This window comes from Panicum hallii, chromosome 4 (genome assembly GCF_002211085.1).
Source record: "Panicum hallii strain FIL2 chromosome 4, PHallii_v3.1, whole genome shotgun sequence".
NCBI classification, from domain to species: domain Eukaryota; kingdom Viridiplantae; phylum Streptophyta; class Magnoliopsida; order Poales; family Poaceae; genus Panicum; species Panicum hallii.
Genome location: NC_038045.1, coordinates 7694051 through 7765532, shown reverse-complemented (window position 1 = coordinate 7765532; position 71482 = coordinate 7694051). Strand labels below are relative to the sequence as shown.

The 71482-nt window shown below is 45.0% G+C and overlaps 4 protein-coding genes and 1 pseudogene across 4 annotated transcripts; all 5 read right to left on the bottom strand.

Moving 5' to 3' along the window:
- Positions 1-14458: 14458 nt before the first annotated feature.
- Positions 14459-16335, bottom strand: LOC112890773 (annotated as a pseudogene).
- A 10644-nt stretch (positions 16336-26979) lies between these two features.
- Positions 26980-28791, bottom strand: LOC112889966 (tyrosine N-monooxygenase-like). Its single transcript, XM_025956776.1, has one exon. The coding sequence runs from the start codon at positions 28703-28705 to the stop codon at positions 27074-27076; it is 1632 nt and encodes a 543-aa protein (XP_025812561.1). The 5' UTR covers positions 28706-28791; the 3' UTR covers positions 26980-27073.
- Positions 28792-34846: 6055 nt separating this feature from the next.
- LOC112889534 (transmembrane 9 superfamily member 7-like) lies at positions 34847-39267 on the bottom strand. Its single transcript, XM_025956228.1, has 7 exons — positions 39040-39267; positions 37541-37705; positions 37299-37408; positions 36941-37034; positions 36735-36847; positions 36414-36561; positions 34847-36333 (listed from the first exon to the last, which is right to left on the bottom strand). Exons 1-7 carry the CDS (start codon positions 39169-39171, stop codon positions 35176-35178), a joined length of 1920 nt encoding a protein of 639 aa, XP_025812013.1. The 5' UTR covers positions 39172-39267; the 3' UTR covers positions 34847-35175.
- Positions 39268-40299: 1032 nt separating this feature from the next.
- LOC112889239 (V-type proton ATPase subunit B 1) lies at positions 40300-46273 on the bottom strand. Its single transcript, XM_025955762.1, has 15 exons — positions 46117-46273; positions 45651-45718; positions 44802-44857; positions 44597-44695; positions 44413-44472; positions 43985-44096; positions 43618-43823; positions 43137-43265; positions 42811-42948; positions 42114-42264; positions 41451-41533; positions 41202-41249; positions 41064-41117; positions 40898-40981; positions 40300-40814 (listed from the first exon to the last, which is right to left on the bottom strand). Exons 2-15 carry the CDS (start codon positions 45706-45708, stop codon positions 40629-40631), a joined length of 1464 nt encoding a protein of 487 aa, XP_025811547.1. The 5' UTR covers positions 45709-45718; positions 46117-46273; the 3' UTR covers positions 40300-40628.
- Positions 46274-64900: 18627 nt separating this feature from the next.
- Positions 64901-68107, bottom strand: LOC112889821 (ent-kaurene oxidase-like 3). The gene is made up of 8 exons (XM_025956594.1): positions 67976-68107; positions 67461-67621; positions 66752-66913; positions 66480-66620; positions 66132-66386; positions 65839-66000; positions 65501-65695; positions 64901-65401 (listed from the first exon to the last, which is right to left on the bottom strand). The coding sequence occupies exons 1-8, from the start codon at positions 68067-68069 to the stop codon at positions 65081-65083; spliced, it is 1491 nt and encodes a 496-aa protein (XP_025812379.1). The 5' UTR covers positions 68070-68107; the 3' UTR covers positions 64901-65080.
- Between the last annotated feature and the right edge of the window lie 3375 nt (positions 68108-71482).

The window sequence follows — 71482 nt, the reverse complement described above, 5'->3', positions numbered from 1 at the left end:
ATTCTTTAGAAATCACAAACAGGTCCCCCTGACATCCCCTGCTTCGTCTTCCTCTGGCACGCCGCTTCCCCCTCTGCTTCACCTCTGTCTCCGCCGCTCACCGCCGGCGCCGCGCCCTAGGCTCCACCTCCAGCCTCTGCAAGTATCCACGCATCGCCCTCTACCTCTCCCACCTCGGCTCCTCTCTCCCCCTGGCCTCTCCTGCGCTCGCCACGCGCACGCCGTCGCCGCTCGGCCGCCACCGAGCCGCCGCCGTGGCAAGCCCCCTGTCGAGCGCCCAGCCCTGTGTTAGCGCGCGCTTGAGCCCTACAACAACCCCACCGAGCTGTTGGTCGCATTCTTTTTCTCCTCTTCCACTCCCACGTCTCAGAATGCTGTCGCCCGTGCCGCCCGAACGCCGGCGAGCTTGAGCTTATCGTCGACCCACCTCTCCACCGCTGCTCCGCCTACGCTGACCCAATCCTCAGCTCCACCTCATCTTCGCGCAGCTTCCCGGCCAGTTCCCTTCTCCACTCGAACACCGGAGCTTCATTCCCGACGGCCACCATCCGCCGCCGCCTCCTGCCCACCGTGGGCAGCTTGCTCCGAGCACCCCCGCGCCACCCCTAGCCGGCACCACGTCATCCCTGTGAAGCTCCACGAACCATCAAGTTGAATCCTAAGGCTGTGCATCGTCCTCCCGACGATCGCCGGTATTGGACCTCGCCGCCACCGCCACTGTCTTCGTCGATTGCTTCTCCTCCGACACGAATTCTTCCAATTAGTTGCACCTACACGTTCCCCATGACGTGCTGGTTCTTGTGCGCAGGTTCCTTGCCCACGTTGATCACCGGAACCTCGTCGTCGCCGTCGACCTCTCCGCCGCCGCCTCGGGTCCTCGTCGGGATTCCACTTTCCGGCCACCCTAGCCCTCGACAAGTGGAGCAACGGGATCACCGTAAGCTCCTAAGCCTGTCCCTGCCCTTGAACCTCGCCGCCGGTGACCGCCGTCGCCGGAACACGGCCGCCCCTGTCTTGTTCTGTTCGGGTTCACGGCCAAGGACTTTGGTTTAGAAGAATTGAAACTTCAGGGGGTTTTATGCATAGCTTTAGACTCAAGAAGGAGGTTATTCTGAAGACTCCGGGAATCTCGTTGCGGATTTCTCTGAAGCCCCGAACCAAGGTTCGGAAGATATAAAATTGACTAACCCCAACCCTACCAGCGAAGGCAAGCCCCGGACATAACCCCTACTTTATAGGTGCTTACCTAGAATGGTTAATCAACTAGAATCTGAAAGTTAAAAGTTGAAATTAAGGATCTACTCTTTGTTGCTTTTCAGCTGAAAATCTTACCCAAAGCTAAAAGCCATCATGAGTCTAGTTATGGGCTAAGGTATACCCAATTCTGGGTAAGTCTTGCTGAGTATTAGTATACTCAGCCTTGCTTTCGTTGATTTACTTCAGGTAATCCTCCTGATGAGCCAGCGTTCATTACACCGTGGCCCTACTCCTTGCCTGATGGTTGGTCCGTGGAGTGGGATCCGTCCCTGGCCAACACCGATTCCGCCGAGTGATATCTTGCCAGGGCTAGCATGATGTCTGTAATAACGACGTGTACAATGTCTACGTTTTCCAAATTTCTGCTGCTTTGACTAGAAACTTAAACTTGTTTTGTAATAATCTCTCCTCAGTGGGAGCTAATGATACTTTATGTATTGTTATAATATAACTGCCTGTGGTGTAAATTATTTTGGTATTATATCTCTGGACTCACCTTCATGTGAGGTACCTTGTTGGATCCTGCGTTTGGTGGTTTATCGGGACATTACCCGACAGACCAATAGTTTTATACCGTTTGAAGTACGAGGTAGCCCTTCGGTGAGGACTCGCGTACTTGAGCCGGTATAATTCAGGTTGGTTCTGCCACATTAGGTATACAATATTTGTGTATGCGTATACATAACACCAGATGAGATATGCAAAATAGTAACGACCCCACGTACCGGAAAGTCCGTTCTAACAGTCAATTCATCCTTCCATTCAACTTGGCCTTAGTACTTTTTTCACAAATTTTCTCCACACCCTGCGTAAAAATATGTTCGATGTTTAATTGATCTAAAAATAAAAAGGATTTTATTGTGCACATTAAACTTACCAATTGAATAGGTCCATGATGTGTTGGATGTCCATCTATGGTCTCCTCTTCGAGTCGAACACTATAAGTTTGCTACTCTCCGCAGAAATTACGAGCAAAATCCTATGCAAGCTGCACATATAGATATATAGGTGTAACGCTCGCATTTTAATCTTATTTAAATTGCATTACCAATCACTCGATTAAAAATCTTTTAAACCTTTTCCGCCGCTCGAGCTCCCGAAGCCCACCTCCCAATTTTCCGCCGTCGTGACATCGCGCAGTCTCTTCCTCTTTTTCCGCGGAGCCGCCCGTCACTTTTCCTTTTCCACCGGCCCCGCCGTCCCGTTGCATCCCCATCGTGTCACGGTCGGCCGCGTGTGCCTACCCGGCCATGATCGTCGGTGCCGCGCGCGTGTCCCCTCTGTTCTTTTCTCATATTTTGTTCAAATCCATTTTACTTCTCTCTTCTAATTCTCCCGCTTGCTTATTTAAATTGTTGAGTAACGCAACAATTTAAATTTTATATCTTTGCTTTTTAAATTGTTGAGCTACTGAGTGAAAAATTTAAAATAAATAAACAAAAAATAATTTTTTATTTATTTAAATAAGCCCCCGTTGCTGGCTGTGCACACGCGCTCGCATCGCGCCGCCCGCGTCATGCCACGGCTGCCGCGGCCGCTGCTGCTCACTGTGCCACTGTGTGCTTGTTGCCCGTGCACGCCAAGCTGGCGTGCGACCCGCTGCTACGCCAGTCCGTCTCCGTCCCGTCCCCTCGCCCTCGCAGCTTGCGCCTTGTCCCCGAGCATCCCGGCCGCCATTAATGGCGAGGTTCCTGTGCTGCCCGTGACCCTCCCATACCGGCCATCTCCCCTCTCCCTCTCGGCCTATAAATCGGCCTCCGAGCCGCCCCTTACTCCGCCCACGCCGCCCCAACACCTCCCCTCCTCTACCTCGCGCTGCAGCTCGCCGCCGCCGCTCACCATTGCCGGCCACCACCTATCTCCGTGGACAGCCCACCGTAGGCCGTCTCCGCACGAGGTGAGGGCCGGAATCGGAACCCCTCGGCCTCCTCTCCGTTTTCCCCTCCTCCCCGAGTGTCACCATGCACCAAGGGGCCGGCGCCCATGGCCTGGCCACCCCCCCTATCCTACCGTTTCCCTCCCCCTCCTGTTCTGTCTCGAGGAAGAAGAAAGGCAGAGTTGTGCATGACCTCCTCCACTTTTCCTTCTTATGCAGTCCGTAGCCCTCCACCTCCCTCTCTCAAATATTTAATCAGAGCCCCTTCTATCTCTTTGTTTCATTACAAATAGGTCCTCATCCTTTTAAACTACTCCCTAAATGACTTTTAACTCATCAGTTCATGCGATATTTTATTCCGAATCGATTCCAAACTCTACCACGCATCATGTCCAAATATTTTCTCCAAGTCTCAGGATCCACATCTAACAAATATAATAGTCTTCTCTATTTTTTTAATCGAAACTCTTATTTCCCTCTTTTTTTAAGCTCATCGGCGAACTTTATTTTTATTGTGTGATTGTTTGTGTGTCGTAGCCGACGGTGTGACCGAGGAGGAGCAGTACCGCGAGCCGGAGCCCGAAGACCCATACCTCGAGGAGGAGCTTCCGGAAAGCTTTGAGGATGGCAAGTCCAATCCCATCCTTTGATGCATATTTATCCCAGTTTTATAAACACAACCTATTGGTTTGTTTTATAAAATGTATTATTTTATTGCAACACATGGTTGGATAGCCACCCCTTAATTGCTATGACTATTCCATGATGACCTAGGTTAATGTCTATATAGGATTTGCTCTATTGGACGTTAACTACTGCTAGAGATGCTTAGGACCTTTTATTCTCTTTATTATATTTTAACCATGACCACAACGCGCTTTATCGAAAATAAAGATGTGAGTGTTTTAAACGATAAAATATAATTTTGGGAAAATAAAAGAAAGATATAACCTGACGAGATGGATGGTGTTTCTTGTGTGAAATGCTACTGGTGAGCTTGTACCTTTGTGGTTGAGCATGGTTGGGAGATGTCCGTCTTGTCAATGTAAGGATGAACTGAGGTGTCATCTTACCTAACCCACTTATCGAACAACCACTCGACCGTTGTGTGGGCAACGGCTTAGTATAAACCCCACTAGTTGTTCTGCTAGCCAAAAAGAGAGCTGGTGAGCAACGGGAGATCATGGAGAAGGAATACGATCTGTGTGAGTTATGTCCCGGTTATGACTTTGTTGATAGATCATTAACCCCATGGTTGCTTCTGTATTGGCTAGTTAGATTCAGCTAAGGTGGGTAATGGCTTTGTTAGAATCTGTAGCGACACTAAGGTGTTTGTAGTATGGTACCCTACTTGTGGGTAAAGTGTATAACCTCTGCAGAGTTTAAAATCTATTCGAATAGTCGTGTCCACAGTATTGGACGAGTTACGGCTTGGTCACTTCAATAGACATTTTGGGATGTTGGTCTTGTGGCGTGAGTCATTTTGAAAGTGTCCGGCAGTTATGCCGTGAGCTACTGTGGATGTGGAGTTCGGTAGCATTAAAACTTGGATCCTTTGTGTAGGATCAACCCCACTTATTATTCGATTACTACAGAAATATTTTGAGAAAACTCTTTTATTAAATGAGCCTTTGCATGTGTAAAATCTTGCTTTATCGCAAACCAATCCTAGCCTTATCCTTGATATATCCTGTGCATGATCTTTATTATCCCCCTCCGTGGGTGTGGTTGGACTTGTTGAGTATGTATGTACTCACTCTTGCTTAGTTTTTACAGAGGAGGATCCGAACTTTGTTCCTGAAGACGTCGAGTAGGTCGCCGTTCTGCACCCAACCTTGCCTGTGGTTCAGGGTCTCCACAGGAAGCTTACCATGGCGCAAGACTCTGATGTTATCTTAAATTTCGTTGGCACCTTAGTTTGGCTTTTAGTCCTTATATTGTCCCTCATGATAGTGGTGCTTCAGTGCCCGCTACCTCGACGATTTGTACGGTAATGAACCATCTGATGTAATAAATGTGTTATCAGCCTCCTGGGATTGATATTGGTTTCACATTTAGTCACCTCTGATGAGGGGATGCTTCAATAGGCATATATACATGTATTAGACTTAACAAGTATTTAGGAAAAGAAAAGAGTTACGAGTCGATCAAGACTTACTCGAAGTTGTAGGATAGGAGTATATAGGGTTTGTAATGTTGCTTATCTAGGGCATTGAACATGTTAATACATGTTGCCTAATATCTCGACCGTACATTGTCCTCGTTGATAACCATAGGATTCATAAGCCCACCCGATGTTGCCATCCTTCAGTTCGGCATCTTTGAAGCTTCATACTACACGGTATAATATAAATTAGATAGTACACAAAGAATATTGCGCTGGTTCATAAATTGTATTAATCTGGAGATTAGTCAATACTTACAGGATCCAGATGGTGATGAGAGATATGTCGAGGATATCTCGACGGTATATTGCATGCACATCTTCGAAGTTCACCCATAAGTCATCCTCCCCAGTGAAGAAATCATGATCACGATACTTAACTCGAAACATCTACTTCGGGTCATTTTCCTTCGACATTCGCAGGTACCATCTATGGAATCTGTGCATCTGTGTCCCTAGATTGATCTCCTCATCTTCAGTGACAAAAGGTTTTCCATACTCGTATGGAAGACCTACAACTTGAGCTACAGGGATATCTTCTTGCCCGGCTGCCTGCGCATAGGTAAATCCCGTTTCTTGCATAAATTTCACCGTGTGTTTCTCTTTATCCGTCTACACCCGGAGGGGCTTAAGGATTTTCTATTGTGTGCCAAGCTGAGGAACGGTCTTCCCATATTTTGTAACTCCCCAGTTCCAAATATAGCTCAGTTCTACTCGCACGTTGAGTAAAACACGCACTCGCATCAACCCCGGTTATGCTTTAGTCCTCGCTTCGCGTAAAAGGGTTAATCCAGGGGTTGAAATACACTTAGCACTTGGGTTTATATGTTGGTGAGGCTCACCCTCAACTAACAAGGTGGGAAACTCCCTACACATGCCATGCCACTCACACTTGGGCCACTAGTGGGCTCAAATTCATCCTTGTTGGGTCGGGATGTCACATACACCCCCCTAAAGGACCCGACATCCTCGTTGGCAACATACCCGCACACACTGGGGAATCGACCAGGAACTTCCCCTCTTAGCACACGTCGTCCATGCGTCTAGTACCGGCACACATGCCATGCCGTGTGACCACACACGGGTCCACACACGCCATGCGCCATATTTTCTCGTCCCTAGCACGCATACGCCCGTGTAACCGTGAGGGTCGGTTCTGATACCAATTGTAACTCCCCAGTTTTAAATATGGCTCAGTTCTACTCGCACGTTGAGTAAAACACGCACTCGCACCAATCCTGCTTACGTTTTCATCCTCGCTTCGCACTTGGGTTTATATGTTGGTGAGGCTCACCCTCAACTAGCAAGGTGGGACAACTCCCTACACATGCCATGCCACTCACACTTGGGCCACTAGTGGGCTCAAATTCATCCTTGTTGGGCCGGGATGTCACATATTTCCTCATTTTCTGATGGGCCTTTATCAGCGTGCGATCGAAGTTCGAGGGTAGTATTACCTGTCTCTTGGCAGCGGCGCTCAAGCTGTCGTAGAAATTTGCTGCCAGCATTGCATCTATGGCACCCTCTTCTCTGGTACTTTAGGTACGAAATGATCTATCACCTCTTGGTGCCTATGCTCCGCCAATTCTTCATTGGTCATCTTGTATGCTAATTTCTTCTTAGGGCCTATTTTCTTCACGACAACCTTCCACTTCTTGGAGGGTTCCAGCCGGTGCGAAGGATGAGGTATGTTTTTTTCCTTTGGCCGGTGCTGGAGGTGTCGGTGTGCTCCTGGCCCTCGGCAGAGATGATGGTGAGGGAGCCCATGGTGGCGAAGACAAGGGACCACCAAAGTCTCCGTCATCATCATTATCCAGGCCTGGCAATGAAGGAGGATCCACAGGAGCCATTGTATTCCAAATAAGTTTGATTTGGGTCTTGCGCCATAGAATGCAACCGTGGAGTGCCTATCCCAACATCTGTTCTCCGTCCCCCCCTACAAAATCGAGCTTGAGCTTTTCATTTTCTCCACCGACTTCAACGATCTGCTCCACGGTGAGTAGCCAGGTGGTACCTGCATACCATGAATCATACCACCAGGAATCACCGGTAAGGCCGATCCCTAGGCTACCAGAGCGGTGATATTTTTTGTTTTCACATGTAGCTCACATGGTGTCTGCATGCTGATATCATCCACATGGTGACACGTTCTCTTGGGGCTCATCCCTAGGGGCCGCCGTGGATGCGCAGCTGCTACGTCGTTGAGAGGCCAGGCTAATCACAACATTCAGCTGCGTTCCAGTGCCCTGCTGCTGACTTAGAGCAACCACCACTACATGTTGGACCCTTGCGTCCATCTCACTTTCTAGCAGTTGCACTTTTATGGTCATGTCATCTTTTAAGGCACGAAGTTTGTCCTCCTATTCTGCCTTACTTTTGCGATGAGTCTTGTACATGCTATCTCTGGCCCAAGCAACTTTCCATGGGACCATGCCGATGCCGCGGGCTCGTCCAGAGTATTCTGGGTTCTGTAAGGCCCTGGTTGGATGGAAATTTCTTTACCTATTTCTCTGGGCAATCTCTTATTAACTCATCGTTCTCTCTATGAGGCTGGAATGTTCCTTCTTTGGCCTCTTCTATTGCTACGACTGAATTCCGGGCCACTTCTTCCATTATCGGGGGCACCACCAAACTACCATCCTCTTGGTTAAGTGTGACGCCATTAGAAAACAACCACTGCTTTGATCTTTCCGGCCAGTCCCTAATTACCGGCTGGATAACTCTATCCATGAGGTCCTGCTCCATCTTCTGCCATTTCTGAATCGCCTTCTTATATCCACCCGGCCCAAGGCGGTGGTTGTATTTCTTGGCAGCCGCATTGACCTTGTTCTTTTCAGATAACTCGTGAGCTTCCTTGGACAACTTGTATTCCTTCAACTCCTCCTAGTAAGGTTTGACCTGGGGGAAACTGTCCCAGTCCGGTTCCTTGTCCTTCTTGATGTAGTTTCCAAATAATTTCTTCTTAAATGTTGAAAATGCAAGGGCCATCTTTTTCAGGGCACATTTCTTCATAAGTTCTTCATCTAATCCTTTAGGAAGAGTGAACATATCCTTGAGTTCTCTCCATAACATCTCCTTTTGGTTTGGAGGCACGGCGTAGCGTTCTTCGTCTGGATTCTTCATTTTCCAGAGTCTTGTGGTGATCGGCACACATGCCCGAACAACAACCCTACACTAGGTTGTAAACCTTTTACCAGCCTCCTCAGGAGCACATGGGCAGCCCTCTGCGTCCACTTGTGTGACGACCTGTCTTCTCTCCATCTTCTTGGTCTATCGTCGTTTACCTTTGACTTTCTATTCTTCGATCCAGAGGAGGAATGAAAAAAGATATATTAATAACAACTAATATTAATACAAAATGTAAATCATGTTTCTGTAAGCATATATATATATATATAAGATACGTACTCCAATAGGAATCTCTCTAGGAACGGGTTGCTCATGCCTCGGCGCAAAGTCATCATCATCTTCTTCTATGCCATCTCCGGACATATTTAGGAAAGAATCGGTAGCTCGGGCCTCTTCTTCACCATAGTGCTCATAGACGGCCGTACTATCATAGTTGATTTGATCTAAAAGAAACCGCTCGGCTTCTGGACTGTCACCATCACCGTCCATCTTAACTGAAATCCTAAGAACTAAAAGATAAACAAATTAGAAAGTGTGTGTGAGTATGTGAGTGTATGTGCGTGTGTTTATGTGTGTGTGTGTATTTGTATGTGTGTGTACGAGTGTATGTGTGTGTGAGTGTATGTGAACTAAATAAACTAAGTTCCAAAACTAAATTCAAACTAAACTTAAATTAACTAAAATAACATTTCATGGAACACTTTAGCAAGAAAAATATTGTATATATCAATCATTGAAAATTACATCATCAGAATAATACATGCACATGAAATTCACTATCTAAATTAACTAAAAAACTAAGTAATTAAACTAACTAACTAAATTCCAAAAATAAATTCAAACTAAACTCAAAATAACTAAAATAACTAAGTAATTGAATTACTAAACTAAACTCATTTAAATAAAAAATTAAACTAAAAAAATAAAAATAAAAAAGAAGACGGCCAGCCGACGATCTCAACCCCCGGCCGACGCCGCGTGCTAATCTACTTTTGATCTCGCACGACGCGCCGGTTGGGGGCGGGGGGGGGTGTGTGGGGGCGAGGATGCAGCGGGCGCGGCGAGGATGCGGCCGGAGAGGGGCAGCGTGCGGTGAGCGAGGAGGCACGCGCCGGTGTTGCGCGCATCGATGAGGTGGCCAGCAGCAGCCAAGGAGGCCAGCTCGCGGCGAGGAGCTCGGCGGAGGAGGCGCGCGGCGAAGAGGCTGACGAGAGGGGAATGAATTCCCCCCTCTTTAGGCACCGGATCAATATGACCACCCTGTACCTAAGGGGTACAGGGAATTCGTTTCCGTTGTTTCATTTTCTTTCTTTTTTGGTTTTATTTAGTTTTTGCTTTTCTGCAGAAAATCTTTTAATTCCCTAAAAAATCATATATGGGCGCAAAAGTTCACTAAAAAGTTTTTAAATATTGTATTTTTTATATATAATTACATAAAATTCACCCTAAAAGGAGAGAGTGTGTGTTGGTGAGTGAGTGTGTGAGTGTGTGTGTGTGTGTGAGAGAGAGAGTGAGTGTGTATGTGTTGTGTGTGTGTGTGAGAGAGAGAGTATGTATATATGTTTGTGAGTGTGTGTTAGTTAAAATATTACATGATGACTAAAAATTATTCAAGAGACTAAAAATATTACATGATCGCTACAAATTATTCAAGAGACAATTAATCATCTAATGGAATATTAATGATATTTTCTTTACAATCATCCCTTCATTATGATCATGGTGTACATAGGGAGTATCCTCCTAGGCTAAAAGGATATTTGTGTCAACATCCACTACGAACGGAGTCATATCCTCAGCCTTATTGTATTCTTCTTCATCTGTGACATCGTAAACTTCCACAATTTTTCTTTTGCCTGCCAAAACTATATGGCGCTTTGGCAACGAAATAGAGGAATCTTCAAAGGCCCATAGTTGAGTTCCCAGATCTCCTTAATGTAACCAAAATATGAATTGCTTTGGCCATTAGTATCTATGGCTTCTATACGGACACCACTATTTTGATTGGTGCTCTTTTTATCCTGTGATCTTGGTAAAATATGTATCCATTAATTTTATATCCTTGGTACGTCAAGATTGTATTAGATGGACCCCTGGCCAACCAGGTAAGTTGTTCATGAATGTCTTCGTCAACCATAAGTTCCATGCGCAATCAGGTGAGAAAAGTTTCAATGTGATTCTTTATAATCCAGGTTTCAAACTTCCAAGGGTACTTGCTTCGTATGATCTGCTTGTGCTCCTCGATGTACGGAGCCACCAAGGCTGACTGTTGCAGAACCGTGAAATGTGCTTTGCTCAACGAAGCATGATCATTGGCATTTATTGATTTCTTTCCTAGTGTGCCCTTTACATGTGCAAATTGCGTCATTAGCACGTGACAGTCATGGGACTTTATGTGTGCAAATTTCTTCTCTTTCATATTTAGTAGCCTCTTTACATTCGAAGAGTAGCCTGACGGGATCTTAATACTGTTCAAACATTTAAACATACTTTCCTTCTCTTGCTTGCTTGGAGTGTAGCAGGCAGGACCTAAGTAATGGCATCCTTTATCCCTCTTCTCTGGATGCAGGGTGGCTCTTTGTTTCATACGTTGCATGTTTTCACGCGCTTCCAGTGTATCTTTCGGCTTACCATACACACCAAGGAAGCCTAGCAGGTTCACACAAAAGATTCTTGGTGAGGTGCATCACGTGAATTGCGTTCTGAACCTCTAAGACTTCCCAATAAAGTAAATCCCAAAAAATACTCTTTTTCTTCCACATAGCTGCACGTCCTTCAACCCTGGGCACTGATCTGCTACCAGATCCCTTTTTGAAGACTACTTTTTATATCTTTGACCATTTCAAATACCATTTTCCCACAAATGTTCCTAGGCTTTGTATGATGATCTACCTTTCCACCATAATGAGCATGCTTCTTTCTTAATGGATGCTTGACAGGAAGAAATCGACGATGGCCCATGTATACAATCTTCCTACGGTGCTTCAGATACATGTTGTCGGTTTCATCTAAATAATGGGTGCATGCCTTATAACCCTTATTGGAGTGACCAGACAGGTTGCTAAGTGCAGGCCAATCATTGACGGTTACGAAAAGCAATGCATGCAGGTCAAAATGTTCCTCTGCGTGCACATTCCACACACGAACCCCCTTCTCTTTCCACAACAAAAGAAGATCGTCAACCAGTGGTTTCAGGTACACATCAACATCGTTACCAGATTGTTTCGGGCTAGGGATAAGCACCAACATCATAATGAACTTATGATTCATACAAAGCCAAGGAGGAAGATTGTATATACATAGTATCACAGGCTAAGTACTATGGCCACTGCTCTGCTCACCGGAAGGATTCCTGCCATCCATACTTAATCCAAACCTTATATTCCTTGCATCATCTGCAAAATTTGGAAATTTTCTATCCATCTTTCTCCATTGGGATCCATCAGCGGGGTATCTCAACATATTATCTTGCTTCCTCATTTCTATGTGCCATCGCATCAACTTTGCATTAGTTTTGTTCATGAACAGACGTTTCAAATGTAGTATTATAGAAAAATACCACATCACCTTGGCAGGAACTTTCTTCTTGGTATGCACCCCCTCAACGTCTCTTGGATCTTCTTGAGGGATCTTATACCGACATGCTTTGCATACCGCACACGCATCCAAATTTTCATATTCCTCACCCGATAGAGAATGCAGTCATTAGGACATGCATGTATCTTTTATGCTTCCCATCCTAGAGGACAAACAGCACGTCTTGCCTCGTATGTTGTTTTGGGCAATATGTTACCCTTAGGGAGTAGGTTTTTTATAAGTTTCAGCAACTCCTCAAATCCCTTGTCAGAGAAACTGTTTGATGCCTTCCATTGCAACAATTCCAATGTGGTACCTAACTTTTTATGCCCTTGTTTGCAATCTGGATATAACAATATTCTGTAGTCCTCCAATATACACTTAAAATCCTTGGATTCCTTTACAGTTTTACATACTTTCTCTGCTTCGCGTAGCATCTGATCAAGATCATCTTTTGCAACCTGTACTTTAGCATCGATTAGGCTCACCCATTGTAGTATCTTCAAAGAAGGCACCATAGTAATCGTCCACAAAGTGTGGAACAAAATCATCTTCTTCTTAATCATTCTGCAGCATAATCCCTCTTTCTTCATGCTCAGTCCAAATATTGTAGTTGGGCATAAAACCATTTTCGAACAAGTGTCTGTGAATGATTATTGTTGATGAGTAATCCTTCTCGTTCTTACAGATTCGGCATGAACAACGAAAGAAACTTTCATACTTGTATTTTTTGGCCACATCGATGAATTCGTGCACGCTATTAATAAACTTCTTTGAACGCCGGTCGGCGTTGTACATCTGTTGCCGACTCACCTGGAAAAATAAAGAGTAAATCTATAAATTACTTATGTTCGTATGTACGCCATTTCAGTACAATGATCAAATAAATGAACAAAAATGAATAAATTTGAATAATTCAAATAACATGAATAATTAAAAGGTCTAACTGATAATTACTCATTAATCGATAGTTGAATACAAAAGTCAAATAGAATTATTTTGACACTCTTTAGTTTTTTTTCAAACCGCATCTTCCCAAATAGATTTTCAGATATGACTATTTATTTCTAAAAAGATTTATGTATTTCTTCCAATATAGCTTTCGGGATAGTAAAATCTTTTAGGCTGACACTAAAACCCTAGAGAATTAAAGATTCTATCAACACTGGCTGCAAAAGATCCAGAAATTGAAGAGCCTCTCCCGGACCCTCCTTAGACACCAAATCAGTGAAGGAGTCATGAACAAAATATTTATAAAGATGCAACTTTATAACATTATTTATAAAGTTGGATCTTAATAAAAATTGTGTCCATGCCTAGTTCACTGATTTGGGGTCCTCTCTCTTACGGAGAAGGGTCTAGAAGAGGTTCTCCGGTTTCTGAATGTGCTGCAACTATTGTTGATGGAATTTTTAGTTCTTGATGGGTTATAGTGTAAGTATGAAAGATTTTACTATTCCTAAGACTATGTTGGAAGAAACACGGAACTTTTTTGAGAAACATAGCATATATACATTATTAAAGTGTCAAAATAATTTTCTAAAAATATAATTACAACCTAAATTAAATACACTAAAACCACCTCATTAGAGTGTCTATTAATTATAATATGTATAATAGTTTATAAAAATAATAAACAAAACCAATTGCTAACTATATCTAAATCACATGGTATCTACATCTAAAAAAACAATCACATGTATAACAATTATTATATCAATACTAAACTAAATAGATAGCTAACTACATCTAAATTAGTTGCAAACTAAAACTACAAAAATTAATTAGCAAGTGTATAACAATTATAAACTAAATCAAAGGCTAAGTGCACTGAAGAAAATTAATTGGTAGCTCAAGAAAAAAATTTCTAACCCTTTTAGAAATAAATTGCAAAAATTCCCCACCCCTCCCCTCACCCGGCTGCCATGAACAATGCTGAGTTCATGGCAGCTCAGGGAGGGGAGGGAGTCTGGTATTTATAGGCGGAGGCATTAGTAACCGGTCGTGGCATGACTCGGTGCTTATGGTCAATCATTAACGTCGGGTCATACCACGACCTGGCACTAATGCCGCTGGAATTATTAGACACCGGGTCATGGTACGAACCGGTGCTCATGTGCGCTGCATAGGCACCGGGTCCTGCCACGACCCGGTGTTTGAGACCCCGTGAAACCTTTAGTACCGGATCGTGGCATGACCCCATGACCGGTGCCACGACCGGTGCCTAAGGCTCTCTCTAAGACAGCTGGCTGTTGTTGCAGCCGGTACTGGGGCATCAGTACCGGCTGTAATAGCTATAGCTAGTACTTTAGGCCTGCACCTTTAGCCTGTTTTCCAGTAGCGCCTTCCTACGTCTATTTTGCTACAATCGACATAGCAGGGGAGCGCCATAAGTTGTAAGCATTGAGCTAGATGTGCCAAGTTCTACGTGCTTATTAACCACAACTAGGGACGAATCACATAGAGGTAGCCGAGTAGAGGTGCGCCGGCAGCCGCGGCTCGGCATGCAGCACCAGCGGCTTGGCCATGAAAATGTTGTGCCTCGACTCGCTGAGGTCGACGGCTGTCATTCCGGCCGGTTTGTTCCAGGAGAACCCATGCAATAGCCTGCCAAAGAGCATGACGCTCATGACCGTGCCGAGCGAGGAAGCGATGCAGCCGCGGCGGCCGGTGCTGAAGGAGATGATTCGCAGGTTGTTCTCCGTGAGCGTGACATCCGCCGGGATGTGGCGGTCGGGATTGAAGCGGAGCGGGTCGGCCCAGACGGCAGGGTTGCGGCCGAGGCCGATGTGGCTGAGGATGACGTGGCTGCCCTAGGGGATGTGGTAGCCGGCGACGGTGGTGTCGGCGAGCGCGACGTGGGGCATGTTGAACGGCGCGATGGGGTGGAGGCGGAATGCCTCACGGATGCAGGCCTTGAGGTAGCTGAGCCGCGGGATGTCGGACTCCTGCACCAGCCGGTCCCGGCCGACGACGCCGTCGATCTCCTCCACTGCCTTCTTCAGCATCTCCGGTTTGTTCACCATCTCGGCTAGAGCCCACTCCACCGCGTTCGATGGGTTATCCATGGCCGCGAACATGATGTCCTGCGACTGAGCTTTGACTCCTCAATGGTGAGCACCGGTTTGCCCTCAACATCCTTGAGGGTAATGAGCACGTCGAGAAAGTCCTCGAGCTCCTGCCGCTTGCCGTTTTTCCACTGCCTCCACCGCTCGTTGATGACCTTGTCGTGCAGCCCGTTCACTATGTTGTTGGCCTCCTTGACCATCTTCTCATGGCCGTCGAGGTCAAGACCCTGCAGCCATGGCAGGTAGTCGGAGACGCAGAAGGCGTAGAGGAGCCCCAGGGATGCGAACACGGCGTCCACATGTTGCACCTGTTAAATAATGGTTAATCTTCTAGCCATCAGCTTATATCCATCAGGATTATTATTGTTATTAGTGCTATGAATGTAGCAAATTGTTCGATCAGGATTGTTAGTGTTATGAATGTAGCAAATTAAATAAGAAGTACGTGAGCTGTTTGCACAGTTGCAGTACACCGTTATATTTGCTTCTGTGTGTCTTTTTTTTTTCTCATGCGTAGGAAAGCTGCGAATCTTTTTTTATTAAGAAGAAATTTGCTTTTGTATGTTAGTATGTGCAAGAGTTGACTGATCAATGAACCAGAACCACCTCCAGCGGGCCGGGGCCGCCGTCGGGCTGTGGCTGGCCAAAGTAGCGCCTGTTGAAGACGAGGCGCCGGATGACGTTGCCGCAATAATGGCTCGCGACGTGCCATGGCGAGGTTGTAGACATAGCGGGTGAGGTTGTTGGCCTCGTCGGCGCGCTTCTCGTGGAGCCACTTGTGGCGGGAGGGGCAGACGATCTCGGAGGCGAGCACGCGGCGCATCTTCCTCCACTGGTCGCCGTAGGGGGACAGCACGGCGTTCCTGTAGCCGCCGCTGAAGGTTTCGGAGGCGAAGGTGAGCGGGCGGGAGGCGAAGCAGGCGTCCTGCTTCCTGAGCACCTCCCGCGCGATCGCGGGGCAGGTGATGGGGATGACGTGGACGTTGCCCAGCTTGATGCAGGCGATGTCAGTGCCCGGCTCCTTCATGACGAGGTGGATCCAACGGTGGCTTCTTGAGCATCATCTCCGGCAGGTCGCCGACGATGGGCCACAGCACCGGCCCCGGCGGGAGCGACGCGGTTCTCATCTTCCGCTTCGGCCTTCGGGTTTGAACGAGGCATACCATTGCGACCACGACGAGCACTAGCGCTTTGAAGATCGTGGAGGTGGGCAAGGAAGATTCAAGCACCGAGAAGGCAGCAGCCGATGCCCCCATTGTTGCCATGTTTAGTTTTAGTTAGTGCTTGTAGGCTTGGATTGGAGGGATCGCGCGCTGCTAATAATTGAACACTCAGCTGTATGCAGTTGCCTCAGCTGTGCTGCTTCTCGGATGGGTCTAGCTAAGCTAGCCCGAGGTTAGTATTTAATATGTTTTTGGAACACTCGACAGGCTGTACGTACCTCGTTCCAAGGTCAATCTTGCGTGCATGCATCTTGGTAAAGGAAAAATTTAGACAACTAAACGCCGTTAAATTAAATCTAGCTAGTCCAAAAGCTACATAGGCATTTTGTAGGACAAATTTGAAATGCTAAAAATACACTTTTTTTTATGGAATATAGAGGGAGTCGGCCCTAAGACTCTTGTCGCGAAAGGCAAAACGGCTAAACTCACACCTAGTAGCCGTGTACTAATATAACAATTCCTCAACAATATAGATAAACCATCATAGTTGCATCTATCTCGACATTTAAAACAAAGTATCAATATATTTATTAACCGTACATTCAAATAGATCCTAAGATCTGAATCACTACAAAAATGAGTGTCTACGACTTTACATGGCAAGATTCCTAGATAGCTCAAGGGGAGAATATGATAGCTACCCTATCAAACAGGAGATTTTGTGGATGAGGTGGAGGATCTTCTTTATAGTGCCTGTTGGAGAGATGCCAAGTACACTGAGCCCTGGGCTAAAGTGCTGATCAACACATTTAACTTGAATTATAACTTTTTTGGGGAAAAAACATAATAGACGCTCACGTGTACACGCACAACAATGCCTTTTGAGCACCTCCGACATACTGGGGCTAGCATATCTTGGGATTGACGCAGGCAACATAGGTGCCTAGTTGTATGCAGTCCTATCCTATGAACACCTACGAGAGATTTAGGTTGGCGGATCTTGCGTCTAGCTGTTGACGAACAAGTCACCTACCACTGAAAAAATAACATCGGTTAAATCGTGTTGGTACATACGGATAGGGGTACCTCCTGCTAGGATGTCCAGACCCTTAGCGTCTCGTTATATGTAACCTCCTCCTCGTCCTCTGGGTGACGTGGCATACGGTCTGGGCCTGACAGCTGGGATCATGGTCTCCGGACCGCCCCCGTGCTCTTATAGGTCCGGGGCCTCCATGTGCCCATGAGGGCAGGGGTGCTCTCGGGTGGCCTCCACGGACCCGGACTCCCCAGGGAGGTCCGGAGCCGCCACGTGTGGGGGCCAGACCTCCACAGAACTGACCGCTCTGACCGGCCTCGGGGGCCCGGGCCCCCCTACCCCCGGGAAGGGGTCCGGTGCCGCCTCCGTGGTAGGAGCGGGGCTGGCCCTGCCACGTGCCCATGGCAAAAGGCCCTTCACGGGACTCCAACCCAACTACCGCATTAAATGCGGGTAGGTGAGCTGGGAGCGACCAAGTCAAAAGTATGGCCTGCCACTGACACACGGGGCAGGTGAGCTGACACCATGGTAAGCCCGCCTGTTTCCAAGGCGGCGTGTCGTATCACCGTATACTGTGCGCAAGCGGCGTACAGTCCCGTCACGGCGCCGCGCGCGTGGGTGATGATGGCCTGCAACAGGTGAGCCGAGGTGCGCGCTGCTACAGTGCGCGCGGAGGCAACGGCGCGGCGGGTCAGCGCTGCTCCCTCGCCTGACAGGTTCTGACCCAGCAGTGGCAGCGCGGCTTCACTTTTGGGTAACACTAACAGCAGTCACTGTGCCCGCAAGGCGGCACACGGCCACATCTAGGGTGTGGATACGCACATCAACTTCCCAATCGTGAAGACTACGGTGAGGAGCTGGAGATGAAGATCTCCATATCTCTCGTAGAGCAGACTCCTATTGGCCGGACCCACCTGTCGGAGCCCCGCTCAGTGTAAGCACTCCCCTTAGCCTATAAAAGGGAGAGTGCACTCGTTAAAAGACAAGCTGACAAGGTCCAATCTTTGGCTCTAGCTCAGGTTCCATCCAGACTTCTACAATCTATACAACACCCAAGTGGGCGTAGTGTATTACGCTCCGGCGGCCTAAACCACTCTAAAATCCTTGTATCTTTCCTGTGTTCATCTGCCCATCGATCAAGCGCTTCTAAGTCTCCTCCAAACCCATCCTTAACTAGGATTAGGCGGGTGCATTCCGTCAACCGGCTGGAGATTTCCTCCGACAAATCCCGGGATAAATCCAGAAAAATGCGAGCATCTATGCCGAGTGGAGGACTCGAACCCGAATGGGTATGTTCCACCACAAAAAAATCTTATCAGCTACCACTGAAAAATAATATCATTAATTCTTCTTAAAATAAATCTAGAAAAATACCAATACCGACCCAAATCGAGTACTCAAACCTAGGTGATCAAGTTATATTATAAGAAGCATAGTCAACTAAGCTTAATCGCCCTAGCTCTTGTTCAATAGAATATATACAAAATTTTTTATTAAGCTCACGTGATATATACAATTATACATGTGTTCCTTTCATTTTGCATGAAATCTGTAAGAACCTAAGTAAATTAAGCTTGTTTGTTTTTTGGACCTAAACAACATTTTTTGGCATATTTTCTTTCTTCTCCATTGAGAGGCACTCCTCTTAATTTTTTTATTACATTAAATTCATATTTATGTCCCTATGTTCTCAAATGGGTACCACACCATGTGATCCATACTGTTGATTTATTCTATATATATTCTCCTCAAATACGAATAAGTTATTTTTTTACCGGTCCAGTTATGCAAATTGTAATAAGTCCCTAATTTTTAAAATTGCACGGTAGTATGAAATTTATTATAAATGAAGTAAAAATAGCTATGAAATAGTTAAACTCATACTGTATGATTTTTCTAAACCCATCATGAAATGTTTCTCCATGATTGATCCACCTAGTGTATGTGCTTGCCATACCACTCCTATGTAACTACATATATACCTCTTTTTTTATTACAACTACTCAGGGAATTACAACATGGACAAAGTTTTTTTTCACCCTCATCGTATCTGTCACCAATGCAACAAACTACATGAAATCTTCAATCCCATTTACTTGTTTGGGGTAACTAGTTCACAACCATTTATCCAACTTCAAACGCTCACTCATAGGTTTCCAATTAAAGGTGGTCGGTATTGATGTGCCTCAAAAACCTTAATCAAAAAGTAAAATGAGGTCAAACTCAGTTGCTCATTATTGTTACTGACTAGATTGATACGCCGCCGTGAGGAGCACCGATTTTGTGTCATCCCTACCCGCCACAGGACTGAGCCGTCGTGGGGAGACACAGATCTGCACTAGAGCGCTTCATTATCATTATTGCCGCCTTCTCTCTTTCCTTCTTTCCTTTTCGTCGGAGAGCAGCAGCGAGTAAAACCACTTTTGCTAGTAGCGCGGCCTTTTCTCGCGCCAGGTTCTGTGACGTCCCACACCAATCACCTCATACTTAATTACATGTGGGAAAGCGGTTGATTTATGACTATTTTATCACAAAACTACTATGTAAAAGTGAGTGATGTTTTATGTTAAGCCTCAGCGACAACTTTATGATGTTTTGTAAACTCGTCACTAATTTACATGGTTGCAGTATTTTATGATGTTTCCAGCCAAAAGCGTTATAAATTTGTACTTGTGTGCTCCAACTTCAGTTGGACCGGAAGACGAAGCACGCCAGTTCCCCGTAGCGGCTAAACGCTTGTATAGATGTGTCACAATCCCCTATATAACAATAATTTTTTGTAGTAGGGATAAGTTGTTCGAGCGTTGGTCAAAATATATATGGTAGATAATATTCCCGTGGCTAGCTAGACTCAACCATATATACATCATAGTGATAATGACAAGATGTTCCAATTAACACAATATCAAAAAATGTCAACAAAGCGTAAGTTTCAGTAGTTCTTATTTATGCATCAGAAGAATGGTGTGGCAATTTGCTCCTTTGCCGTATACATACTGCAGTCCTCGTGGCTGAAACTGTATGGCTGCTGCGTGTCGGAGCATTGCGCTAGATGTTAGGAAAAGATTTGGTTCTACTGCTCCCTCCGTTTCAAAATTTCACACAGTACACCTGCGTACCTATGCTAATATGAGTCTAAGAGTACGTTTCCCATTCCACTGTTTCATCTTCGGACTGATGAACACTATCAATTACTTATTGGAACGAAAGAAGAGGCAACTAGAAGAAGAAACAACCAAGGGGTCGCCGAATGGCTGTACCTGTACTGCACACAGTGTACAGTCGATGGAGTATTTATTTTCGACCATTCCCTGCATGCATGTGGTACACGTGCACAAATAATGTAAGGGAATTCCTCTTGAGACGTGTGGCGCATTTCGCAGCGAATAGAGCCACGTATCTGTGGAGAAAGCGACGACGAATGCCACCGCCAGTACGTGCAGCCGGCCGGCCGGCACTCGACAACCATGCATTTGTGTTGGCGCTCAGCACTTTCGCGTTACGGTTCGTTTTTTTCCGTTGGCAGATTACCTTGATGAATACAAAACTCCTATATATACGTATGTGTGTCAGACAATTACGTGTTTCTCTACAAATCAGTTGAAGGCATAAGATAACTCACGTAATACAACTGCGCACCATTAATCTGGTTTTTTTCAGCAGTAAATAATTTATCATATGCTTTCTCGAAATCAATCTTAAAAATAATCACATCTTATTTTTTCGTATTTAATTCGTGAAGGTCTCGTCTAGGATAATATCCTGTTCCATTATATTTCTTCCTGGTAAGACTGTTGTTTGTGATGGTCTTAATAATCTTTAATTTTGCGCTACTTTTATAATTCTATTCGTCACTAATTTTGTGTAAAACATGTCAAACTAACATTCAAAAAATAAATTAGCTTGTATTGTTGAATTCGTTTCGCATCACAGCTCTTAGAAAATAAATATTATTGTCTCGAAGTTTGGACTCGCATAATAATGCCATCAGGCCATCTCTTTGATAACGTGCCAAGAGGTCAAAAAGGTTCTTATAATATTTCGTGATATACTTTCTTATTTTAGTATCACCGCATATCACACCTTCCTCCTGATTAAGGTCGAAAATCCTGATTTTCATGTAGTTCCCATTGGCCACTAATTAAAAATATTTATTGTTTGAATCACCCCGTTGGTACCATTTTATTTCACCTTTCCTTAGACAGGCCTCCTCTTCTATGTCTATCATGAACATCGACATTATGCTTAGTTTGTTGGAATTAGAGTTAATTTATGGTTCATTTTAATCCGAAATATTAAATTACACATGATAGAAAAGATAGCATAGATAGGAGCATGATCCATAGTGTTTGCAACAACAAAGACTTAAATTCTTCTTCTAGCTTCTGTTGAGAGATAGGCTCAACACTAGAAACCTGTTACGTCGGAAGCACATGCATCTTGACTTTTATGTTTGCCCAGTTTGCGTTGAAGCAGTTGAGGAGACACTGCTTCATCTCTTTTTTGGCTGTCCCTTCGGCCAAGCTTGCTGGACCTTCTTAGGTATTCATTGGGACACTGATCTTGACATGCTTGATATGGTTATTCAGACAAGGCAAGCCATTGGATCTGTCACCTTCAGAGATTGTGATAATTGCAAGTTGGTCAATTTGGAAACATGGAAATGACATTGTGTTGATCGGGCCTCTATCTGCTTTGCAAGATGGAGGAAAATTTTTGTAGAAGAATTAAAGCTGGTCACCTATGGGCAGGGCCATCATGAGAGAAAATCACCTTTTGGCTGAGTAGTCTCACATAGATTTTTGTCTCAATTTCGGCGTTGTGCCATATAAAAATCCACTTGTAAATACCACTCTTTTTATCTTATATATATATAATACATGTAGGGGGCTCCCCAGCTGATTCCCTAAAAAAGAGAGACATAAAGAAATAGAAGATCGAGGATGAGAAGTGCCTTCAATGAACTATTACTCGGATCAATAATAGGATCAATCGATATTCTGATCAGGCTTGTTCGGTGTAGTCGTAGTTGAGGGCGCAGCTTTGAAAGCCTGCTTGTAACATCCCGGGTTTTTTCCGAAATGTTATAAGTTGAAAATTCATATTTTTAATTTTAAAAACTTTTTTGTGCAAGTGCAATTAGTTAGGATCAAACATAAGCATCTCTTCCTTCTATTCCAAATTTCTAGAAAAATAAAACATATTATGAAGGACTATATTGTTAGTGTGATACATTTGGAGTTAATTGGGGTGTTGTTTGAAATTGTTTTATTGAATTTATTTCGTTTAAGTGAAATTGGGTGGAATTCAATTCGAAGTGTGCCCTTCGAATTCGAATTCAAATGCTAACCAGCCCTAACTCGACCTGTTACCCACCTTGACCTTAAGCACAGCCCTAACTCTTAACCCAGCCCGCTAACTACCCAAACCCGAAACCTACCCTACCCGGACCAAAAACCCAAACCCCAACCCCAACCCGGCAAGCCAAGCTTGCAATTTCGTCTTGCCAGGCGCCCCACGCCACACGGCCCATGCCAGCCCACCTCGCACATCCCAACATCCCCACCGCTTTCCTCTCGCACAGTCACAGCCGCATCACCCTCGCCCTTAACCCCCCCCCCCCCCCCCGACAAGTAAGATCCAGTTGTCAGCTTTACCTTCTTCCTCCAACCACTCCACCTCACCTTTGCTCCCCGACAATGGGGCATAATGGCCTGGCCACGTGACCCCGCACCCTCGCCTTTGACCGCCCTGTCGCCAAACCCTAGCGCCGCGCCATGCAATGACGCCATGTAGCCCCCGCGCACGCACCGAGCCCTGCTGGCTAAATCCTCAACGTCCGTGCCGCCTCAAGTCCTAGAGCGCCGCTATAAAAAACCCCAATCGGTCGCCGCCATAGCCCTAGCACCCTATTAGGGTTTCCCCTCGTCTGCCGCCGCAACCGAGAGGAGGAGGAGAGGGAGAGGAGAAGAGGAGGACCTAGAGCCGAGCATGGAGGAGGAGGATCACCGCCACCGGACTTCACCAAGCCTGCGCCCGTACGACGACACCACCGTTGTCGTGCTGCACGGCACCGCTCCGACCCGCCGGCCTCAACTTGCCAACGTCTCACGCCCTGTCTATCTCGAGCCCACCGGTAGGTCGCCGCCGCCTCCCATCACCCTCTTGGTGCCGGCCGCCGTGCCGATGACCCCTCTCTAGCACGCCCTAAGACCCCACCCCGTTTGGCCCGGCCTTCGCGCCGCCGTTTCTTGCAGGAGCCTTGTTGTCGCCCTCGTAGCAACAAGCAGCCTGACGCCGCTACGGTCCAATCCGTCGGAGCGCCGCGTGTGCGTCGCGGCCGTGCCGCGACCTCGACCAAACCGAGGGCCCGCACATGCTCATCCCTTTGCCACGCAAACCGAAAGGCATCACCTTGACCTTGCCTCGCCGGATCCAGGCCGCCTTTCCTCCATGCCACTGCCCAGCCTCGTCATCATGCCACCACCTCGTCCTCGTGTCGCCGCCGCACAGTGGCCCTGGAGCACCAGGACGCCGCGCGCACACCCAACGAATCCCGGCCGAAAGGCCCTACCATTGTTAACCCGAGCTGAACATGAGCTGCTCCGCCTCGCCACCGTTGTGTTCCACCTCGCCACGATAACCACCGCTTTGCAATGTCACGGTGTGGCACACATGGGTGCCTCTACGGCATTTCTTTGAGCACCCCGCGTGCGGCCGCCACGCACACCGCTGCACACACACGCGCGCGCGCACGTAGTTGCCGCACTAGATCTAGGCGCTGCCACACCGGATCCAGCTGGAGACCACCAAGCGGACCCCAGCAGTCAGTGGGAACCAATGAGTGGGCCAGCCGCGTCAGCAAAAGAGAGAAGAAGAAGGAGGCGACCCAGTACAGCCCGAGACTGCCCGAGAAGCCGGCCTGCCAAACCAAGCCGAGCCTGTCTAGCTTAGTTGAACCAGCCCGCAACGCCAACCGGCCGGCTGAGCTGCAGGCCGAGCCGAACCCGAGCCGGCCCAACACTTTGAGCCCACTAACCGAGCCGCCTTGCTCCTTTTCTTTTATGCTAAACCTGAGCTGACATGCGGGCCCCGCATGTCAGCGACATCCAGTGACTGACTGGTGGACCCGCCTGGCCCTTCTACCCATTCACTGGTCAACGTTGACCGGTTAACGCTGACGTAAGCCACACTGACCCTAGTGACGTCATGCTAACGTCATGATGACATCAGCATGTCACGTGGCATGCTCTGGTGTTGCCACGTGTCACTGCTGTGTGATTTTATTTTTCCAGTAAATATTTAATAATTTTAAAAATAAGATTTTCCTTAGAAAATTCATAATAAATCGACCAAACCTCCAAAAGAATCATAATTCTTTTAAAATCATGATCTACCCGATAGAGTAGATTCTGTAGTGATTTGGATCTTATTTGGTAACTTTGCTGCTTTTTTGCACTTTGGTCCTTGCCTTTCTATGTATTTACGAATAGGACATGTCGCCCAGGAGTTGATAGACGCCCAGGACTACCAGGAGGCCCAGGAGTTCTACGAAGAGAATCCAGGTTTGACATACACACGGAGTTCGGATGATGATATATGTTGATATTGCTCGTGCATAGGAAACCCCAGCTTATCTCCTTGAATTTTGTTATACCTTTAGTATAGTCCACCTTAAAAAGCTTGCATAAGCATGGTGTCATGGACCTATCCCATTCCTTGGGGATAGTTTGGGTAGATGCAGAATCCGACCCGGTGTTCGATCCCAACGACGATGGCTGGTATGACTGAAGCCCCGTGCTACGCTCGAGTTTGCCTGTGGTGGAGATCCCAGAAGATGAGGGATGGACCCGAAGCCTAATTATCGCTTTCCGCTTTGTGTTTGCTCGATTTAGGCCAAGAGGCTTGTAATGGGATCGTACTGCATTCCAGTTGGAATATGTAATAATTAAACTTATGTTTGACCTTATGCGAAGTATGACTATGATATTATGCCTGAAATAAGTTCTGCATGTGATAGCACTTAATTCAGGGACTATCACAATGATACCGGAAATCGGATTCTCGATTTGGGAATCCGGTTTGTTTCACTGCTCTTCAAGGTGCACTCAGATAGTTGGAACGGGGACAATAAAAGGCAGCGCAATAGTGGTTTCTTGCGTGCGAGTTAAATAAGAGAGGTGCGCGTAATATAGGCAACGTAGCCCCAACCCACGCATCACATCTGTCGGAGCGGCTCTACGACGTGAGCGAGCGCACGTGTGTTACCTTTCTATCCCTTTTTAAATTTTTCAACAAGTGTAGCAAGACTTCACCTTATAAATTGATTTATAAATTGATTAGGGACCCTCACAATTTACAAACTGCTACTATCTCCTATAAATCTTGGGATTTAATTGATTAATTTCTTATTAGACCATGGACCCGACAAATCTAACATAAACATAGTTTCCCTTTGCGAGCGGCCGAGCAGACCGAATCAGATACTGATGGCTGTGCAGAGAGTTGGGTTTCCTGGGCTAGAGTTTGAAAATTGTGCCCCCACCTTGGGTTTCCCTGCTTTGGTCTGCTTTTACGATCGAGTCCAAGCACGACAGAATAGCCTAGAAAATGACGGACAAATAGGAGCGACACATAGTTGATCAAGAAAGAGAGTTGTATCCTTTTCTCTAAGATAAGATACAGCTTAAAATTAAAAATTTCAAATGTATATTAGAAGAGAAGTTATCTTCATAAAAGACAACTTGGTGAGGCGTAGGAATGGGAGTGATACTGTTGTTTTTGTACTAACAATAAAGCCCTTCGAGACCTTTTCTTATTGCCATTTAGCTGAGTTCATAATGAGGGTGATGCATTTTTTTTTATAAAGAAGAAACATTAACAACATGTTGGGATATTGAGTAATTGGTTTGAACTCTAAAAAGAGGTTATGTTGTTAGCTTGGGCTCCGCTTTGTGCTAGGCTATATGGGCTTAGAAGAAATGAAGTATCTTTTGAAAATTTCCCATTACATCTTAAATCCACGTAAGATTCAAGGGGACATATTGGTAGCGCCAATGTGGATTCCTGCAGCAAATTGAGAACATCGCCAGCTGTTTGTCAACTGTGAATGGAGATTTAACAATAGAATTTGTGCTTCACAATGTCTATAATTGAAACTTTTGTGTTTGTCAAATGTACTTTTAGATAAGAGGGAAGTTTAAAACTGTGATTCTGAAAAATAAAATGATGTAGTTTTAGAGCATTTCCAACAGATTACTCATACCTTACAACCAAACACACTCTCTCCATTATTAATAACTACTTTTGTATTTTTTTGTAATGGTTGCTGCAGCAGGCTACCAAAATCCAATCACCAAGGATAGGGTAGAGGCCGGGATGAATTCCCTATTTAGATGAGAGGAAGGTGTATTTTGGTGATTATCAAAAAAATTAGGTAATGGGGATTGGATTAGTAATCTGCTGGAGCACCTCCGATCACCAAAATATTAGTTTTTTTGGTATTGGGGAGATGGATGAGTAATCTGTTGGAAATGCTTATAATGGAGTTTCACAATTTTCCGCTTTTAGCAATGCTGTGGTTTTAAAAATAATAAAAATTGTTGCACCCAGACAGTACATATCTTAGTTTTCTAAAACCTTCATTATTTTGCAAAATCATACTTATTTTCGAAGACTCAAAAAATAGTTTACATCTGAACATGCCCTGGTCCTATTGTTGATTTGGCTCTATCTGTATAATAAACAAAATAATATACAGAAGGGTAAGGAATCTTCTACATCTTGACAGCAATTAGGGACGAATTACATAGAGATGGCCGAGTAGAGGTGCGCCGGCAGCCGTGGCTCGGCATGCAGCACCAGCGGCTTGGCCATGAAAATGTCGTGCCTCGACTCACTGAGGTCGACGGCCACCATCCCTGCCGGCTTGCTCCAGGAGAACCCCTGCAAGAGCCTGCCAAAGAGCATGACGCTCATGGCCGTGCCGAGCGAAGCGGCAATGCAACCGCGGCGGCCGGTGCTGAAAGAGATGAACCTCAGGTCATTCTCAGCGAGCGTGACATCCTCCATCGGATTGCAGGCGAGGTGTCGGTCAGGGTTGAAGCGGTGCGGGTCGTCCCAGACGGCAGGGTTGCGGCCGAGGCCGATGCGGCTAAGGATGACGTGGCTGCCCTTGGGGACGTGGTAGCTGGCGACAGTGGCGTCGGCCAGCGCGACGTGGGGCACGTTGAACGGCGCGACGGGGTGGAGGCGGAACGCCTCGCGAATGCAGGCCTTGAGGTAGCGGAGCCGTGGGATGTCGGACTCCTGCACCTGCCGGTCCCGGCCGACGACGCCGTCGATCTCCTCCACCGCCTTCTTCAGCATCTCCGGGCCGTTCACCATCTCGGCCAGAGCCCACTCCACCGCGTTCGACGGGTTGTCCATGGCCGCGAACATGATGTCCTGCGACTGAGCTTTGACCTCCTCGATGGTGAGCAACGGTTTGCCCTCGGCATCCTCGAGGGTAATGAGCACGTCGAGCAGGTCCTCGAGCTCCTGCCTCTCGCCGCTCTTCCACTGCGTCCACCGCTCGTCGATGAACGCATCGGGTAGCCTGGTAACCATCTCGTTGGCCTCCCTGACCATCTTCTCATGACCGTCGAGGTCGAGGCCCAGCAGCCATGGCAGGTAGTCGGAGACGCGGAAGGAGTAGAGGAGCCCCAGGGAGGCGAAGACTGCGTCCACGTGCTGCACCTCCAGCGGGCCAGGGCCGCCGTCGGGCCGCGGCTCGCCGAAGTAGCGCCTGCCGAAGACGAGGCGGCGAACAACGTTTCCGCAGTAGTGGCGTGCGACGTGCCTGACGTCGACGGCACCGCCGGACCCCGCTCCGGCGAGATTGTAGACGTAGCGGGTGAGGTTGTCGGCCTCCTCGGCGCGCTTGTCGTGGAGCCACTTGTGGCGGGAGGGGCAGACGATTTCGGAGGCGAGCACGCGGCGCATCTTGCTCCACTGCTCGCCGTAGGGGGACATCGCGGCGTCCGTGTAGCCTCTGCTGAATGTCCTGGAGGCCAAGGTCAGCGGCCGGGAGGCGAAATTGGCGTCCTGCCTCTTGAGCACCTCGCGTGCGATATTGGGGCCGGTGATGGGGATGACGTGGACGCCGCCTAGCTTCACGCAGGCGATGTCGGTGCCCGTCTTCTCCATAACTTGGTGGATCCACCGGAACGCAGGCTTGCCGCTGAGCAACATCTCCGGCAGGTTGCCGACGACGGGCCACGGCGTTGGCCCTGGTGGCAGCGGCGCGGTGCACGTGCTCTTTCGCCGCGGCACGAGGGTCTGGACGACGTACACCAGCATCAACATGAGCAGTAACGCTTTAAGGACAGTGGAGGAGGAGTGCAAGGAGGCTCCAAGTGCCGGGGAGGCAGCGACGACCGCCGCCTCCATTGCCATGTTTAGTTTTGCAGGATGGGAGCGTTGGAGAACTGATAGATGAGCTCTTCGGCTGCCGCGCGGCCTGCTCAGTAGTTCTGTGGACATCGCATCATAGTGCTCACTGGGTCGATCTTGGCTTGTAGCCTTTGCATGGACTTGTGGCTGTCGTACACGCATGCACCCGAACCCATTTATGAATATTTTATTGAAAAACAGTACAGGTGCAGACGTTCGCATATCTTATATATACGAAAGACTGAGCGTCTAGATTTTAGGATTGATGGCATCTCGTTGGATCGGACTAGCATGTTGCCCCTATAACTGAAAAAACAGCATCATGTATTCTAGAAATTAATGTCCGCACTATCTAATTGAGTCTCAAATCAAGTAAACATAAACAGGTTTAGGGTTATTTAGATCTAAGTGCTAATATCTAAAAATACTAAACTTTAGCGCTGGTTCCTCCAAGTGCAAACAGGAGTGTTATTAATAAGGTGGACTAAACTTTAGTCAAGAATTTTAGTAAGGGTATCAGTGCTAATAGATGCTAAAATTTAGCAGTCAACTGTAGCACGTCCAAATATGCCCTTAATCATAGGGAAATCTAACCAATTGAGCTACACTTTGCTCGCACGTGCGTATTTACATAAAAAAGTTTGCACATGTGTGGTCACCCGCCAGTTCTATGATAGAATATATAGAAGTCTGCCGTGTCCATACTTTGGTAAGCCAAAATTATGGAGATAGTACTGTTAGATGTCATGCCATTCAACCAGTTTTGTCTTGACGAACATGACCCTCACTGCCTCACAAGCCTTATATCGCTCGTGGTAAACGCATGATCCAGTGTCTCAATTATTGATAGCATGGGTTCGGCGTTCAGTTAGTTGTATGCATCCTGGCCGCTCCATGGAATTCATAGAATAGTCTAATATCGATTGCGCCAGGTGTTCGGATTCCCGACGTTGTGCATCTAGTCGTGCTTTGTTAGGTTTGGAATATAATTGAATAATCCAACCATCTGCAACTGTCACCATGATCAATATGCCATATATGCATGCCTTCGCATCTAAGGGCACCTTCAGTGTGTCCCAATCCTATGTTGATTGTTGTGCATTTTGTTCACGAGAAGGTTCGGGTGGGCCAAGATCACATGCTTCACGTTCCGTCGTCATGTCTTCTCAGTTTGTTGACACGTTTTCACTGCAGGATTCCGCCATTTGTTTCTGGATTTACAGAGACATCCACCATCAGTGTCAACTGCACAAGAGTACATTTCAGTGACTTTGCATGTTTTAGAAGGATCTTTCTCATTCACTTATAGGAACAAAAGGAACAGACGCATCGGAGGGATCCAATGGTTGTGGATCGAGTATTGTCAACCATGCGTGCATATGTATGTACACAAAGACGTAAAGAATAACTACCTCTCAAGGCATGCCACACATTGTTTCTTCGATATACTAGCACAGTGCCCGTGCGTTGCTATGGTTAATATAAATTTTACCTAAATCTATACGAGACTATCAATTTTGTGCCCTTTCACTTCAGACCGTGCTGTGTAAGGCATTGATTGTCCGGATTCTAATTGGGATTACGATTGATTTGTCCATATCTCTATTAGGATTCCGATTGATTTGTCCGGTTCCGATTAGAATTCTGATTGACGGACTAAGAAATTATTGTTTGCAGAGAGAGATTTTCAAACTCGGAAGTCCTTATATATTCGTGGATGGAAGGAGTATATATAACTGCCAAGACAACTTCTATTTGCGGCACGTGCAGCCGGCACTGTCGGCAGCCATTTGTATGGTGCACAGGCAGTTTTGGGTCAGCCTCGGACGGTTCTTTTTTTTTCTCGAGAGCCATCGGTCGCCGGATGAACCGTGAACGAAGAAGGCTAGCTGCTGCGCGCAGTGGTCATCTATCAGAGCGGATTCTCGGACGTAGTGATGTTGAGTCACTGACACGTCGTCATGGCAGACGTCTGAGAAGAAATTGCGGGCAAATGAATTCCAGGGCCGCCAGGTCGTGCGTGGCTCCTCACCAGCCGCCGCCCATCCACTGGGGTTCGAACGTTAGGACCCGCTTCTGCTTTTGTGATAGGTATAGCAGGAGCTGGAGCAATACTAGAGCTATGGATGCGATCTTCACAATTTTTGTTGCTAGAAATTTTAAAACAACTAGAAAGAAAAAGCATAACCTAAGTTACAGGTAAAAAAAAGTCGGATCCATCAGCACTCCAACCTGGGATTTATGAGGTCCCCCGGGCCCCACACTGAACCCGGCCATTACCCATCTAATATACGTCAGCTAAATTGTACAATTTATACTCAGTCTACTCATTTATACTCAGCCCTAGACGGGGGCATTTCTATATTTGAGAGTATAGGGATTTCGATGACACTCGGAACCCAATTTGTGAGGGCCTAAATTTACATTTAGAGAATATAAATTAATGGCATAGCATGCCAAATTTATGAACCGCCCATGTATTTTACTTAATGATCCAAATGTATACTAAAGCTATGTGTTTTTACTCTATATTTTGTAATTAATGATCCAGTCCTACAATTATCCATAGCAATTGTAGATAATATTCGTAGAGACTCATCTAAATAAAATAAATACTTGGCAAGAAAATTCAAATTCAGAAATATCATACCGTGGTATCATTTTCATTGGGTACTGTGTAATTAACTGTAAGCCTTTGGAAATAATTATTAGACAGGGTAAAGTGTTAGAACGATAAGTAAATATAAAATGATATAATGCAAACTCGGTTATTTATTTTCAAGTGCTCGAGGCTCTCTCACATGGAAGCTTCCGGTGGTTGGTAACTCCATGTATCGCTGTAGTGTCTCCCAAAACACTTGTCAAAATAGCTTCATCTAGACTGCTCGTCGTTGGATTTATTAACAGTAGTACTTCAATTTACTCCAGCACAGTACGACACTCCAATCACTACTACAGAACTACACATCGATCTTCTTCATTAGTATCTCAAAAGTTTTAGGCAAATAGAGCTTTCTTACCTCCATGGTGTGGATTTGCCATTTAGGGCTCTATTTGCCTAAATTTTTGGACGAAGTTATGTTATTTTAGTAGAAGAACAAGATTAGGCAATCATTTAGTCCCAATCTTTATATTTTAACCTTATTCCTAAGTAAAACAATTTCTAGATTCATGGAGGAAAGAGAAAAAGCTTTATTTTTTCTATATTTTCACACATGCATGATAGTTTTTCAATAAAATTTAGTTGTTCAATAATAGGTTGGGTTTTGATTTTTTTTTTCTTAGTTTTTACATGTTAAATTGATTTTTTCCAATATCTACACGTATATAAAAGTATATATTGATTTACCATTTATTTATCTACGCATATTTGTTGATGTTCAAAGATGGATATGTCATGGATGTATAAAGCACGAAGGACGGAGGATTATTTCCTTGGAGAACTTAAGAAATTCATTGAATCTGCTGAAAAGCACGCAAGAAGTGAGAAGACACAGAGGATACATTGCCCATGCAAAATCTGCAAGAATATAAGAGTGTTCAGTGACACAACTATAATCAGATCACATGTGTTGGTGTGTGGTTTTGTAGATAACTATATAATCTGGATGTATCATGGCGAGAAAGCACCACCTTCAACGGAGAATCCAATCGATGAAATCATACAAGACGCCGAGTTTAATAGATTGTTTGATGCTTATGATGATTTTGATGATGCTGGCAGCAATGATGAAGATGTTGGTGGAGGCTGTAGTGATGATGTCAACGGGGGCCATCGATGGTGGAGGCAAAAGGGACCTTTAGTTCCGATTGGAGCCACCAACCGAGACTAAAAGTTTCTCTGTAGTCCCGGATGGAGTTACCAAACGGGACTGAAGGATCCTCCGTATATTACTTTAAAAAGAAAGTGTCCCATAAAAGAATTACATGTGTTGAAGTCTTAGGTTCAAGTTCCGCATATTGCAAGATTGTGTTGCCAATTAATTTTTTTTAGCTTGCAAGGCTGAGCCTTTTAGTCCCGGAGTCGTGGTCCTGATTACGAAACCGGGACAAATAACGTCTCCCAACTAAGACTACTGAAGAGTTCTGTAGTAGTGATTGTATAGGCTCTGATACATCCAACAACATTCAAATGACCTGATATTGGTTATTTATAGAATCAACTCTGAACACTAGTCATTTAGTGATCGAGCTGCAAAAACTCCATAACAAACACATAATGTGGTAGAATGTCCTAGGCGCAATGCAACTCGCACCAACTATCAAAAATATGATTGTTGCATCCAACCAATTTTTATCAATACATTCCTCAGCAAGCGCAAGTACAAGATGACTAGAGCATTATCGGACAAGAATGCACAGACTGTGGAATCTCTTCCTTGCTAGGAGGAAGAATCCACTGGGCGGATCCCAAGGGGGTCTGTCCTGCAACAGTGACCGACGCGACGCTATACTAGAAAGATCCCCTTCGGGGGTGCAACTTGTATAGGAAGTGTTCCGAAAAAATCGCTGAATTTTTTGGATGTCATTTCATGATTTTTTTTCAAAATCATGAAATAGCTCAGTTCGGGGGAGGGACAAAGGTTCCCCCCCCCCCCCCGAACCCCCCTCCAAAACAAGTGGAATGGTTGATCATACAAATATGATAGGACAATGTTCAGTATAGCCGTCTCTATCTTCTTTTAACACACATGTGCCACATGGTTTGATGCCCTCCACTTAATGTGGTGGCTCCAAATATCTTGTGGCTACTCTCTGTCTTATATATGTCCTATTCATAGAATACCATCCAAACATATCTTTTTTTTCGTTTCCTTCTATATATCAAAATCATCGCACGTGCCCTTGCACATGTGCACAATACAAAATAAATCTCTCTACTTTGACAAAAGATAATAATAAACCTCTCTACATTTGTTGTTTTTTCTAGTTGTTATTTTCGTTCTTTTGAGAATGATGTTTGTCATTCAAAGATTGGAATCAAGTACGACATAAAATTATGGCAAAAAAAAATCCCTCCTGTGTGATTGTATCCTTGTCGGTCATTTAGTCGACCACATGTGTGTGTACATATCTGCACATGAATGTGCTGCATGCCTCTCAAGACTGTTTGAGAAATTGCCACCAATATCATCAGCAAATTGAGGTCCATTATTTAAATATCTTTAGTAAGGGGTGGGTGAAATTTACAAAAGTCGCCCACGCCATCACTTCACACACAACACATATTCAAAAAATTGTAACATTTCGTGTAGATTTAGATAGAGATGATTCTCATATGAGAATTCTTAGCTTTTCATGAGATACAAAACTTCGGATTTGAGCTTCTTCCATTTGAACGCATTTAGACATCGAAATATATAGTTGCCATAATGTTCAGATCAAGTGAAAAGCTGATAGATAAACTAAAAAGTTGTAGATCTTATCGAGCTTTTATTTTCTTATAGATATTAATTTCATATAGATTCATATAAGAAAAACTTAATTTCTCAAATGCACGCATGGTGATGACCTTGTGACCCAACAGTAAAAACTCACCCACCGGGCAATAAGGTACCTAAGCGATTCTAAATGGTGGGTTCCACATGGAACCAAACTTTGGTTCAATTGTACTCGTATGTCGCCTGGCAAACGAGCGACCCAAAAATATTTCCAGACTCGACCAACACGCGCTGAATGACATGGAGGCTCCTTTACGTCCGCGTTGAACCAAGCTTGGCGCCTGTGGAATGCAACATAAAAGTACATTGCGATACATTATTATTCACGGCACAAGAACACCATTTACCTTATTTATATATATATATATATAAGCTATCCGATAACATTAACCATATTTACAATCACAAGAAAAGAACAACATTAACCAAAACAAATTCCTACAATAATAGTGAACAGGTTAGGTACTGAGTCCCAGTCGTAGATCTTGTGAAAACAGATGCAGTGTCTAATCTTACTTTAATTTCAAAATTAAATTCCTACAATAAAAGGATACTAAGTACTGACTGCTGACTGACCCATGCAACATGCAAAACACTTTCCACATAACAGGCAGCGATCAAAAACCCTATGTTTCTGCACGGTCACGACGGTTTACATACTAGTGAAAGATTAACAGCATCAAGATTTCAAACCCACAGCCCATGGGAAAGCATGCCGACCTATTCAGAGCACAATACCAAACACACGAGGTGAGGTGGAACAGGCAAAGAAAATCACGATAAGGCATATTACAAGACGCACTCAATATCTTTGAAGGTACAAAATCCATGTTGATCATCACGTATCAAGATCTCACTTTAATTTCCAGCGCAGTTCTTACTCCTAATAGACTACACATATTCTACCAAAACCATGGAATCCCATCTCAAATCCCAGTTTCCTTTATATGTCAGCCGAGCAGCAGCATGCACGATGTTGCAACAATACCTTGGAAACAAGGTGCTCCTAAGTTTCTCTAGAGAGTGGTTCTATCAGTCAATCTTCACAGAAGCATAGATCTTCCTCACGAACCAGAAGCAGGCATAGAAGCCAATGGTACCAGTCAGCACGAAGAAGGCATAAGAGATGATCAGCATGTAACCAAAGTACAGGATGCCTGAGACAAGCTTTGTGATCTCCAACTTGTTGAAGAAGTAGAAGATAGCATAAGCAAACAGATACAGCGCTGATGAGCCCGCAGTCAGGTATGCCCTCCACCACCAGTGGTAATCCTCGCTGCATAGTTGGAAGTAGCATAGCACAATCGTGATCTCAGCACAGGTCACAATGAGGATGATGAAGACTATGAAGAGGAAGCCAAAGATGTAATAGAACTGGTTCAGCCAGATGGATGTCAGGATGAAGAAGAGCTCAATAAAGACAGCCCCAAATGGCAATATGCCACCAGCAAGTATAGCAAAAGCTGGCTGCAGGTACCATGCTTGCTCGGGAATTTGCCTGGGAATCTTGTTCGTCTTCACTGGGTCCTCAATGGCTGGCTGCTTGAATCCCAAGAAACTTCCAACAAAGACCAGTGGCACAGAGATGCCGAACCAGAGGAGGAACAAAGCAAACATTGTTCCGAAAGGAACAGCACCAGATGATTTCTCACCCCAGATGAGGGCATTCAAAAAGAAGAAGACTGCAAAGATAATACCAGGAAACATGAAGGCAGTTTTGAGGGTGATCTTCTTCCACTCAGTGCCTTTGAACATCTTGTACAGGCGAGATGAGGTGTATCCTGCCAGTACACCCATGAACACCCACAAAAGGACCATAGCAGTCATGAGTCCTCCACGGTTTGCAGGTGATAAGAATCCAAGTAGCGCAAACATCATGGTTACTAGTGTCATCCCAAAGAACTGCACGCCGGTGCCAACGTAAACACAAAGGAGGCCTGAATGGACAGGAGGCCGGAATACATCACCATGCACTAACTTCCATCCAGTTTCTTCCTGGGCCTCATCCTGATTGTCAAGCTGATTGTAGTTTGCTATGTCCTTGTAAAGGGTTCTCATCATGATCATGGCTACCATACCAGAAAGGAATAGGACAATCATCAATGAATTAACAATTGAGAACCAATGGATTTGGCTATCGCTAGAAAGAAGGTAGACATCCCAGCGAGATGCCCATATGATCTCACTAGCCTGCAATATGTCAATTCGAAATTAATCAAAATTGGGGAACAACAATCTTAGTCACAATCTTTGAGAAATGAGATATATACCTCAAAGGTAACATCGTAAGAGAATACTACATATGCATCAGGGGCCACCTCTTGAGGAGTGTGACTACCAGGTGTAATCTTAATGTTAGCATTGCAAGTTTGCGCTGTGGGATTAGTGTCATCCCAGGCACCATATTCATGCTTGATGCTGTAACAAATGAGCAGAAAGAAGTTATCAAATATAGATGACTTCATATTTCATATGCAGATGGAAGTGGGAAGCATTGTAAACAGAAAGAGAACAATATGTTGGAAATAGGTGAGGAGAAAATGTAAGTTGCAAACATCTATGCAAGCTAAAGATCATGAAACATGACATACCTGCTGGGAATCACATGGAAGCCAACAATGCGAGCATCGGGAGAAGTTTGGTCTTCATGGTACAAGACTTTAAAACTCAAGTGGTTGTTGATATAATACTTGTCATCCTTGAGCTAGCAATATTTCATTCAAATCAAATAAGGTATCCAATAAATATTTTAACTAATTCATGTTTAAGTTATGAGACATAAATTTGTTATGCTCACCTTATAACCAACTCGGTAACCATGCTCAAAGCTTGGTGTTTGGCTTCCTTCCCGTGTCTGTCTAGGTACCACAACTGGGAGATTATCCAGAATCCTAACACGCACAAGTTTTTTAAACAGGACAAATTCAGTTAGGCACAGTACTGAACATAAGACATAGTGAGATAATTCATGCACACTTCAGAAATTTCCAGTCAATATCTCATGGACATGGCAGTCGAACGATCAAATGACAGCGAGAAAATAGAGTGATAGATCTCATGTGCACAAATTTGAAGCAGAAAACTCAATTCTACTTACTAGATGATCACATTGTTTACTGACAACAAAAAATATAAAAAATCAGCTTTAAACCTACATGTTAACTCGGTATTCATCATCAATTTTTTCTTTGAAATTCTTCGCAGCTTCTTGAGAAAGCTTCTTTCGACAAACAATCTTGCAACTCTCATCCCTCCTCATCTTGAACTGTATGAATCAAAAATGAAATGACAGCTGATCAAACAGGTTCCCACAGTATTCTGTATTTTTTGTCAAGCAATGCCCCTTCTTTTTACTTGAACTAAGTATAAAAGAAAAGGAAAGGTTTCATGCCCTTACATTATAGACAGAATTTTCGATGCGGTCCCCACGAAGGACTTCACCCAAGTTCTCAGCACTGTTCTTAATCGCCTCAGGTTTGCAATAGTCCAGGAAATAGTAGTCATATGGAAGCTGTGTCTTTATAGATGACAGTTTGTTGACTTTCACCTGAAGCTCATCATCCTGCACAGTGGGTGGTCATAAAGAATTAAGACTAGAATACAAATATTTGGCATTCTGTTTATATTCTGGACAGTATGGGGTCACCACTTCTATGATCAAATAACAATCATCCATATAGCATAATCAGTGTATATCAGGAGTCAATAAGCTTGCAATGGATAAAACAAATACACAATGTAAAAGCAAAAAGAGCAAAATTCATGTGTTGATTGAATTATAAAATAGTGTACAAGTTTTCTACATATTTTCTTCCATAGTGATTACACTTTGACTAATTGAGGCATTCACCACCAACTGCCTACAGCCCTCTGCAGGCAAAGCCTCATCTGGTGGATCAACACTCCAATGCAGCATTGTGAACAGCATTGAACCAGGAGATTCAAACTTTATTAACAAACAGACACAATGCACGCACTCTGCCAAATCCACTTGTGACAGAATCATGGAAGTAGATCAATTGCATGTGTATCATAGTTCTTTAGGATTTGGCTATCCCAAACCTTCCCGTCTTAGCTAGCAACTCCAGTGACTAGAATGAAAGCTATATCAATAAAACGAGATGGCATCAACTTATGCACGTTTGCTAGCAACGAATTGTCTCTTCGCTAGTTAGCAATAATGATACAGATTTAGCTAGTTATATGAAGGCAATGCTTCAGCTCAGTTCAAGTCCTCCAGTACTTGCCACTCAAATGCCAAATCTTAATGAAACCGACTGAAGGAAACTGCAATTGGTGACAACTTATAAGTGACGAGTGATCTACCGCCCCATACACCCACTTAGCTAACAGGCCAAATTAAGCACAACTTGTCAACGACAAAACAACAACAAAATCAAGCAGCAACATATACAACCACAGCATTTGTATACAGTATCACACATGAACTCAAACTAGAAAACACCAGAAACTCCGTATTTTCCTAAATTCACTGTTATTCCCGGTGACCACTACATCGAGCTATGCAAAATGCAACACTGCAGTCCTCAGCGAATGACGAAAAACATATTATCAGTGTCAGGGGCCACGCAAGGAACGGATAAACTCCCCAACGCTCCCGGACCCCGGCATGGCGCGCAGCATCACTTCCCCCCACGCCCAGAACACGCGTGCACACCAAATGCAATGACACTGCGCATCCCTAAACCCTAAACCACGCGCGCACCCACTGCTCCCCCGCGCGTCCCGGGGGCCAGATCTGAGGCCGCTCCTCCCAGCACTGCCAGATCCGCGGGCGCCGACAACCGGAGAACAAACACCTACCGCTGGATCCGACAGGGAGGGGAAGCGGGGAAACATGCGGGCGAGAAGCCAGGGAATGAGTCGGTCGATCACCTTCGGGATGTCGCGGGGGGCCACACCGGGGAGGTAGAAGGCGCCGGCGGGGGAGGAGACGGCACAGAGCACTGTGGCGGCGACGAAGATGAGGAGGTGGCGGGGGCGCAGGCCGCCGCCGGGGTTCGCCATGGGTGCGCGGCTGGTGGCGTTGGACGGGGAGAGGAGTGGGGGGATGGGCGGGGCGAGGAAGGCGGTGGCCGGTGGGCAAGTGCGAGTAGTTAACCGTAGTTAAGACGGGGACGGGACTCGCGGCTCGAGGCCCGGGAGAGGGCCGTGATTATTCCATTCCTGGTAAAAGAAAGTAAGAAACTGAATAAATGAGGTAAACGCCTGTAAATTTCAAAGAAGGCTCCGTTTGGAGTTTTCTTATTTTGGTAAAACTGTAGGTGTTCCTCCATGTGAAATTCATGTAAAAATCACAGGCCTATAATGTGTTGCGATGCAAGCTTTCCAGATTATATCTTAGCAAATATAGGAGTTTGTTGGATTAACCGCCCTCCAGGAGTCCGCTTGGTGACTGAACTTTCTACATTTTCATTTAAGATGTTACCCGTCATGAAAAATTTACGAAGTGAGCATACGATACTGTATTTTGCTTGAGGCCCGCGCACGATCAGGTAAAGTCGGGCTACATCATTAGATGAATGTTGGAACATTTAAAAATGTTGTTGGTCAAACAATGAGATCAAGTTGACAACATAAGATTGATGATACTAGCTTCGTATTGAAAAATAAATTTAATAATGTATAGCCTTTTGTATTTGAACTAATGATATTTATGTATGCTTGTCAATAGTACTATTACTAATTACAAATGCCTTATAGGCATATATTCTACATTTGGGACATGAAAAGTAATGCCGACTCCAAGAAAACAGTGGACAAGTTTTGATGCGACTTATACCAAAAAGAATTTGCAAAGACATTTAGGTGAACACTGAACGTATTGCGTCTAAAGGCATACCAACAAACCAATACGAGAGCATAACCAAAATAAAAAATTGACAGCAACGAGCAACCCAACGTCCTTTAGGATTAGGTTTGGTTGCTAACCCAACAAAACGCACTTTTCTCCTCGGCACGCTAAACAAGTCCCGGTGCACCGTACACGCAAAGCATTTGAAATACTACCACCAACTTGTGAGGGAGAAAGAGTTGAAACTTGAGCCCTCGAATTAAAAGCTCATTTGCACATTACACAAGCATCATGAGAACCTGTAGTTGAAATAGCAAACCGAAAGAAAACATTCAACAATGTTTGGCAGCATGTGTTTCGCCACAGTTTATTTCCCCTCCTTTATTCATTCACAAATGTAGATACAACCAGTGCGTCCGAACATCCTGGCCCAGAATGCTCTTGCTAACAACAGTTCTGGCAGGTGAAACAAATAACTCAAGTGTATGATTTAACGATACATGACATAATATTACAAATGTCGCCGTGACCGAGTCATCTACGAATAACTTGCGCTCACCAACGGAAAAGAATTGGACCTGACTATAGATAGATACTGCAAAAAGGCCACAAGGCCAATCTGTTCAATTTATTCAAAGCTGCACTTGCCAAAACATACCCTGATCAACAATCAGTGGGTAGCGTCTCTGCTGTAGTACTGGTCCAAGGTCTTTGCAGGAATACGGTGGAGGAGCTCGCGAGGGAAGATGCGAAGCAATGTCCATGCGAGATCGAGGGACTGGAAGATGTTCCTCGTGTCGTATGCTCCTTGTGCCACAAACTTCCTCTCAAACTTGTCGAGGAACTCCAAGTAAAGCTGTGCAAGAGATAAAATAATAGATCATTAGGTTTTGGACTTAAAAGACACAAGCTTATGAATTTATTTCACTTGCAACAGACCAGATCCTCAGACGAGAGTGCCTCCTCTCCAACGACTGCCTTCATAGCCTGGACATCCTTTCCAATTGCATAGTTGGCATAAAGCTGAACAGAAAAGGTTACATGTCAATTCATCTACACATCATAGATTGAAGGAAAACCAAGCATCTAAATTCAAAATAGGTACCTGATTAGATACATCGGAATGGTCCCGACGCGTCATACCCTCACCAATAGCACTCTACAAGAGTAGTTCAGCTGTTCTTAGAACTAGCCTTCAGCATAAATGCTGACAGAGGAACAGCATACAGAAAACTTATCTTACCTTCATCAATCGGGAGAGAGATGGCAACACATTGATAGGTGGATAAATCTGAAAGTAATATGCCATCACATCAATATATATAAAATAAGATAAGTGAAAAAAGAAAACATTACACATCTATTCCTTGAGACATCAATGAGGGAAAAAATAACAAATGCTAAATGAGAGCTATAACTAATTGCAGAGTTGCCCCATGTGAAGCTGTAACCATTTGATAACTCCAAAAAAATAAAGAACATGCAAAAGCACCTGTCTGTTATGGAGCTGCCTATCAATGTATATCTGTCCCTCAGTAATGTATCCCGTAAGATCAGGAGTAGGATGTGTGATATCTGTTTAGGAGACACGGTATATTTGAGTTAAATAGCCAAGAAAGTGAAATGCATGATAATGACAAATATAAAATGCAATCAGATACTAGTTTAAGATTGCTCTACTGGGTTAGACGAAAATGACTGGACCATAGTAGGCCGTGGAGTCAGCTCATAGACCAATTGAAGCAAAATTGGTTTATGCTGAACTAGAAGAAAGTGTACAAAACCAACACTTCCTCCAGTCCCAAATATAAGTACAAAACCAACACTTCCTTCAGTCCCAAATATAAGTACAAAACCAACACTTCCTCCAGTCACAAATATAAGTCCATATAGGTTTTTCCTAAGTCACCTTTTTTCAGTTTGACTAGCAATACATATATATCATCTTAAATGAAAAGAGCTAAAAACTAAAAGTATTTTTCATAATGAATCTAGTAATTTCAATCTAGTACTGTCAATCTATATAAGCTTTTAGGATTGATGGCCAAATTTGACTAAGGACAAACTTAGATGAACTTATATTTGCGATTGGAGGAATTAAGGATAAGGCATAGAAACAATATAGATTACAAAAGCAATTAATTTCAGTACTTACCATCATTAGGCATTGTTAGAATGGGAATTTGGGTAATGGAGCCTGATCTTCCTTCAATACGCCCAGCACGCTCATATATTGTTGCCAAATCAGTATACATATACCCAGGATAACCACGCCTACCTGGCACCTCTTCTCGAGCTGCAGATACCTAAAAATAAGCACAACGCCCATTTAGAGTTATAAGACACAGGACATCAACTTACCAATTTATTAGCTAAATGCAAGTATTAAAGATATAAAAAGGGACATGCAAGACTACCATAATAGAATTAGTCTGGGATGTTTAATGATGAACTAAAAAAATACCATCAAACCTAATAGAAACATAAAAAGCTAAGTGCTGGGGGAAAGACCACAAGCTAATAGAAACATCAAGGCATCTTGCTATATCCATTTAGTCATTTAGGGCAGTGTAGCATGCACATTGAAAGTTTCTACAAGATTTATGGCACCAAATCTTTTTTTTAGTTCATTCCAACACAAACGCTACAATTACATTACATGGATAATAAATTCCAGCATGCAGTGAAGCTATAATGCTACATAACTCATGAATCAATTATATAAAGGATCAGGGAGACGGTCAGTAATAAAACATAGCAGCACCAAGTATTTGCAACAAAGAACTCATGATTCACAATGTCCTTATGAATTTGCCATACAAGACATGATACAAAATCTCAAAGCTTAATACCTCACGAAGTGCATCTGCGTAAGAGCTCATATCTGTCAAGATGACAAGTACGTGCTTCCCACATTCATACGCCAAATATTCTGCTGTTGTAAGTGCAATCCGAGGGGTGATAATGCGTTCAATGGTAGGGTCATTTGCCTGTAAAACAGACAGCAGGGCGTTAAGAATATGCTTTGCTAGGCATTAATTAGGTCAATTTTAATGGTATGTTTGGATTATCATTAAGTAGGTCCATGCTTTTGTCTAAATGCTTATAGAATCAATTATAGCACTCTTTGCAGAAATAAAATGATAAATGACTCTGTATAGCAAGTCACTCTAAGTACCAGATTCAGAAAAAGAGTGACCCGCTCCATGGAACCATTCTCTTCAAAATCACGTTTGAAGAACTGGGCCGTTTCCATGTTCACTCCCATAGCAGCAAACACAATAGCAAAGTTGTCATCTTCACCACCCTGCAGGTTATAAAAAAACAGAACCAGCAATTAAGCCGTAGTTGAACATGTAAAGCATGCATTCACACTCTATGCTCCATAAAAAATGTTGCCCTCACAGAATAAAGAATAAGTGCATTAGGACCAAATGAAAACTATATTTTCAGATATGGGAAAACCGCCAGGCACACCATACCTACTTAAGGCAATATATGAGCAGAATTCCTACCAGGTTATAAAATTTAAGCCTATACACCTTTATGTGAGAGATTCCTTTTGTTTTTTAATTGCTTGCACTTTTTTATATTTGGAATTTGGAAAATAGAGATTTTTTTGGGTGGTGGATGGGGTTTGTAATTAGGATATTGGCTACCTCTGCATGCTTGCCTTTCTCCAATCTCTTCACAAGGCCAGCCTGACGACAAATCTGAGCAGCAATTTCATTGTGAGGGAGACCAGCAGCAGAAAAGAGAGGAATCTTTTGACCACGAGCAATAGAGTTCATGACATCAATGGTGGATATCCCCGTTTGGATCATCTCCTCTGGATAGGTTCTCTCACTTGGGTTGATAGAGCTTCCTGGAATAAACATCAGTGTACATCATTACAAAAAAGGAAGACAAGGATTTATTGATTTAACACCATCAATAATTCTAAAAGCGACATCTCCACAATGATTATGCACTCCGCTATGAGAATCGTAGATACTAACAGCATGCTAGCACTCAGAAATTACTTACCAGAGATATCCAAGTAGGCCTCAGGCAATATCGGGGGGCCATTGTCAATAGGTTTTCCAGAACCATTAAAAATGCGCCCAAGCATATCAAGTGATACAGGAGTTTTCAGAACCTGTAAAGAAAAGCAGCATATAGTCACTAAGCAAACAAGGTGGCAACTTCTCAATATACAAACAAAGAGAAAGAAAACAATGTCACTGTTAAATTTCAATCTGGTAGATCCTGTACACTTCATTCTTCCAATGTTATCCAATTGTCCTTCCTCAATTAACATGACTATAAATAGCTTCACAGTAGGTATAGATATCATAAATATGTACATTTTGTTTATGAGCTAGATCACCAAATCCAAACTACCTAATTCAAAGAGTTTTGCCTGCTAAACACTTTATCAGTATGTAAACAGCAAATTTGACAAGATGAGATACCTCGCCTGTGAACTGCACAGTTGTGTATTTGTTGTCTATTCCGGAAGTTCCTTCAAATACCTGATGAACAAAGCAGTTCATTCACAGACATCAATATAAAAGCTTACAGTTTTCTGCAAAATGGACCTCTGAATCAAAATGGAAATGTTATAAAGAAATAAAGAAAATGAGTAAAAGAAGTAACCTGCACAACAGCTTTTTCACCGTCAACTTCCAAAACTTGACCACGGCGAGTTGTGCCATCTCCGAGTCGGATGTTTACAATTTCCTGGTACTTTGGGCCCTAAAGATGGATATGCAAGCAAACAAATTGAGTATAAGAGGCTAGTAGACTGAATTGTTAAAAAGTGCAGGGTAATTAGCAACATATTTAAGAAAACTATACACACCTTTACTTTGTCCAATATAACCAGAGGTCCGGCCACACCAGAGACAGTCCTGTACTCTGCACACATAAAGGAAATTACTAACTAGTACACATCATCTTTGTTAGGTAGGCCAAAATGCGTGTAACACAGAATGACAACTCAGCAGATAGCATTAGTTCTAATCAGGCAAAAAAGTTTGACTTTCCACACATGAGATTCAAATTTAAAAGAATAACGGCTGTGACACGTGGCCATGTGGGCATACAGACCAATATATCAGAGAGATTAAATGCCGGATATTCCATGAAGCTTACAAATTCAAGTGCAGCATGAAACATAATTCCCAAAACAATTGGCAAATAAACGAGCAAGTTTATACTAAAAGCATGATCTAGCAAAGAGTACCAAATCTGATGATTAGTTGCATAATTGAAACTGCAAGGCTACAAAATGTAAATGTTAAAATGAACTAGATGCATCCCCACGGTTGCACTATGGTTATATGCTTCGACAAAGCCCTGGTACTGTGAATTGACTTATTTTTAGGGCAACCTACCTAAGAACACAGCACATTTACAAAATTGAACGCATTGCCGCATTGGTGATGCATACCAAGCTATCATCAAAGCCAATAACCTATTATCTTGTAGCTTAAGCATTGCAAACAAGGTGTTTAACTTCTCAAAGCGTAAATCATCCCTACATATTTAAGCTATAGATGCTATCATCAGTGCTCACACTGGTGTTGCGCAATGGTACAGCGCACAGCCACCATGACTCAGCAACACATCAACATCTGAAATTCATCACAAAACTAAAGATCCCAAGACACACAGCACGAGCTCGGATCTCGTCGGGCTCGTGACTCACCCATGCCGATCTCGAGGGTTCCTTCCTCCATGTCGGCGCTATCCTTCACCAGACCCATGCTGAAGAACCTGCAGCGAGCAACAGCAACCGAGCCATCAGAACCGAGAGAAGCAACTGATCCGCGCCTCCCCAAGACCCTAACCCACGCAGACCACTTGGACACTCCGACCCAGGGGGTTAAAATGTCGGGAAACAGACAGAGATTAGCACTCCACCACGCAGCGATCGATTCCGCAGCAGGCAGAGTAAATCCGAGCCTCCCGAAATAGAGACACGGATTTCAGGGCTCGCGGCACGCGCGAATCAGCTCCAAACCAGCGGCGCCGAGGGAGGAGAGGCGTTGCTCGAGCGACGGAAGGGATCCGCTCCAGCCCGCACGGATCAGCTCCTCCAAACCAGCGGCGGGCGCCCGGGGAGGGGAGGGGAAGGTAGGGGAGGCGAGATCGAGGGAGGAAAGAGCAGCTACCTGGATCTGGATCGCGGCGCGGGGAGCCGCCTGCGCTGCGGAGTTGGGGAAGGAACGTGCGAGACGGCGTGGAGGCAGCAGATCGGATAGGCAACGACACGGATGGGAGGGAGGGAAGGAGAGGAGGGGAGGAGACGAGCAATTAATGCCGGAAATTATAATCAGAGAGGGGCCGTGGGCAGGAAGGCCCGTTTTGCGTGTTTGTCCTGGCCGAATACGGAATTTCAAGGGAGATCCTAAACTGAGTTTGGCAGCAATAACTGATTCCGTACTCGTTTTCCGCTTTGGACTTGAAATTCGACAATTTCGTTGGGATTCTAGAGTAGGAGCAGTAAAATTGAGTACGCGCACGAAGTTGAAATTCAATTTCAAGAGAAACTAAGGTCACTTAAAGTTAAAATTCCCTTGAAACTAAAATTTCCATTCACCTCACACCCGAATGATAACCAAAAATCTTTGTGTGTCACACAACGTGGGATGAGTTTCGTAAGTTATGAAAATAACTAATTGAGAATAACAAATATAAAGTTTAAGAGTCAAGTATAAAATAAAACTAATAACACAACCAAACATGAAGATCGAAATGTCCGCATTTAATAAGGAAATACGGCGCATCCTCGCAAATCTTGTAGAAAACATGCAATTACGATATTATATTATTGATCAATCGCCTCCGATTGTGTTCTTTTCTTGATGTCATGAAGTGTTTGGCTGGATGTTCCATTCACCTCACACCCCAACAACCACTAAATCTTTGTGTGTGACAGAATGTGGAATGAGTCTCACAAACTATACCCTGCATGCTAAACAGGAAATATAAAACATTGCAATATGTCGTTTCATCCATATGACTAAACATGATTTAGTTCCATTGCATATGAAAAAAAATGCATTTGCAGTTAATTGAATACAAATGGGCAACCAACTTCTAAACTATACTAAATTATTTATAACCATTATTCAGAAATCCATATAAAAATGCATATATGCAAGTTGAGCTATTTGATCATGTTATGAGAACCAATTACCAGCAATAAATTTTTTATCCGAAACATTAAAAGAAACTTCACAACTACTTTAACTCTTAGCTTTCCATATCAAGGAGTTGGTTTTGTTTTACATGTTCTAGAGTTTCTTTTATTTCTTATGTATACACCACCTCCTTTGGGTCATGAAATATAACTAGACAATCATCCATCCTCTCCTCCTCGAAGTTAAAAAAAGTATAATGCACCATAGATGTGGCATGATCTTTCAGTTTTGAGTGTCCACAAATGTATTAGTGCCCAGCTCACCTCTCTATTTCAGTTGTTTCTCTATTGTGACAGCCCCATGAATAGCCATCTCCAGTCCTCCACTCCTCTATGAGTTGCACAACTAAATTTCACGCATTTCATAAGATGTGCTAAGCATGCTCATCCATACGCAAGCAATGAAAGTACCAAATCACATACATGTATTTAATGGGAAAATGAAGTTAATTTTCTTATTGCCCTATGAGTTTTACTAAATTATATTATCTGTGCTAGCTACGGCCTTTGAGAAGAGCATTTTCTGTACTAAACAAAACCTGAGTATCATTGATGGTTTATACATGCACGTGGGTGCTTTGCCACATGGCCTGTAGAATCTCAACTGGATAAATATTACAAAAAGTTGATGCTAGATGTAAGAACATGTGGAGGGCGACGAGGTGTAGTTTTGGTGTAGAAAAATGACTGTATATCATCTTCTTGAAAAATAATAAAACTTATCACATGTATGTGTGAAAATGCTAGCTGTTTGGACATACATATACCTTCTCCCTTTCACCCCCTGAAGACATTTTTATTCAGAGAAATGCCCTTGAAGGCTTCAACCTGACCCTTCGAAACAGACAGCAAAGATTATTGACTCTCCATTTTCCAGCTGGAGGTGAAATTTGTTAAAGGTCGATTGAGGCATCGCCTTGACGTGGTTTCCGGGACAGCTGCCTCTCATCTCGCCAATCATTTATTTTTTTCCGCTCGTGAATATTCAAGTTCAATTCCACATAAAGAAAAGGTTCAGTGATCATTATAAAAGCAGCATGAAGAAGTCTATTATCCACTAAGAAAATGTACACAGGTTATTTTCATGTATTATCTTGTCTTCCTTCCTAGACTCTAATCTAAGCAGCAAACGCCCGCGTAGCCCATTGGTAAAGGCTGCTTGGTGGAGCGTCTGCCGCCCGCGTTTGAGCGCTGCTCGATGCAGGGTTCGCACCCGGAGTGAAAAAAGCCGCTCGCTGTGCTAATAACATGAAATGCGTGGTCCACTGAAGGTTGATACGCGTCCGCAGGCGCGCCCTAGCTGTCAGTGGCACGTCTTGAATAGCTGGGTTCGTGATCTTTTCCCGATCATGCGATCATGCGGAAGAGAAAAATTTCTATCTTCCGTGTTAAACAGGGGTCGAGTTTTTTAGACTCTAATCTAGCAATTTGTACTTGCATAGCCCATTTGAAAATTATTTATAAGTAATAATTAGAAGGCCATGGTAGAAGAATGTACAGTTCATCCGCGCATGATATTTGTGCTTTGGATGCGCGGTATTGCTCGTCAAATGTGATCAGCGCGTCCACTCCTGCCACGTGTATGGTCTCGGACTACTTGCTGGTATTGGACCACGTGGACAGTTGTTGTGGGCCATCAGGCGGGCAATGGATTGGATCGGCCGATTGATGGAGACAAAAAAAAAAAGGAGCGACGTAACTGGAACAGACAAACTGTAATGATCGCTTCATTGACAGATTATCAAAAAAATTTTACAGACAGAGAATGCTCCGGGGGAGCGCGCGCCCCTGGCACGGCGAGACGGCGGCCTCGGCGCGGGGAAGGTGACCGCGCGAGGCTTGCGTGGCAGCGGCGGCAGGCGGGGGCCCCGCGTGGGGCGACGAGACTGCAGCGGCGGCCGGCAACAAGAGGCCGCGGAGCACCCCGCAGCCGGCGGTTGGTGAGGCTGCGCGAAGGAGTTCGCCTCGGCGAGGGGTGGCACGGCGGCGGCGCCGATCTAGGAAGGCTTATATGCCTGCGGTTCTGGTTTGCCGAGGTTGTAAGCGTGCAACTAGAGATCGAAATCTCCAGGCAAAAACCTTACCGGCGTTTACCGGCGTTTCTCTGGTGGTGATGGCGACGGCACCATGGAGCGTCGTTCTTCCTGCTGTGGGCGTCATCTTGGAGCCTCATCCTGTTGTACAGGGTTTTTAGGGTAAAACCCTATCCATCTATGGACGCGCGACGGCGGCGGCGCCTTTGGCGTCGCCACCTCCTTGGAGGCGTCGTTGCAGAGATCCGTATCGGCTTGTGCATTGCCAGTGTCATATTAGTCATGGGAGGCTTCTGCCGATGGCGCAACAAAGCGGATTAGGTTGTGGCAAGCTCGAAGGGGTTGCCGAATTCATGTGAAGGCGACCGAAGCTATGTGGGCTGCCAAGGGCTGTCCCATGGGTGTCGGTTTGGCTGCTTGCAGCAGACCGCGGCGGCTAGCGCTGCGTGGCACCTGCTAGTACGGCGTGAGGCTGCGTCGGAGGACGGTGCTCGCAGCAATGATATCGTGGGACGGCTAGACTTGCAGCGGACTGTGGCGGGTTGTTCTGCCTTGCATGGCGATTTCGGCGCGGTACATTGTCGGAAGACGGCGCAAAGCAACAACTTGGCTTGCTGGCATGGTAGCGGAGGCTGTGAGCGCGGGTGGAGCAAAGTGATGATGTCAACCTACGGGCGTGGTTTCGGCAATTGAGGGGATCGTGGGGAACGGGGCAACACCGTTCATTATCCTGATGGCGATACTATATATGGATCCGCGACATAGAGTATTATGGCGGACGTGGTGAGGCCCCGCGTGTGGTGTCTTCTACGGACGAGAGCGAAGGGGAGTCCAACAGCGGACGTGGCGAGGCCCCCGCACGTTGTGTTTTCATGGTGGTGACTACAAGGCAGCCTGTGAGAGGTCCGGATTTGGTGATTTCACTCTGTCGGATGGGTGTGTGGTGTTGCAGCGGCACTACGGAAATGGGTCCCACATGGCAGTGGCCCTCTCGGTGCGGTCTGTTTCTCTCGTCTTCCTATCGACGCAGGACCGTGTCCTAACGGTAACTACATGAGCTGGAGAAGGTTGTTAAGCACGATGACTAGAGTTCTTTCCGCCTCCGTTGTCCAGTAGCAAGATTTCGGTTGGTGTCGAGGTTCCCATCCACCCGGTTGGAGTCTTCTTTGAGGTCTTTGTTGATTTCCCAATCCGACCGGACAAGATTGTCTCGTGGAGACAAGTTGTATGGTTTGCGTCGATATCCTAGTCCGATCAACGTGAGTTGTGTTGAGTTGAGTTGAGTTCGGCGCGTGTTGATGCCCCATTCCAACCCGCCGGTGTTTGTTTTCACGCTTTTTTTTCTAGTTAAGGCCTCCCAGGAATATAACTTTGTATTTTTTTCTATATCAATAAAAATACACTCGTCGAATGTTGTTCGTTTTTTTTAAAAAGAAGAAGTTCCTAACATATAGTACATGCACACTTAACTTTAACTCTATGAACATGCTAGATAGTATGTCAGCAGAGAAACATTTCAAACGAAAATTTGGAGCTGAGATATTTCTGAGAGAATCTGAATCCCTACCAAAAGATTCCTAAATAGGAGACTTAATCCTGAACGGGTAGCTTTTACCAAGAGAAATCTAATGACAGCACAACATCAGCTTGATGAGTGCAGTGATAATTTTAGAGCAAAATTCAGTGGAAATTTTCTATCCTCCCAATTGGTTGGTGGTATAGGGCCGCAAGGTCCAGACTGATTCTGGCCCATTAATTCTTTTGGTTCGCCTGTAGGTTTATCAGCATTTCTTGCCAATTTGCCATCTGGCAGTGGCAGGGTTTGCAAGCCTAGCATCTCCCTAAATGCACCCCCAAAATGAAGGCTGAGTGTTTGTTTACTTGGTTTTGGGAGGCCCAAACACAGGTTGAGCTATATGTTTTTCTGTACACCGCGTTGCAAAATTAGATTTCAAGCTTTCCAAAAAAATAGACGACATGGTTGCCAGGACAAGGTGAAAAGGGACATATTGTCTCGAGTCCAGCTTATAGCTTTCCTCCACTACAAAAGTGACATCAGACAACAGACATGTTCTCGTCTGGTCTTCTAGTTCAGCAGAGAAATGAGAAGTGCCTATCTTACAAGGTCAATTGTGTAGGCAAACAATTTTCTTCCAAAAAAAAGGATTTATGACCTGAACACAGCACTACAACTGTTTGATCGATTCTTTTTTTTTCTCCTTGGCGAGACAAATATTTGATCTATTCAGCAATAACATGCAGATCCAGTCTCTGGACTGCAAAATGCTGCCTGGCTCAGTATCTCAAGCCAGCCTAGTAATTTGGCCACACATCTGTTCCTGATGAATTAGCCCAGTTGACTTGGCCACAAAAAAGGCAGCTGCTCTTCGCAGAGCCAGCAAGGTATTAGCTAGAATGGTTCTGTTGCATCCCATTGCGTGTCCTTATCTGATAGAACAACAGCTCTGTTTTGGCTCGTGTGGTCTGCTTTGGAGTGTAGGAAAAACAAAAGTAGAAGAATTTAGGAGAACTATATATTAGTTGCACAGCAAAGGCCAGCATGAATCCGTTCACCCTTAAACAAGGTAAACAGCAAATATGTGATTCGATGCCTGCAGAAGTCTGAAGTCCACAAGGTCCCGCTGTATCCTCTTCTATCTATGCAAGATAGAATAATCTTCACAGGCCAGTTGGTTTTGCATTGTACTCAGCAGTAGCTGGTTTATGTGATGGGTGCATCGTTCCTTGAAGCTTCAAAGCATCCGGCCCTCGAATAAAAATCATCCTCCACGCATTGCTCCTTTGTTTGAGTGGATTGGGTTTAAATCCAATTAATCTGTTTGAATTCGATAAAGAGTTTAATGTCCATGATATATATGTTATGGATTATATATGGTCAATGCATTGCTTGAGGCCCAACGACTGTTTATATAGAGTACATTGTTTGGAGGGCACTCATGGGATTTCAGTCAATCCTAAACTAACTATATCTGCATATACCTAATAGACTCTAATAATTGGATGGAGGAGCAAGCAGCAAGCTGCCTGGTGGCAGCATGGTGTTGACATTGTACAATGTCCTAGCAAGGTGATGATGCGCGTGTGAGGAGACGGTCAAAGGGAATAGGACATTTAAGGTTATCTTAAAGTAAGCCTAAGCATGAGTAAAAGTTTGGACATTCTTTTCAAATTTCAAGCAAAACAATTGATAAATAGGGAGACCTCTTTGTTGACACAATAGCACCTCACTACTTCCTTAGTAGTTCTATTGTCAGCTAGTCTTCTAGTAGAGCCAAATAATACCCAACATCAATGTGGTATTGGTCCGTTGGACCCAATCATTCAGACTTTGGTAACTCAATGCCTCCTCGTTACCATCGTCAAACCATGGACACAAGCTCATAAGAGTCCAAGATGCAACGCCGATAAACAACAAAAGCAGAAACCGAATGGCAACTACGATGGCATCTTTGGCATCTTGCTCCATCACATCGTCAAATACACACACACACACTCCTACATCGTAGAATGCCAGATAAACCAACGATTATGATTTATCCCATCACCGGCGACGTATCGACCACCTGCCTATAAAAGCACCGGCTCCTTGGCCGCACGACCGAGCTAATGAGCCAACAGTTAGCTAAGCCAGTAGCGACGCGGGCGGCCATGGCGAGCTGGTTCAGCTGCACCCGGAGCGCGGCGCGGGGCCAGCACGTGAAGCTGGTGTTCCCCGGCGGCCACGTCGAGCTGCTGGACCGGCCCACGCCGGCGGCGGACGTGATGGCGCGGCACCCGCGGTTCTGCGTGGCGCGGCCGGACGTGTTCCGGGAGCCCGCGGGCGCGGTCGCCGCGCCGGATGCCGTGCTGCAGCTCGGGCACAAGTACTACGTCGTGCCGTGCAGCACCGTGCGGAGGCTGCAGAAGCACTCCGCCACCTCATCCGCCCGCGGCGCTGCCGCCGGCGGAAGGCGCAGCGGGAGCGGCGGAGCCGTGACGCTGAAGCGGCACCTCGCCAGCGAGAGGGGGTATAAGGTCGGCGGCAGGAGGTGGTTGCGGTGCCTGGTGGGCGGCGGCGCGCAGGCCCAGTTGCAGCCGTCGTCGCAGAGGCCCCGTGAACGTGAAAGCGTCGGCCACAGCGGCAAGGCCGATACGGTCAGGAAGGTAGACATGAGAGAGACCAACAAGGAGAACGGGAAGGCGCCCGGCGTAGGGTCACCGGGACGGCGGCGTCGGCGAGGCGTCTCGCCGGGGAACTCGGCGTCCTACTCTTGGCAGCCGAGCCTTCACAGCATAACTGAAGAGTAGTTGGGTAGCAGTGCATGCGGTTGGAATAGTTACTGGGTCTGGGCCTGGGCCCAACTGGCATGGTGTTCCGGTCTGGGCCAAGGCCAGATGTACAATGATATTAAACGTAGTTATGCAAGCCCAAGTTGCATTCCCTCCCTTATCATTAATTTAGTGTTTTTTCTTTTGATGATCGAGGAGGAAATGGCATTCCTTCCGTCCCAAAATATAACTACTTCTAGCATTTAAATTTTATTTTATAATATAACTATTTTTAAGTTTCTAAATGGGTTTTTTCAGTATGCGAGGTCTAAAATGACTCTCGGTGCATGCAAATTAATTATAGTATGCAGATATGCATGCAAGCTAAATAGAAAAGTTATAATTATTCTTATGATAACTAAATAAGGGTAATATAGATTTTTACTATCCATCCATTCTTAATCTGTCCGAAAAATTTTAGAAGTAGCTATATTATGGGATAGAAAGAGTATGTAGCAAAATTTTTATACGTACCTAAAATTAGGATAAAAGGTTTCCATATGCACCTGTTTTTTCTAGAAGAGCAAACAGAGAAGTATGCATGATTCGCAGTAATGCTGTAACCATTGTAACATCCCTAGAAGGTCAGCCGTCACACTTTCCCCAAAGAACATAAAACATATTGTAAGCATCTCCAGCAGTTCTCCCAATAAACATCTCCTGATAATATTAGAACGTTCTAATACCACTTTTATAGATTATTAGGAGAGATGATTTTACGGTTCCCCAATAACCTCATCCTATTGCAACTAACATATTGGGAGAGCCAAAATTCTTTCTTTATTTGAGAAGAGTTGGGGTGAAATATTGGGACAACCCAGTAATCATTAGGGAAAGGGAGAGATTTTAGAAAACTGCTGGAGTATATTATCTTCCTAATATTATCAGTTTATTGGGGACAGGGAGAGTGCTAGGATGCTCTTGTGGCAAATCACAAACATCTCAACCGGTAACTTAAAATGGTGAAAAGGCACAGCTTCAAACTTGATCTCTTTGGCAACATCAGTTGAACTGAGCATAATCATAGAAGCTGATCCAGTTCTTACAGAGTAGTATATTGGCCCATAGACTTCGGCCCATCTTGCAAAGGTCGGATGAGGAACTGATGAAGGTTTCCAATGATAGGTAAACCATGAACAGGCAAAGACCATAATAACAAGTAACCTAGTTTAATTTTCTTCTTGAAGAAGGTTTATTTGAAATATTTCTGTTCAAATAATGTAATCAAAACTATGCCAATCAACTGTATTAACTCTGCAAAATATGCGAAGGAAAGCGGCGATAATGAACACTTAAGCTGCTGTCAGTTAGTGAATTGTTCCCTCCACTAACAACACCACATTATTTGCACGGGAACCATGGGGGTTTCGGTGGGATGCGGAGGAGTTGCCATCCGTTTTATTTCCATATCATTTTGTTAGCTCCGGGCAGAGACGTTTGATGACTTCTGTTCAACTTGCATTGTTGTCATGCTAAGGGGCGAGTCACGAGTCAACCTTTCCTTGTCAATTTGAAGTCAAACCACCTACGCACTTGGCTATGTTGGATTGATCTCCCAGAGACCACTTGGACCCCAACGGGCCCGATGGGCCTACTCTCACACGCGCCCTGGTCGGGGGCGTTCCAGCCCATTCGTAGATGGTGGGCCCCCGTCGCACTGCGCTATAAAGAGAAGGTGGGGGCCAGCGGCACGAGACACGAGGATCACCGCCGCCGCCACCCCACCGACAGTCTAAACACTAGCCGATCTAGTGGAAGCGCAGTAGCGGCGGGAAGACTCACCCACGGCCGTCATCGACACCGCCACCTCGTCCCCGCACTCCTCGGTCGCGACCCGAAGCCCGACCACCTCAAGGGTTACCCAACCCGTAACAATGGCGGGTTCAACTACTGCTCCCGCGATGCAGGGACACGATGGTATGATAACCGGTTCCCCGTCTCTTTTCTCCCTCTCTCTATCTCTACTTGTTTTAGATCTACACGACTTCTCCCGATCATTTCACGCGATAGTCGATCCACGGATGTAACACTGGTATCAGAGGCCTAATCCTACTCATGTTGATTAGAGATTGGGAAGATCACAGAAACCCAAAGCCCACAGAAACCCTAACCCTAGCCAAACAGAAAAGGGGACGACGGTAAAGGGGAGGACTTACCTCTTCTCTCCTTGCGCCATCCATCGTCGACGCGTTCAGGACGCCGGCACGTCGACCCGACCTCGTGAGGCCATGGGCCGAGCGCGGACACAGGCCGCGTGAGCCGCCACCGTGCCGCTCGCCGCGCGCTGGATCTGGGCACCACGGTGATGCCGCTCGACGGCGGCACGCTCACCTTGCGGTGGACGCGCGCGCCGGCGAGGGGGCTCACCGTGGCGCCAGTACACCGCCGGTCGCCGCCGCTCTCGCTCGCTCAGGTGGAGAAGACGGAGGCGCTGGAGAGGAGAATGAGCTAGGTTTACCGCGAGCCGTCGTCGTCGCGGGTTTTGTTTCGCCGAGAAGAGCGCGCGGCCGTTCATCTCCGTTTGACGGTCGAGATCAACCCGCGCTTTCACGGGCTTCTTTCGGCCTAGGCGGGACGACGCTTTCACGGCCCGGGCCTAGGTTGTTTTGCCCGTTGCCGCGGGAGCATGCGCGGGCTCGCAGGCCGGCTCCTAACGGGCCGTTGCCGCGGGTCGCTACGCGCGCGGGCCAGTCTCCCCGCTGGGCCGCCGCGCACAGAGAAGGCCGGGCGGGCTGGATTCAGAGAAGCACAGTGAATCGTTTTTCCTTTTTTCAGAAGCCCTTTTTTCATTAGAATTTCAATGAATTTGATGCATTTCAAATTTAAATTTGATTGAACTTTGATGCAATGCTTCTAAAAGATAAAATTAGACATAATTTTGATAGAATTTAATTTTTCCGCTGCAAAGATTAAATAGATTAATTTTCTAAGTGATTGCTTGTCTTGTTATTTAAATTTGAACCAACGTGAGAATTTAAAATTTCAAGACAAATAGATTATTTTGAATTGTAATATTGTTATTTTCTGACCAACATTGACAATGACAATATTGCAATTATTATGCTATTATCCTTTTGATAGATATTTTTCATGTATTAATTCTAATTCTGCCCAACGGTATTTTAGACTTAATACAAAAAGTTATTGCATGTTTTAAAATTCTAACCAACGTTGATTTTAAAATATGCAACTAGATATTCGAATTTATTTTAATGTTCTCACCACTCATGAATATTTTTCAGGAGGGTTATCAATGATGTTTTCCATCAATGATATTTCTGTCCTAAAGGGAGACAATTACCATGAATGGTACAGAAAACTAGACCTGTATTTCATTATGGATGAACTGGATTGGGTCCTAGCAACACCAACTCCCACAGAGTCTGTGATTCCTATGAGGGAGGACACAGACACATATGCTTCTTGGAAGCAAACAGAGATTTCTTATAAGAAAGCAAAAGCAGATTATGAGAAGCTTTATGCTAAATGATTTCCTGCCAACAAGAAATGCTTAGCAGTGGTAAAGAACACTATTGAGCCTGCAATTATGGTCTCAATACCAAATTGTGCCACTATCACAGAGTATCTTGAGAAGTTAAAGAACCAGTACACTAGTTCTTCAAAGACTTATGCTACCCAGTTGATCAAACAACTGGTTTCAGAAAGATACAATGGAGGTGGCATCAGAGAGCACATTCATCGTATGGTCAACCAGAACAACAAGTTTAAATCATTGGACCTTGCCTTCAAGGAGGATCACATTATCCATTTAGTTTTTGCCTTGTTGCCTAAAGAGTTTGATACTTTTGTTGTCAACTATAACACCCAACCACACACTTGGGATGTAGAAAAGACCATTGCGATGTGTGTCCAAGAGAAGGAGAGGATAAAGTCCGCCAACAGCGGATCTCTCAACTATGTGAACAGGAAAAGGAATGCCAACTTCAAAGGCAATTTTTCTTCTTCCTCCTCTAAAGGAAAAGGCTCTCATTAGCTTCAACACAGACCTCAAGAAGGATAGGTTCTAGTAAAGAAAGACCAGTGTCTCTACTGAAAAGAAAGGGGATATTACAAGAAAAACTGTCACAAATACTTAAAGATGATCATGGAAAAGAAAGGTGAGAACATTATTTTATTTGTAAATGAATCCCTGTATATAGATTATTCCAAAACCACTTGGTGGATTGATTCAGGAGCAACTATTCATGTTGCAAATTCATTGCAGAGATTCCGTTTGACAAGAACCACTCAAAGAAGCGAAAGGCAAATTAAAGTTGCCAACGGAGCACAGGCCGATGTTGAAGTAGTGCGTGATGTTCACTTGGAACTCGACACTGGCTTCATCATGATTCTTAGAGATGTTTTATATGTACCTTCTTTACAAAGGAACTTAATTAGTGTGTCTTGCCTGGACAAAGATGGTTATACCTTTTTTTTGAGATGGCAGGTGTTTAATAGAATGTAATGATACAATTATTTCCATTGCATTCAGATGAAATGATCTTTATTTGATATCGTTGCGTGAAAGTGTGAATTTCGTATGCGATAACAACGCGAATGTATTCTCGTCTACACTCGCAAATAGAAAATGAAAAAAAAACTCATGATGCATCGTTGAAATTATGGTATTGTTGTTTAGGCCATATTTTGAGGGGGAGAATAAAAAGATTAGTTAAAAATGAGATTCTTCCTCCATTAGAGTTCTCTGACTTAGAACAATCCATTGAATGCATAAAAGGAAAATTCATAAATAAAATAAAGAAAAATGCCAAAAAGAGCACAGGTGTATTAGAGATAATTCACACAGACATCTGCGGTCCGTTCAATGTAAAAAGTGTGGATGGTTATGACTCGTTCATAACATTCACAGATGATTATTCCCGCTATGGATACATTTACCCGATTAAAGAATGATCTGAAAATTTGGATAAATTTAAAATATTCAAGGCTGAAGTAGAAAATCAACATGATTTAAAGATTAAAATTGTAAGATCCGATCGTGGAGGGAAATACTACGGTCGACATACCCCATATGGCCAAGATTCAGGACCTTTTGCAAAGTTCTTGATGGAGCAAGGCATAGTTGCCCAGTACTCAATGCCGGGCGAACCTCAGCAGAACGGAGTGGCTGAAAGGTGTAATCGTACCCTGATGGATATGGTGCGAAGCATGATCAGCTATTCTACATTACCAGTGAGTTTATGGATGGAGGCTTTGAAAACCGCCATTCATATTCTCAACAGAGTTCCTAGTAAATCGGTGCCGAAAACACTATATGAGATGTGGACAGGAAGATGAAAGGCCCTTGTTTGGTTTTGGTAATTGAGTGACAACTTAGGTGGACTAATAAGTGTTTATGTTGAGATACACAGGAGATTAGTCCACACAAAGACACTAGTATGAGCAACATGTGCCATGGAGGAGAAATGGCTAAGGGTTGATGCTATGCTCATATAGTGTGATCGAGGAGCTCATTGCATATGAAACATAACATGGAGTTATGTGACCAAAATGGAGAAGATCAAGACAAGGCTTGGCTTGATGGACCGGTTGCAATGGAGAAGGGCAAGTCAAGGCTTTGAAGCGAGGGACCGCGAGGCGGTGAAGCTTGGGCAAGATTTGGCGCCGATGGACCGAGGCAACGGTGAAGAGCAAGCAAGGTCAAGATCGATGGACCAAAGAGGTCATGTGATGATATGGAGTGGATCATATCATTCAAGGAAGATCAAGCCAAGTGTTGACTTATGAAGATGATCAAAAGGCTTGATGGAATTTGGTGCGTGTGTGGCATCAACATTTGGGAAATTGAAATAAAATGCGCAAGGCAAAGGTATGACTTGTAGGGTATTTCATTTCACCGGTCAAAGGTTGTGTAGAGAAGTGCATGACCGGATTTAGAATAGATGGCCGTTCTATCAAGAGGGGCAAACTTGTTTGCATATCGGTCATCTAGTGCCACTTGAGCGATCTAACATTGCGATGTTGCTAGGATCGAGTGGCGTGGTAAGATCAAGTGAAAATCCTTTAAAAATGATTGTGAAATGCTAACACACATGCACATGGTGTTGTTCACGTGGTGGTGTTGCTACATTTGCGAAGGAGAAAGAGTTGGAGTTGATGTTGATCAACTTTTGGTTTTCTCCGAAAATTAGGTTGTCACTTGGAGTGGAATACTACTTTTATCCATTGTGTTTTGGACCAAGTATTCAGTTGGGTTGTGTAGCCCTCCAAATTAGCTTTCCATAGAGTCCAAGATCACCTAATTTGGACATCGGAGCTAAGAGTTATGGCCGTTTTACCGGGGTACATTTCTGCTGAAAATAGACCTGCGGACGGTCCGCCCATGGGGGGAGGACGGTCCGCCGTTATCCCGGATGAGCTCTAACGGAGCCGTTTTTGGCTCTGTTGGTGGTCCAAAATGAACTGCGGACCGTCCGGTCCATGGGGGCGGATGGTCCGCCCTTAAAAGCTGGAACGGGCGCAGAATCTTGGTAGTTCTATCTTGGGTGTCCAAAATGAACTGCGGACCGTCCGGTTCTTGGGGGCGGACGGTCCGCCTCCTACTGAAAATTCTGGGACAGAAACACTACGGTTTCTGTGTGTGCTCACTTTTTGATATGCGGACAGTCCGTCGGTCACTTCCAGATTTAGTCAGAGACGTTTGCAAATCGGTTGGTTCGAAGTTTTGAACCGCGGACAGTCCGCCCCAGGGGCACGGACTGTCCGCCCGGGGCTCTAACGGTCGACTCTGACACATAATAATTGCAGTTCTAGCCATTGGTTTTGAATGGCGGACGGTCCGGTTTCTGTGAGGCGGACAGTCCGCGAAATCTCTGTTTTCACGGGATTTGAGTGTAACGGCTAGTTTGGGGCCTCCCTCTATAAATAGAGGGTGTGGCCGGCCATTTGTGTGTGCTGACCACCTTGGGGACTTGGTGTCCATGTGTGAGAGTGCTTGAGAGCCCTCTACTCACTCTAACTTGATAGTGATCATCCGATTGAGTGAGAGAGCGATTCTAGTGCGATTGCTTTGAGAGATTGCTTCGAGTGGCACTAGGTGATCGTGTTGCAAGCCGGTGTGCTTGTTACTCTTGGAGGTTGCCACCTCCTAGACGGCTTGGTGGGAAGAGGCTCCGTTGAAGCCCGCAAGAAGATTGTGTGGTGCTCCGGAGAAGAGATTGTGAGGGGTATTGTGCTCACCCCGCGGGAGCCGCGAAGAGCAACTCTAGTTGAGCGAGACGTGAAGAGCAACAAGTGGTTCGTCCGGATCATGTGCTAGAGCTCGGTGTGAGCATTCCATGTGGGAGAGTGTGACTTGAGAGTCACCACTAGCAAGAGGATCGGCGGCAACCTTGGAGCTTGTCTCAACGGGGATTAGCTTGGTGGCAACCAAGTGAACCTCGGGATAAAAATCACCGTGTCAATATTGTCTACTCTTCTCGGTGGTTTGCGTTCTCCAAATCACAAGCCTTGTATTTACATTCATATATATCTTATGCTTGTGTAGTTGCTCTCTAGTGTTTAGTTAGTTTGTGTAGCTTGCTAATCATCTTCTTGCTTGTGTAGCTAGAAGTAGAGATCCTAGTGTAACTAGTTAGCTTGTGTAGTTTAATTAGTTACTCTTGCTTAGATTGTGTAGCTAAGCAAGTTGAGCTCTTGAGTTTGTATTGTGTATCCTTATCCTTGAGCATCTAGTGAGCATAGGTTTGGCTTTGTGCTATTGCCTATTAGAATTGTGTAGGAGCTCCCCTTGTTTGTGAAGTACTAGTGCTTAGACTTGTGTGCCTTGGCATTAGAATTGTTAGGAGAGCTCTTACTAGCTTGGCACTCCATTTGCTTTGTGTAGGATCTTTTTGGAAGTGCTTTAGAGTCATAGTTAGAGGGGTGAAGTCTTGGCTAAGCGAATAGTTTCAATTCCGCATAAGTTTCGGTTAGCCGGCGTAATTAGTTTTAGAAAGGACTATTCACCCCCTCTAGTCCGCCATCTCGATCCCACAGAAGAGTACCCTCAGTGAATCACCTACGGGTGTGGGGGAGTTCTGCTGAGGCAAAAGTATTTAACCCGACTATTGCGAAACTAAATCCCAAAATAGTATCTTGCCATTTCATTGGCTATCCAGAAATTTCAAAGGGTTTTCATTTCTATTGCCTAGATAGATTCACAAAATTTGTAGAAACGAGACACGCTGTCTTCCTTGAAGATGAAATGATCCGGGGGAGCGGGTCAGTTAGGATGATTGATCTTGAGGAGAAGCGGGTGTATACACCCAATTCTGTGATTCAAGAACTTTTCTTCTCGCTGCCCGCCATAACTGCACCGCTAGTGCAAGTCACTGCGATGCCAACACCTGCAATGGTTCCTCCTCTGGTAACAATGAATGAGGATGTGGAACCTATCCAGCAGGCTTCTGAAGAACCTGTTGCCACACAAGAAGGGGAGCAACAGCAGCCCCAAATAGATGAGGCACCATAGGCTCAGGCCTATAGGAGACCTCAAAGAACAAGAAAGTCCACTATTCCTAACGACTATGAAGCCTATAATAGCGAAGAAGTTCAAATGGAGGATGATCCCACCTTATTTTAAGAAGCCATGAGAAGTGAATATTCATCCAAATGGCTCGATGCCATGGAATATGAAATCAAATCGATGAGTATCAACGAAGTTTGGGACTTAGAGGAAATTCCTAAAGGAGCCAAGACAGTAGGCTACAAATGGGTCTAGAAAACCAAATATGACTCCCAAGGGAATATAGATAAATTCAAAGCACGACTCGTGCCAAAAGGATACACACAAAGAGAAGGGATTGATTACAATAAGATCTTTTCTCCAGTCTCATGTAAAGATTCCTTCAGAATTATAAAGGCCCTTGTGGCTCATTATGATCTAGAATTACATCAGATGGATGTGAAGACAACATTTCTAAATGGGGATCTGAATGAAACCGTCCGTATGGCACAGCCGAAAGGTTTTGTCATGAAAGGTAAAGAAAAGTTGGGATGCCGTCTAAAGAAATCAATTTATGGGCTAAAGCAAGCTTCAAGATAGTGGTACTTGAAGTTTGATAAAACAATAAAAGAGTTCGGGTTTAAAGAAAATGTCGAGGACAATTGCGTTTACGCAAAGTTCAAGAATGGAAATTATATCTTTCTAATCCTGTATATGGATGACATCCTACTGGCAAGTAGTGATGTCAGTCTGCTACTAGAAACGAAAAGGTTCTTGTCCTCACACTTTGAGATGAAAGACCTTGATGAAACAAGATTCGTTTTAGGAATCGAAATTCATCGAGACAGAGTGAAAGGGATATTAGGACTGTCTCAAAAGATATACATAGAAAAGGTTCTAAAAAAATTCAGTATGCATAAATGCAGTGCCTCACCTGCACCTATAGTTAAGGGCGACAAATATGGGGAATTTCAATGTCCCAAGAATCAATATAAAATGGATCAGATGAAAATGGTACCATATGCTTCAGCTGTGGGAAGCTTACAGTATGCACAAGTGTGCACACGCCGTGATATAGCTTATGTTACCGGGTTGCTTGGGAGATTCCAGAGTAATCCAGGACCAGAATATTGGAAATTAGTAAAGAAAGTTCTGCGCTATTTGCAAGGAACAAAAGGCCTCATGTTGACATACAGAAAAACAGAATCTCTGCGTATCGTAGGATACTCAGACTCCGATTATGCAGGAGATGATAGAAAATCCACGTCTGGATATGTGTTTACCCTCGCCGGGGGAGCAATATCGTGGAAGAGTTGCAAACAAACCGTCATTACATCATCCACAATGTATGCTGAGTTTGTTGCATGTTATAAGGCTATGGGGCAGGTGAACTGGCTTAAAAAGTTCATACCTGGTCTAAAAATGGTTGATGATATATCTAGACCACTAAAGTTGTACTGCGACAATGAGCCAAGTGGTGCTGCCAAACACATTGATATAAAATATTATGTTGTGAAAGATAAAGTCCGAGATCAAATTATAAGTCTCGAGTATATAAGCACAGTAAAGATGCTTGCGGATCCGTTAACGAAAGGGCTTACCACCCAGCGTGTTCAAGGAACACGTAGCCGACATGGGGCTGAGGGATAGCCTGTGATCTTCGGACTGTAAGCGCCCAAAAGGTTAAAGAATCTGTTTCTGAATGGAGGCGTGTATTGTAGCTGTTAAGTCTATCGGCAGATAACCGTGACGATGAGGCATGCTCTGTGCATAAATCTATGGTGAAACGAGAAAAGGTAAATGGAAAGAAAAAGAAAAGTACAGGGTGAGATCAAGGGGGAGACTGTTGGATTGATCTCCCAAAGACCACTCGGACCCCAACGGGCCCGATGGGCCTACTCTCACACGCGCCCTGATTGGGGGCGTTCCAGCCCGTTCGTAGCTGGTGGGCCCCCGTCGCACTGCGCTATAAAGAGAAGGTGGGGGCCAGCGGTACGAGACAAGAGGATCACCGTCGCCGCCACCCCACCGACAGTCTAAACCCTAGCCGATCTAGTGGAAGCGCAGTAGCGGCGTGAAGACTCACCCACGGCTGTCATCGACACCGCCACCTCGTCCCCGCACTTCTCGGTCGCGACCCGAAGCCCGACCACCTCAAGGGTTACCCAACCCGTAACAATGGCCGGTTCATCTACTGCTCCCGCGATGCAGGGGCACGATGGTATGATAACCGGTTCCCCATCTCTTTTCTCCCTCTCTCTATCTCTACTTGTTTTAGATCTACACGACTTCTCCCGATCATTTCACGCGATAGTCGATCCACGGATGTAACAGGCTAGGCTTATCTCAGCCTGTGTCAGACTGCTAACACTCCAAGAGTCAAGAGCGTGCTTAAGAATAATCTGCTTGACCACCGCTGCAAGTATTTGGCATGTTCTGGTGCAGAAAGTATTGTGGTCTATATATACATGTAGTAACATGTTGCCTTATTATATAGTGGACAGAAACAGACTCAGTAGACTAGCTAGTACATTTCTACAAGAGAAGTACTCTTGTAGACTAGTACTCAAAATGACAAAATAATCCACTAATGCACTGGACCAATTCATTCACATTCATTACTACTACACTGGAGCAATTCATCACATTCATAACAAAAAATTAGGATCAGAAGACAAGTGGAGTAGAGACCCGTACGTGGAGCTAGCCACGAAGGGTGGAGTAAGGACTACAGATGGAGACGGGCGCCAATTCTTCTTACGGGAAGAGGCAGTGGAGGGAGGTGATCAGTGACGAGAGTCGCGACGCGAGAGTGACCGCCAATTCATCAGCGACGAGCCGACCGGTCTCTCCAATGACTGATGATTGATGTCTCTCACCACAGGTTAACTAACAGTCAGAGATGGCGTTCAACGACGACGGTTTGGTAGTCGAAACACGTGATAGGAAAAGATACACAAATTTATTTTCTGCGTGCGGACCAAAGCTGAACCGGAGGAAGAAGAAAAAGAGCCAGCCGTACAATCTCAATCCAACACCCTAGATTCATCTCGTCTGAAAAGAAAATCCCCCAATGCAGATCTTTGTACAGCAACCTGCCGTAGGTAGAACTGCATGCTATTCCTTCAGTTCCTCCCTCTCGGCGTGAGGTAGGCGCAGAGAGGGTCGAGCTTGTAGGCCGTGACGTGGACGGTGTCGACCTTGTCCTCGTCGCCTTCCTTGAGCTTCCAGGCGAACTCCTGCACGAACCTCGCGATGGACGTGCACGCGATGCTCGTCGCCTGCATGATGCCGGCGCAGACCCTCCTCCCCGCGCCGAACGCTATCGTCTTGTGCGTCTTCTCAGAGCTAAAGCTGCCGCCGTCCAGGAACCTCTCCGGCTCCCACTCCTCGGGCTCGTCCCAGTCCTTCTCGTTCATGTGGCACGCGTACACGTTGATGATCACCTAGCATGCAGGTTTGTGAATTAAAATACCACGCACGCAGCATTTAGGTAGCTAGCTAGATTGTTATATAAGTTGTTGCCATCGTTGTGCTTGTGTTACCTCTGTGCCGGCTGGAACGTCGTAGCCTGCCAAGCTGGTGTTCTCATGGACAAATCTTGGGAACAGTAGTGGAACTGGAGAGTGCCTCCTCAATGTCTCCTGGAACACGGCGTTCAGGTAGGGCAACCGTGGCAGGTGTTCCTCGGTGACTGTCTCGTTGCCACAGACCTCCCGAATTTCCTGGTACAGGCGATCCTGATGTTGGGCAGATTAAAGGAAGGAGGAAATGGGGGTAACGACAGTCGTCACCAAAGGCCGGCGTATCATGTCAGTACGTATCTATGGTTTTTTTTCTTCCCTCTGGAAATTGGAAAGTAAGTTTCAAATAAAGTTCTTGCCTGTTTTTCTGGTTTCTTGGCTAGCTCATACATGGCCCACTCGGTTGCGACCATAGTAGTATCTGCAGCTTCTAGGATTGCCTCCCATATCAGCATTGTCAATTGCTCATCGGTCAGCTCTTTATTTTCTGCTAACAGGTAGTCCAGATAGGACATCCTAGCCTGCATGCACTCTCTAGTTTTTAGTGATCTAAAGTCAAGAATAATTACCCTTTCTGATAAAAGTGATCTTTCTGTTTTCCCCCACAAACATTACTACTGTCCAAATATGATGACTAAGAAGTAAGAATTACCTCTCCGCGTGCAATTCTTTTCTTCTGCTGATTGACCAGGGCTCGCATCACTGCAGTTCGCCTGGCTTCTGTAGTAAGCACTCTTGTTTCAAAGCTCTTATTTGGAACCCAGCTGAGGTACGGGAAGAAGTCCCTCCAGTCGACCTCAAGAACACACCACATGAAGTCAAGCACAGTGGCCTGGTAGATCTCGTCCCTCGATATAACCTTCCCAAACTCTTCTACGTAGATCGAGCTCACGTCCTCACTCAAAGCCTGAATTTGCAGCACAGGTACGTTCTCAGTATGTGATCGAGGAGGCCTATCGATCTGAAGTTGTTCACCTAGTGTTACCAAATGCAGACTTACCTGAGTCACAGATAGGCCGAATAGCCCACTCGTGAAAACATCCCGAAAGTTGAGAGGAGAATTTGGGTCATCAGACACCATTGTGTGAAAAGTGCTCACCATGTTATCGATCGTGGTGTCCCTTGCGCCCCGAAATTGTTTCTGAAAATAAATTGCGCGATCGCATCAATTTTTTTAAAAAAACTTTCTCTGATTAGTATTTTGATGCACTAATGCTCATAACTAGTAGTTTATTTAAAACTGTATGGTTCTGGAATTGTTGTAAGCCATACCAGGGCAGAAGAACCCAGCAAGCTCATCACGATATGGCGCTTCCCATTTTTGTGGAAGTCACTGTCGTCGCTTCCGGCAACCATCTTCTTGTCACGACTGAGAATCGACACTGCCTTAGCTAGCTTCCGAGTAGATATGGATGAGAATTTTTCAACCATAGCCTGTAACAAGCAAGAGACAGGACAAAATATGTTAGTTTTTGGTCAAGCACAGTGTCATCACCTCACCTCCTTGATTGAGTTTTGCATCCCAAGCATAACCACTCAGATTTAAGCGGATATTATTAATATATGGCCCAAAAAGAATTTATATGTGCTTCATGGTAGAATATTATTTCAGACTACAGATTATTTATTTGAAGTTTATTAATTTTATCTTGGCGGTAAATGACTTTTTTTTTCAAGCAAAAGGGATGCTCATTAAAAGAGCCTGATACGTCTCTGTCATGAGAAAAGGATTCACGGTAGAAATAAAATTAAATCTGCTTTAGTCTGGGACTAGACAAATCTTCGTTTTGAAGACATAATAATTCTGTTTAACAAAGAACAAGATCTGGATTAATTAAGGCGTCATCAGCACTAAATCAATAGGACACCAATAAGCTAACCACTAGAAGAGCAAACAGTAAAATATCTATCCAGGATTTGCAACTCGCAAATATGGTCAATCCATTTATTAAAATGGTGGCAGAACACGGCTTCAACTTACCTCTTTGGCAACTTCGGTTGAATTGAGCACAAACGCAGAAGAAGCACCGGTTTTTATACTGTATATCGGCCCGTAGTCTTCTGCCCATTTCGTGAAGGCCTGCTGAGGCTTTTTCTCTTTCAACTGATGAAGGTTCCCAATAACAGGCAAACCAGGCACAGCTGCATGACCAGACCATAGAGGCAACCAAGATTTAGTACATATAATTTTTTTCTTGAAGAGGACTGAACTCGAAATATTCCTATTTGATGATGTGGCTGTAAGTCTGTAATACATAATAACAACTGCTTGCATAATTGTCAGTAAGCCAATAAGATCAGTTTAGTAGTTTCTGTCAGTTTTGTGGAAACTCAGAGCTATGAAAAACTCAATCAAGATCGGATGATTGTTTTTTTTGAAAAAAAAGACCCGAATGCAGCAGGCATCTACACGGGTACAGTGCAGCAATGCGAGGAGCTGGAGGACGTGGTCACCCACGCAACAAGCAGCAGTGAGGTCGCCATGACCATGATCACCTGGGGGCAAGTTGAGGCGGTTCTTGTTGCTGGCCCTCTCGGCGAGCGCAGCGACTAGACCGCCAACGGCGGCCACCGCCAGCACGGACTCCATTTCTCGGGTATCAGGACGTGCCGGCGTGTGGGGAGGGCGGAGCGGAGAGCGGAGCTGGGAGGCAGTGTCAGTGCGCGGCTACTTTTATACTGGTGAGCACGGCAGGACTAGTCCAACAGTCCACAAGTCGCAAGGCGTGAGAAGAAAAAAAGAAAAACACTGCTCCGGCGACACAAGCCTCCGAGGTGAGGAGTGGAGGACGACGACGACTAGTTTCATGGCTGGTTACGTTCCTCTGCCAGCCGATTCTATCGCGACGTTTCCTAAGAATCACAGGTTTGGTCAGAACACGTGGCAGGAAAACTGTGCATGATCAGTACCGGGCGTCCTACTAATTACCAGGCAATCGACACTCTGGTTTGAATTCTGGGAGAGGGTAGGCCTAGATTACTAGGTGGAGAAAAGAGGTTGAAAGAACATGAGAGGATGTGGATGCTTGGATCTGCTGAGTAGTACTCTCTTCATCTTAAAGATCCGGAATCACGAGACTGCGCATATGACATAGAATATTCTAGAACAAGGGATGAAGCATATTCTATTTATTGTAAAGTACTTAGATACGAGTAGAATTAGTTGATGCAGAAGGAAACTATCCGAACAGTACCCAGGTATGACTTCTAAGCTAGTATGGGTCTAGGATTCCATATAACCCTGTCCCCCTAGAGTATATAAGGGCGGGCAGACCCCCTTCAAACCAATCTACATCTAAGGCAATACAAACTACTATACATAATGCATGATATTATGCACATCGCGGGCCGAACCTGTCTAAACCTTGTGTTGCTTGCACTTTCGAGTCTTGATCTCGGCGACACCCTACCTTCCTACCACCTCGAGGGTATCTCTCAGTGGGCTTGGCGGTAAAACACCGACAGGATAACACCCCTGGAAAAATAGTTAAAACAAATAACTTCCCCAAAAAAATCCTAAATTACCGCTCAAAACAAATTTTATCCTGAGAAAAACTCTTCAGCTTCCGCACAGTGATACACCGAGTTGTTTCCTGCGCCCAGCCCTAACCATGGGAGCCAGACGAGCCATCGAAAGTACGCTGAGTGCCTTGTTGCGCCCAACCCTTGAGCGTGGGAGCTAGATGAGCCGCCAAAAGCATGCTGAGTGCCTTGTTGCGCCCAGCCCTCCAGTATGGGAGCTAGACGAGCCATTGGCGATGTGTCGAGCGAACTAGAGAGTTGTTGACAAAGCTCGATATGAAAAAAGACAATGCATACATTATGTAACATAATATGAAGATACCAAAATTTATTCGGTGTAAAAATAAACTTGTTGTGTCGAGCTCTTGTTTAGGCCATGTAAATCTCCTGAGTAGTCCGCCTATTACGTTTAAGCAACTGGTCCTATTTTAGCCGTTGCTCATAGTGTGTATGAGACCTTTGTCCTGTGTATGCGTAGAGGCGCTAGGCATGATAGAAGAGTCAAGGTTTCACGGATTAAGGCATGTGCTACCCGAGTAGATTAGCGACCGTTAAGAGAAGACAACGAATGCAGGAAAAAGTAGTCGTCGTTGCGACAAAGAGAATGCTCGTTGGCATGAAGTAGTCGGCGAGGGTTTTGAACCCTTCGGCAAGGAGAATGGTGTTGCGCATAAAGTAGGCCGCAAAATGTAGCTCTGGAGGGTTTCATGCCCATCAAGAGGCGTACAAAGATAAGTAGCCGATTTTGTAAAGAACAAGTCGGGAAAGGTCACATGAACAAGTCGGGAAAGGTATAAGTGACTTAGCTTGACTCGTGGGCGATTGCCGATGAAGCCGTAGCGCTCGTTGATGGATCCGTGAAGGTTTGGTGATGAAGCCCGACTAGTAGAGTTGATTCCGACTAGTTATTGACAGCGTGAGGCCCGCTCCCGACTAGTTTTCTAGTCGAGACAAGTAGTCGAAGTAGTCGCCAGCGGGTCGCCGAGCGTCCTCATGAAGTCGAAGTAGTAGCGGCATGTTGATGTTACGGCGCGAGCTGAGGTCGGAGTCCGAGTTGAAATATATCATCTAAGTCCTCACAGCTACAAATCCGAGCATTAGTACTGGGCGGGAACCCCCGGTTAGTACCGGTTCCCCGCCCGTGAAAGTGCATTTGGCCCCCTAAGTGGGTTTTGGTGTTGATGACATACAAAATTATGGAGCTAATGAGTTTATCGAGTTTTGGATAGGTTAAAATTCAATTCAATGAAATAGAGCAAGAAAAGATGCCAAATTTGCTTAAAGGATAGTGCTGGTCTTAAAAGAAGATCCTTACTTATTTTATATTTTGAATTTGAGTTTAGAAAACACCGTACTATTAAGAGGGATATGAATAGATAGCATGAATATGTCAAAGTGCTTATTTGAGATGCTAACCATCAAGGAGAGACACAAAATCACATACTTGTGCATCTAGTTTTCTGTCTGTTTTGTTAGAAGAAACTGGATTCTTCCGACAAGGGGTCCTCAGCCAGCTATTTTAAAATTGTCAGAAGTTCCGACTCTGTGTCGGAAGCTCCGACAATCACTTAACCAGTGCACTAACGGCTAGTTTTTGAGGCTTGGGTATTTATACCCCCTCAGCCCCCCTTCACTTGCTGTTAACCTAACCCGAGACAAACACCTCCAAGAGTAATTACTACTCCTCCTTAATCCCTTATTGAGCTAATCCTTTAGTTGATTTGAGCTAGGACTTAAGTGAGAGTAAGATTGAGGTGTGAGACTCAACCTTTTAAGTGAAAGGGTAGCCAAGTTCATCTCAAGAGCACTTCAAGCATCTTGATCCTTCGATTCACATTGTTACTCTTGAAGCTTGCTTCTAGACTGTTTGGTGTCGCCCGTGGAGCGTCCTCTCGTGTGTGTGCGTCCCAGAAAGTTTGTACTGCCCTTTCCTTTGTGGATTTCATAGTAAGTGACTCAATCCTCCTTTGTGGTTGATTGAGTGAGGTAAAGGGTTAGTTGAAGACCCGGCTCTTTGTGAGCTCCTCAACGGAGACGTAGCTTCCTTAGTGGAAGTGAACTTCGGGAATAAATCTCTTGTATCTTGTGGTTATTGCATTTACTTAGTTCTTATTGACGTAAAGTTTGTTTTCCGTCGATCTACGTACTCGAGTTGTTGTGTTTGCAAAGATCACCTGTAGAAGTCTCCTAGTATCATTGTGCAACTTTTGATTCAACCAGGTTCTGCAGTTTCAAGTTTAATTTTGAATTTCGTATAAGAACTTTAGTTTTTTTGGAAGTTCCGGTCTAGTGTCGGAAGTTCCGACCCATCGGAACTTCCTACGCACCGTCGAAAGTTCCAACACATTTAGTTGCTGCGAAGAATGTTTTAGATTTTTTAGGTACGCCTATTCACCCGCCTTCTAGACATCACCAAGATCCTTTCAGCCTGGTACAGCGTGGGCTGTACTAAAGTGTCTTGCATTTAGTACTAGCTGGTAA

Coding starts and splice junctions, on each gene's coding strand:
- LOC112889966 (XM_025956776.1), bottom strand. CDS start 28,705: ATGGCAATGGAGGCGGCGGTCGTCGCTGCCTCCCCGGCACTTGGAGCC.
- LOC112889534 (XM_025956228.1), bottom strand. CDS start 39,171: ATGGCGAACCCCGGCGGCGGCCTGCGCCCCCGCCACCTCCTCATCTTC. Junction 37,706..39,039: donor CCCCCCGCGACATCCCGAAG/GTGATCGACCGA, acceptor CCCACTGTGCAG/GATGATGAGCTTCAGGTGAA. Junction 36,562..36,734: donor TTCCATGTGATTCCCAGCAG/GTATGTCATGTT, acceptor CATTTGTTACAG/CATCAAGCATGAATATGGTG.
- LOC112889239 (XM_025955762.1), bottom strand. CDS start 45,708: ATGGGTCTGGTGAAGGATAGCGCCGACATGGAGGAAGGAACCCTCGAG. Junction 42,949..43,136: donor TCACTCTTTTTCTGAATCTG/GTACTTAGAGTG, acceptor TCTGTTTTACAG/GCAAATGACCCTACCATTGA. Junction 41,250..41,450: donor GGCAGCTCCATAACAGACAG/GTGCTTTTGCAT, acceptor TATTACTTTCAG/ATTTATCCACCTATCAATGT.
- LOC112889821 (XM_025956594.1), bottom strand. CDS start 68,069: ATGGAGTCCGTGCTGGCGGTGGCCGCCGTTGGCGGTCTAGTCGCTGCG. Junction 65,696..65,838: donor CCAAGAAACCAGAAAAACAG/GCAAGAACTTTA, acceptor GCCCAACATCAG/GATCGCCTGTACCAGGAAAT. Junction 65,402..65,500: donor ACGTTCCAGCCGGCACAGAG/GTAACACAAGCA, acceptor CCTGCATGCTAG/GTGATCATCAACGTGTACGC.